A 71,506-nucleotide genomic window follows, 5' to 3' on the forward strand; every position below is an offset into this window, starting at 1 on the left:
TTTTCCTGAGGTCTCTGTTCTGTTCCACTGGTGTATGCCATATTGCCTCAATAAAGCAATATGACATACAGAAGTCATGTTCTAGATTTCTAAGTTTTATATCTGGTAGCATAGGTCTTTTCAAAAGTTTCCATGTTATTCTTTATAATTTGCATTTTTAAAATACATTTTTAATTCAGGGTCAAATTCTACAGATTCCTGAGTGAGATTTTGATTGCAAAGGCATCATGTACATAAGATTAATTTTAGCACAATTGACATTTTTATAACACTAAGTTGAGCAATCCAGGAACATAATATTTTTACCAATTTATTTAGGCCTCTACAATTTTTCCCCAAAATATTTTAACTTTTCACCTTTTAAGAGTGGGTTGTCTAGTTTTTATAAGACATTCTGTGATTATGGCTTATTCCTTTTATCCTTAATTTTTATTGCCTTTGTCTATTCTAATGACATTAATTCCTCATCTATTTAAATGCTCAATTTTTTTTCTAATTAATTCTGCCAATGTGATGAATTCTAGTTATAGATTTTCCAAAATAAAACCATCAAGCCAAACATGAGATCAATGCAGTTTGGACAACTTCCTGTAATTCTTATACATTTTTAAATAGAGAGAGAGAGAGAGAGAGACTATATATATATATAGAGAGAGAGACTATATATATATATATATATATATATATATATATATATAATGAATATATTGTGGGTTTTTCATTATTATATCTTTCTTTATAAATCATGATTTTGTCACCTAAGATGAGTTACAGTGAAGTTCTCATTTTTTTCACTCTGCAATAGTTAGAAAAATATGGATGATATTTTTTCCTTTGAAATTTTGGAACATTTGCCTTTAAAAACAATCTGAAGGAGAAAGAAGTTGGAAAAGCAGAGATAGATAAAGTACAAGTTTTTAATAAATTGTGTTAATATAAAACATTTCATGTTTATTTGATGGAAGGTGAAATAAAGGTATAAGAGTAGTATTCAAATTAAAATATAGTTAATGTCTTCCATTTCTCTTTATGCCATGTCCAGTTCACTTCATCTAGATCAGAGAATCATTAGTCCTGTCCATGTACATTTAAACAGAAGGTATATTTGATAGGTATATCAAATAAATCAAGCCATATCTATTTACCCTTGTTCTCTATTAAATTGTCTTTCATTCATGTAGTTCATGCAATGTTATTTGCCAGCCTCAAAGACATTCGAGATAGCATCCCCTACTTTGAAATTAAATAGCAGTTTATTGGATGATTTCAGGTGATACATTAACAAATACATTCTGATAATTTATCCTGGTCTTAAAATGTGCTATAAAATATAACTACCAAGTTAAACCCATCATTTCAGAGATACTAGTGCTAAGGTCAAAGCAAATGTGGGAATGTTAGCTATATTCTTTTTTATATATTATTAACTTGTAGATGCAGGCCTTACGTTCTGTGCAACATATCAAAAATCAGAAAATGAAAACACCGCAGGCAAGTGCTAAATATTAAGATACAATGTTATTGAGAAAATTTATTTATGTGCATTAGAGTGGGCATGTTGGGGACTTTTGCAGGGTATCTAAATCATTGTCTACCATCAGAAAAAGTCATTAAACAATATTCACAACTCATAAAAGCATAATGGAGTGATAACACAAGTTAATAAATCAAATGGATAATGGAATGGGAATACATGATATGCAGAGTTATAATGAGAAATGTAAATATAAGTCTATTAAATGAGTTAATCGTGGTTTACTTGGATGTTGGGACTGAAATTGCAAGGCGAGAAGTGGAAGGTTATAACTTTTATTATAATTTCTTATAAAGAATGATATGTTTAACCAATTACAGGCATTAAGTAAAAAATATGTCTAAAAGAATATCAGGATTCACACTTAAGGCCAAACTTTCTAATGATACCTTCTTGACAGACCGACCATACAGAGACTGTATTGACTTGGTAATGACAGCCAGCATGCAGAAAAAAAGAAACAGACTCCTCTATATCTTAGGTTGTAATGCCTTCTGTATTTGGCTCCAGGTTCAGTGACAAAAGTGAGTCTTATTTTAAATTAACCCATCTAAAAAATTGGACCTATCTTACCCATGATGGCTTTGCCTCCTAAAATGACCACAGATGTTGTCTCCTGAATCCCAATGACTCTTGTGATGGTTGTTCCCACAGCAATTTCGTTTAATGACCTGGATGAACAGACAAAATCTAACAGTGTTAACAGAATTCATCCTAATGGGAATCACCGACCGTCCTGAGCTGCAGGCTCCCTTCTTTGGGCTTTTCCTCATCATCTACACAGTTTCAGTGGTGGGCAACCTGGGCATGATCATCCTCACCAAGGTGGACTCCAGGCTCCAAACACCCATGTACTTCTTCCTCAGACACCTGGCTTTCATTGATCTTGGCTACTCATCAGCTGTGGCACCCAAAATGTTAGCAAATTTTGTAGCTGATCAAAATACAATCCCCTATAACTGGTGTGCTACCCAGCTGGCTTTCTTCATCTTGTTCATTATCAGTGAGCTTTTCATTCTGTCAGCAATGGCCTATGACCGCTATGTGGCCATCTGTAACCCTCTGCTCTACACCGTTGTTATGTCACAAAGGGTGTGCTGGGTGCTAGTAGCAATCCCTTATGGCTACAGTGCCTTTCTTTCTCTGATAACCACCATAAAGATTTTTATGTCATCCTTCTGTGGACATAATGTCATTAGACATTTTTACTGTGATAGTCTTCCCTTGTTAACTTTGCTGTGCTCAAGCACACGTGACATTGAGTTGATAATACTGATCTTTTCAGCATTTAATTTGATTTCCTCCCTTCTCATAGTGCTTGTGTCCTACATCCTCATCCTTATGGCCATCCTTAGGATGAACTCTGCAGAGGGCAGGCACAAGGCCTTCTCTACCTGTGGATCCCACCTGACGGTGGTTGTTGTATTATATGCTACTCTCTTCTTCATGTACGTGCAGCCCAAATCCAGTCATTCCTTTGATACTGATAAAATTGCCTCTGCATTTTACACTTTGATAATTCCTATGCTGAATCCCATGATCTATAGCTTAAGGAACAAAGAGGTAAAAGGTGCCCTGCATAGAATATGGAAAAACTTGCACATACTGCCTATGTAGAGTTCAATATAGACTATACATACAATAAATTAGGTTATGGACTACTGTTTATGTTGTAGGGTTTAGAAAGCAGTAATGTGTAAAAGTCATGGAACACTAGAAATGTTTTTCCTGTTTTCAACTATAGGTGTTCCAGTAGTGATCAACCTTCCTGTATCAATTTTTATTTGTCCTTAAGTGTTACTGCCAGAGACCTAAGTTCAGACATCTGGTCTTACATTGCCAAGTCCTTGTGTTACAATTTAAGGGAAGTCTGTTTTAAATTTTTTTTATTTATTTATGATAGTCAGAGAGAGAGAGAGAGAGAGGCAGAAACATAGGCAGAGGGAGAAGCAGTCTCCATGCACCGGGAGCCCGACGTGGGATTCGATCCCGGGTCTCCAGGATCGCGCCCTGGGCCAAAGGCAGGCGCCAAACTGCTGCGGCCACCCAGGGATCCCGGGAAGTCTGTTTTAATACATCTGCCATTAAGTAATCTTTTAAAGGCTTTCTTGTGTCTTTTCTTAAATATTTTTTTGTGGGCTAAACACCATTTAAATATGTGCCCTCCATACCTGCATACTGACATAAGATGGCACTTAATGTTTTTTGTGCTGAGCATACATACATCAATGAGTAATGAACAGTATCTGCCCTAATGACACTTCAACTCTATGCCCTTTGGTTGGTGGCATTTTAGATTTGTTACATTATGATATGTGAACATGTATATGCATGGAAAAGCATAAAATAAAGTTGATTATCTTTGAGGGCCCTAATTATGTACATTAAAAATTCAAAAGATTTGGCACTGAAACATTAGAAATAATAAGTGAATTTTGCAGGATTAGTGGATATAGTGTCAGCGTGTTAAAGATCAATTATTTTGTATCTACCAACAAAAACAGATAAAATTAAAATTTTAAGCTACACTAGATAAAATCTATATAAGACTCAGGAAAAATTTTAATGAGTAATTTGCATGATTTCATTGCTACACACTACAACAAATATTACTGAGTTATTGAAGGAGAGATAAATGTTAATATACCATGTCAGTTGGTTGAAAGATATAAATTTGGTAAGGCCAGTTCTCCCTAAATTTTCCTATAGATCCAATGCAGTAACAATCAAGATTCCAGTAATATTTTTTTAAGATTTTATTTATTTATTCATGAGAGACACAGAGAGAGAGGCAGAGACACAGACAGAGGGAGAAGCAGGCTCTCTGCAGGAAGCCTGTTGCAGGACTCTATCCCTGGTCCCGGGATAATGCCCTGAGCTGAAGGCAGACACTCAACCGCTGAGCCTCCCAGGCATCCCTCTAGTAGTATTTTTTAGTGCTTAAGTTGATATCAAAAATTATTTGGAAACGCAAAAGATCTAGAATAGCCAGGGCAATATCTTAGAAGAAAGATTTCAGAGGACTTCCAATGACAGATATCAATTCATTTAATGAAATAAGATTATTTTTTAAATGTATCATTAGCGCACATATTTACAGAGAGATCAATAAAATGAAAATAAAGTCCAAAATAGACTCACATGTTTAATTCCACTTATTTTAAAACAAGAGCCTTGCTGCAATATAGTGAGTAAAATAGGTTTTCTCAGTAAATTGGTCAGTTCAATTAGGTTTCTATATAAAATATGGAACTTGGTCATTTATACACTACATGTAAAAATTAATTGAAACATGTTACAAATGGGAATGTGAAATTTGAAACCAAAACGTTTCTTAAAGTAAAGTAAAATAATATTTTCATGACTTGGGATCAACAAGGTTTCCTTAAATGGGGTACAAAAAATAGTGATACTAATAGAAAAATAGTACTCTATCTAGAATGAAAACTTGTATTAATGAAAATACACCATAATAAAGTTTAAAAATCCAAAGAAACCATATGTGAAATACACTCTTCCAAACTAATTTGTAAAACAAAACAAAACAACAAATCCCCTAACTCTTTGAATGAGGATGATCAAGAGGGTTAACGTTTGGGAGGGAAAAAAATAGTTGAGGGGAAGAGCTGAGAGAAGACACCTGAAGAAACTCTTCACAGAAGAGGATATCAAAACAGCCAAAAATATACAAATGTGTTCAAAAAATTATTCATCAGATAAATCTAAGTGAAGAATGTATACTGTGATATCCCCAACATTACCAGGATAGCTGAAATGCAAAAGTTTGTTTAAACGATAATTGAAAATGTTGATAAGAATGTGGAAAATTATAATTATTTTACTTGTTTAAGGGTGAGTACATTGCTATAAAAACTTTGGGAAAATAAGGGAATAATTACTAAATTTTAGTGTGAGTATACTCTATGATGTGCCAATTCCATTCCTGTGTACTTATGTCCCCTAGAGAATAGGTAATAGAATGTTTGTGGCAGATGTAGTCATCATAGGTGTTAAATGTTTTTTTTATAATAAATTTATTTTTTATTGGTATTCAATTTGCCAACATACAGAGTAACACCCAGTGCTCATCCCCTCAAGTGCCCCCCTCAGTGCCCGTCACCCATTCACCCCCACCCTCTGCCCTCCTCCCCTTCCACCACCCCTAGTTCATTTCCCAGGGTGTTAAATGTTTATCAAGGGTGGAATGGATGGATATGTAATGGCACATTCAAAAAATATATTCTGCAGAGCAGAGCATGAAGAAGTGGGAGAAAGAAGAGGAGGAGCGGAGGAGGAGAGGAGCGGCAAAGAAGATGAATGGATACAATATTAAGTGAAAGGCACCATACTCTCCAAAAGTTACACCAACTCATACAAATAGCAATTAAGCTAAGTTGTACTATTATGGGCACTTTTCATAAGTTACACATTTTGTTTTTGAGTACATGATACCATTAAGGAGCACTGCTTGTAAGCAAGAATGAAAGGCTGATTTCACAGTTGAAACTTATGACATAAATTAACATCATTGTAAGTTAAAAGAAAAAAATAGGTTTATGATAAAATTCAATACCTATTTTTAACACCTATTTGCCTAGCTGAGCAGAATAGACAAAAACAGTGTTATAAATAATATTTATAAGAATCCTATATTGGGGGATAAATAAGCGGAGAACAAAAGATTTTAGGGCAGTGATAATATTCCCTATGATATTATACTGATGGACATATATCATTACATTTGCAAATTACATATCAGATAAAGGGCTAGTTTCCAAGATCTATAAAGAACTTATTAAACTCAACACCAAAGAAACAAACAATCCAATCATGAAATGGGCAAAAGACATGAAGAGAAATCTCACAGAGGAAGACATAGACATGGCCAATACCCACATGAGAAAATGCTCTGCATCACTTGCCATCAGGGAAATACAAATCAAAACCACAATGAGATACCACCTCACCCCACACCAGTGAGAATGGGGAAAATTAACAAGGCAGGAAACCACAAATGTTGGAGAGGATGCGGAGAAAGGGGAACCCTCTTACACTGTTGGTGGGAATGTGAACTGGTGCAGCCACTCTGGAAAACTGTGTGGAGGTTCCTCAAAGAGTTAAAAATAGACCTGCCCTACGACCCAGCAATTGCACTGTTGGGGATTTACCCCAAAGATTCAGATGCAATGAAACGCCGGGACACCTGCACCCCGATGTTTCTAGCAGCAATGTTCACAATAGCCAAACTGTGGAGGGAGCCTCGGTGTCCATGGAAAGATGAATGGATAAAGAAGATGTGGTTTATGTATACAATGGAATATTCCTCAGCCATTAGAAACGACAAATAACCCACCATTTGCTTCAACGTGGATGGAACTGGAGGGTATTATGCTGAGTGAAGTAAGTCAGTCGGAGAAGGACAAACAGTGTATGTTCTCATTCATTTGGGGAATATAAATAATAGTGAAAGGGAATATAAGGGAAGGGAAAAGAAATGTGTGGGAAATATCAGAAAGGGAGACAGAACATAAAGACTCCTAACTCTGGGAAACGAACTAGGGGTGGGGAAGGGGAGGAGGGCGGGGGGTGGGGGTGAATGGGTGACAGGCACTGAGGGGGGCACTTGACGGGATGAGCACTGTGTGTTATTCTGTATGTTGGCAAATTGAACACCAATAAAAAATAAATTTATTATAAAAAAATAAAAAATAAAAATCTGTAGAAAACTATTAGTGTAAACTGAATCATTGAAAACTTTACCCCTGATGAAATTGCCCCCAAGATTAGGAGACCCAGTTTCCCCATTTATATTCAGTATGTATTGAATATTATAGCAGGTTCAACCATGATAAAAAATGAGGTAAAGGCAGCGAAGTCATAAACTGCCATTTTTAGTTTTTGATTAATGTTATAATTAACCACATAGGGAAAATATATAATTTATTAGAAATAATAAGTGAATTTAGCAAATATGCCGAATATAAATTTACAAAAATCAACTTTATTTTTACACCTATCAACAACAATTAGAAAATAAAATTGAAGGAAAGATAACATTTATGGAACCATTAAAAAAAGAGTATGGTTTTAGGACCCCAATAGTATCTGGTACCTCCCTCAGTGATTTAGCCATCTCTTTAATAATCTGCTTTGATATCTTAAGTTTCCAGGTGATTATAGGTTGTAAGTTTTTAAATGTTTTTATTATAATTTTGGGTGAAATGTAGACATTTGCTATGATACAGGAAATTTGTACTCTTTGAATAGTAAAAAAAAAAAAAAAAGCAATCTCTGAAAAGGGAGTTTTGTTAAGAAAATCTATTCATGTGCTTATTGGCCATGTTATATCTTCAGTGGGAAGTGTCTGTTCGAGTCTTTAGCCTGTTTTCTAAATTGGATTTTTTTTCCTGTTGAGTTGAAGAATCCTTATAAATCAGAGCCTTGCCAGATATATGATTTGCAATCTCCTCCATCGTGTGAGTCATGTGTTCATTCTCTGATAGTGTCCTTTAATGGACAAAAGTTTGTTTTTTAAATTATTTTTATGTCCATTTATGTATTTTTACTTTTGTCATTTGTACTTTTGGTGTCATATCTAAGAAAGCTGTAAAGAGCTCAGCTGAGCCAGGAGAGATAATTGAGCTGCCAGGTGTTGGAACAGCCAGTTAAAGCAACGGGCCATAAATGCAAGATTTAAGTCCTTAATCACTTACTACAATGGTCATTTTAGTCATATGTCATGAAATTAATGATTATTTTTATATTTATTCCCATTATAGGTTTCTCAAATGCCTGCAAGTAGAAACACAATCTAACACAGTGGAAAGAACTCATCCAAATGGGAATCACAGAACTCCCTGAGCTGCAGGCTCCATTGTCTGGACTCTTCCTCACTGTTTACCTGGTGTCACTGGTGGATAACCTGAGCTTGATCATCCTCACCAAGGTGGACTCTAGGCCACAAACACCCATGTACATCTTCCTCAGACACCTGGCTTTCACTAATCTTGGTTGTTCAATAGCTGTGGGACCCCGAATGCTAGTAAGCCTTGTTGTAGATCAATCTATCATCTCTTATAACTGATGTGCTACCCAACTCACTTTTTTCATTATGTTTATTACTAGTGAAATTCTCATTTTGTCAGCAATGGCCTATGACTGCTATGTGGCCATCTATAACCCTCTGCTCTGCATAGTCATTATGTCACATAGATTATGTCAGTTGCTGGTGGCATAATCTATCATTTTGTCTTTGCTGATCATTATAAAAATTTCCCTTTCATCGTTCGGTGACTATAATGTCATTTAGGCATTTCTACTGTGATAGTCTACCATTGGTAGCTTTGCTCGGCTCAGGCACACATGAAATTAAGTTGATAATTCTGATCTTTTCAGCTTTTAATTTAGTGTCATCTCTTATGATAGCCCTGTGTTTTACATGTTAATCCTTGTTGCCATCCTCAGGATGAACTTTGCAGAAGGCAGGCACAAGGCTTTCTCCACCTGTGAATCCCATATGACACTGATAGTCATATTTCACGGTTCTCCATTTTTTTATGTATGTGCAGCCCAAACCAATTCATTCATTTGATACTGATAAAATAGCCTCCTTATTTTACACTTTGGTTATATTCATGCTGAATCCCATGATCTACAGTTTGAGGAAAAAAGAGGTGAAAAATGCCTTATATAAAACCTGCAGAATGTTTGCAAATGTTCTGTTTAAAATTCACTGTAGGATACACTAACAATAAATTATATATTAGCCAATATATCCTGTAATTAACTTTACTGTAGTCTTGTTCTGTTGTTTCCAGGGGATAGGCAAGAATCAATGTATGATAACCATAGAAATAAAATATATATATATGTATATATATATTCATTATTTTAAATTTCAAATAAGAATAATCACCAATAGATTATTTGTTCCTTTATCCTACTTCAGATACTAGCTTAACTTAGTTTCAATTCCAAGTCAATGCCATTCCTACATGTTCTTTCATGTGCCCTATTTGTCTTTTCCATTAAATACTTATTTTTATAAAACTAGGGATCTTGTACATTCTCTTCACAGTCTTATCTATCACTGTCTAGCATAGTAAAAGTCACACACAAAGAAGATGCCTGATAGATATTATATAAATGAATTAATCAAGGAAATAAACATATACTGTGAAGTTTAAGCCAGAAATGGGGCTTACAGAAAATAGGCAGCTTGAGAAGTGGCCTATAAGTGGGATGGAGTGTATCAAGCAATATGAAAATGGGCTAGAGCAAGTAGCCAGGATGGGGTCACCTTTTAATTAAGGTTGTCAGGGAGCGCTCTGTGAAGATGGTATTGAAACAAACACTAGAGTTGCTGAGTGAGACTCTGTGGCTACCTAGCAGAAGCCTGTTCCATGGGGACAGAAATGACACTGCAGCAGTTCCTAATGACTCATGTGCTGAGAAACACCAGAGTCAAAGGTGGTGGGAGCCTAAATGTGATTAGGAAACAAAAGAGAAATGATGAATTTGTAACAGAATTTAACCTTGTAGTACTCTATTAAGGCCATTGTAAAACTTGTCTTTTTTCCTGAATAATCAAAAAGTCTTCAGAGGATTTTGAGCTAAGGAATGACTTGATATATCTTTGATTAAAGGACAGCTATGACTGCTGTGTAAATAATGGATGGCAGATTCTAAGTTTGGAAATTGAAAATGCTGAGGGGATTAATCATGATACATTTGACGAGATTGGATGCGTTCAGGGTGGTATGACCAGACTCATGATACATTTGAGAGACAATAGAGGTTTAATCTAAGACAGGAACAATCAGAGAATAGAAGTGATTAGATTCTTAACATATTTTTGAGGAAAATCTTAATAGTTATTCACGTTTATGTGGGGTAAAGAGGCATAGAAAAGGAAATCAATGATTTAAAAAGAATAGAAAGACTAGTTCCAAGGCTCATCTTAAGATATACTGAACACTGTTTTCTGCTTTCAATTAATATGACCTTAACTTCCCATTAAAACTAGAAAAAAATCACCAAACCAAACAAAAACAGAGACAAGATATATGAAACAAGCTGTCACAACACTGATAGCAGGTCAAAAAGGCCAATTTTCCTGATGGATCAGGAACAAATGAGGTGAGTCCTATGATTGTTCCACCTTCCTGATGAGTTGAAAAAACTAAGTCAAGAATCTAGTAAGATTATGGTAGCTCAATTTTGCAAGACAGAGTGCCAACACTAGGAGAGCTGTACAGAGAAAGAACACTGGATCTCTACAGAGAATCCTCCTCAATTATTCACCAGATTAGCACATGCAAGAGGAAATCATCCTGAAAAAAGAAAGAATCATCTAAGATGAAAGGCAACAGTATTCTGAACTCAAGCAGAGGTAGAAATTGTGCCAGTGTATTGCACAGGGAGTAGAAAATCTCATAGTTTATAAGGCTTTAGGTAGAATACTCAAGAAGATCTTCTTTCAGTATGTGGAATAATTAGCTCTAAATTGCACACTACTCTGGTCCAACCTAAGAAATTATAAAGGCAACATCCAAAAGGATTAAACTATTTCCAACTAATTATATCCTAGAACAAATTTCAGGGACATTTTTTAAAATACAAATTTATCCAATATGCATGAAGAAAAATTCACAATGAATGAAATACATTCTATAATTATCATCCATACAAAGAAGCAGGAATACATGTTCCGTAGTAAATAAAATAACCAATCAGTGGAAACTTATCAAGAACTGGCACACATTTGAAATATTAAAGGACAGGGATACCTGGGTGGCTCAGCAGTTAAGCGTCTGCCTTCAGCTCAGGGCATGATCCTGGAATTCCAGGATCGAGTCCCACATCAGGCTCCCTGCATGGAGCCTGCTTCTCCCTCTGCCTGTGTCTCTGCCCCTCTCCCTGTGTCTCTCATGAATAAATAAATAAAATATTAAAAAAAGAAATATCAAAGGACAAAAATGATTATTAGAATTGTATATCATATTCTCTAAAATGTAACTAGGGACTTGGAAGATATTATAAAAAAAGAATCTCAACTTCTAGAGATAAAAAGTACCATGTTCAAGGTTAAAGATAAATGAGATTGTATTTGCAGGAGATTAAACATTATAGAAGATTAGTGAGTCTATAGATACAGCAATAAAAAGTATCAAAATGAAACACAGGGAGTGAAAAGAAGCAAAAACATAAAAGAATTACAATAATCTGGGAGTCAGTTTCAAGCAGCCAAGTATGCTCACAACTGGCTTTTCCAAAGAAGAATGTCATTAGACATTAATGACAATAATGTCAAATGTCATTAGAATTATTTGAAGAAAATACAGGTGAAAAATAATCAAACATGATAAAAATTTAAAGACCTCAGATTCAAGATTAACAAACCCCAGATACAAGAAACATAAAGACCATGACCTAAAGGTACCTCATCATCAAATTTCTCAAAGCCAAAACATTAAGCAGTCAAAAAGCAAAGGTGTTTTATGTACAAAGGAACAAAGAATATCAATTCATGATCAGAAGCACTGCAGGTGAGAAGACAATGGAGCAATATCAGTAAAATACTGAAACAAAAGAACTGCCAACTGAGAATTCTGTACCTGGAAAATTTGGTGATAAAAAACAGGTTAGTGATTGACAGAGGTTAAAGACAAGGGAATGAGGGAAAGGAAGAGGATTTGGCTATGAAGGAACGGCATAAGTGACCCATTTATTTGGTGGTGAAATAAGCCTGTGTGTTGATTGTTATGCTGATTACACATATGTACATCTGATTAAAATTGTTTGTGTGTATGTGTGTATATAAACACAAAAATGAGCACATGAAAACCTGGTGACCTGAACAGGAAAAGTATTGTAATATTAGTTTAATGACTAATTAATTAATTTTGCTCCATCTTCTCATAATTCTATAACTATTTCAAAATAATGAGAAGTTGGGACTCCTGGGTGGCTCAGTGGTTGAGCATCTGCCTTTAGCTCAGGGCATGATCCCAGGGTACCAGGAATGAGTCTCACATCGAGCAAGGAGCCTGCTTTTCCCTCTGCCTGTGCCTCTGCCTCTCTGTGTGTGTCTCTCATGAATAAATAAATAAAATCTTTTAAAATAATAATAATAATAATAAAGTTTAATTAAATTCAAATTTGTCTGAGACATTATGGGGTAGGATGAAGTAAAATGGAAATATTACATAGAAATATATATATATATATATACACATACATATGTCAAAACCTATCAAATTGTATACTTTATATGTGTGCAGTTTATTATTTACATATCTGCATTTATTTTATAATGATACCTACTTAAGTTGTTTTACTTCTTTACTAAATATGCCAAGAGATCAAACTAAAACCAAGGGAAAAGTCAGTAACAGAAAACATGTTAAGTATTATCCACTAAAGAGAGGTGTCAGGTTGGCTCCATTGGTTAAGTGACCAGCTCTTGATTTTAGCTCAGGTCATGTCTCAGGGTCATGAGATTGAGCCCCATGTAAGACTCTACACGCTGTGTGGGGTCTGCATGAGATTATCTCTCTCCTTCTCCTCTTCTTCTTTCCTGATCATTCACTCCCTCTAAATAAATAAATAAAATATTTTTAAAAAGTATTATCTAGTTAACAAGAGAGAACATAATGCAGGCTCTTATCATAGAAGTGAAGATCCAAGAACCTCATATTTTTGCTACAGAAAGAGGATATTACCAGATTGGTAGAACCAATCTGGAAAACTTAAAAGATTTAAAGAATTGTTTTCTCCTTCAAAGCAATCTTTCTGCTTGTGGGTGCTTATGTGTGGTCATACGCGTACACGTAGGTGCATCTATATGTACATTAACAAACACATGCACACATGCACATGCATCCAGAGACAGATATGTGACATGTATACCATGGATAATTTTGTTTCCAACATATTAACATAGCAAGTCAGGGCTTTTCAAGGAACTCCATGCTGCTGATAACCAAGGTTGGAGACAAGAAAATACCAACAAAGAATAGATCCATAAAATTCATTATATATTATTGACTATAATGAGGAAAGAAGCAAAAAGAAACACAACATGAAAACATCACGTGTAATGTGGCTTAAAATGCAACAACATAATTTATAGCAAAATAACAGCAAAACATATGCATATAAAATACTATATTTTCACAGAATATATTAATATTGTAAGATATTTGTCAAGCACAGTAGAGCAGGTGACAAGGGAGAAAAAAAGAATTGGAGTGGGTATTAGGCATTATGGAAAAACAAGAAATATTGAACTCTAATACACACAAATAAAATTCAAGGGAAAACCTAAAATAGATGATGAGAATTTACTGTGAAAAAAAATGAGAAGAGTAACTAATTTCTCACTATATGGTCAAAATAAAGGAGAAGACATAGCATCTGATATTCACAAAATCTTATTACTTTTAGTTTATTTAATCATTTATTTTTTTAAGATTTTATTTATTTATTTGAGATTGGGGTGGGAGGAGCAGAGGGAGAGGGACAAGCAGTTATATATATATTACATATATATAATTTTACATCTGTAAAATATTTTAATATAAATTATCAGTACATATATAGTTATATATAACATGAAAAAATAGATTTGAGAGACGGAGAGATTTTGAGAAATTAATATGTATGATTGTTGGGAATGACAAAGATCTTAGCATTGCAAAAGCTGATACTCCAGTCTTGAGTACAAAAGGGGGAAACTAAGGTAAATTTTCTATATTTCAGTCTGGAGCCTAATTTCTTTTTCTTTTTTTTTTCAGCTTTTTTTTTTTTTTTTTTTTTAGATTTTATTTATTTATTCATGAGAGACACAGAGAGAGAGAGAAAGAGAGAGGCAGAGACACAGGCAGAGGGAGAAGCAAGCTCCATGCAGGGAGCCCAACATGGGACTCGATCCCAGGTCTCCAGGATCATGCCCTGGGCCGAAGGCAGGTGCTAAACCGCTGAGCCACCCAGGTTGCCCTGGAGCCTAATTTCTTTGTCTTTAGGATACCTCATCTTTTGTAAGGCTTTCAACTGATTAGATGAGGCCCACCTATATTCCAGAAGTTACATGGCTATGCTGAAAGATCATTAATTTGAATCTTAATCATATGTAAAAAATATCTTTATGACAACATCTGAACTAGTTTTTGACTAAACAGCTGGGCACCGTAGCCTAGTCAAGTGGACACATAAAATTAACCATCAAAGCAAGGAGAAAAAGAATTAATCAAGAGTAAGATGTATGAAGGTAGTACACAAACTAATAAAAAAAAAGCTAACTCATTGGTGAATACAAATTGTCCTAGAGAATTAATAAACACCACTCTTTGCATTCTGTTAAGCTTTCAGATGCCTCAGGGATGATCAAGCGATTGCTTGGCATATCCTCAGGGAGAGTCTCAGAGGGTGAGCAAGAGTCCATAAATTAATCTCATATCACCATATCATGAAGCATGCAGGGAAGCCAAGACAGAAGTTTCATCACAGGTAAACAGATATTTCATGTGGTGCTGTATTATACCCATATCCATGTACTTTCGCTGACAGTTGCAAGGTAACACTTTCATTCCATGTCAAAGCATAGAAACCTATTAGGATTTCTGATTCATTTCTGCATTCTCCTGGTGATAATGCATGACACAGTAAGAGTGCTCTCCTTTCTCTTCACATTACTTGTTCAAGTAATGCTTATTAGCATGTTTGAAATGTCAGGGCCATATTACTTATGTAAATATATGTTTCATGTAAAACTTGATCATATAAATAATACAGACCAAACAAAGCGACCATAAAGCCTAACTAAAGAGTAAGGAATAAAAAAACAAAAAGTATGAAAGAATTTTGTAACTGTTGCTACTCAGTTTAGATATCAGTTTAGATATCAGTGTGTCTGATATCTAAAAACCGCATTTAGTGACTAGATTCTTCTCATTCCCTTCTCAAAAACATTGTGATGGTTATTTAAATCAACTTCTAGAGGTAAATTTTAAAAAACGATTTTATTTATTTGACAGAGAGAGGGAGAGCACAAGCAAAGAGAGTAGTAGGCAGAGGGAGAGGGAGAAGCAGGTTCCCCACAGAGCAGGGAGCCCAATGTGGGGCTTGATCCCAGGACACTGGGATCATGACCTGAGTGGAAAGCAGCTGCTTAACCATCTGAGCCACCCAGGCGCCCCAAAGTAATTTTTTTCTAATTAATAATGAGCAAAAGGAGAAATTTCACCTCGTGCTGAGTTGTGAAAAACAATATTTGGAGGTTAGGAGACGTTTAAGTGCCCTGTTTTGTAGTAATGGTACAATGTACCATTTACAATGTTCAATTTCCAGTGGAATCTGACAGCACAGATAATTTTCTCAAAAAGTAGAACTTTAAATAACAATGATCTGATCATCAAAACAGATAGAAACTACAAAAAAGCAATTTGAAGCTTTTCCCAGTTGATGTCTCAAACTGGTGAGAGAACGCCCTTCTTTCTTTCCTTAGCTTACACAAAAACAGAAGACAAAGTCTTTTTTTTTTCTTTTGCCTTTCATCATTGCACCTCAACAGCGTTCACATTGTTTCTTCTGTTCGCTTAAAACAGTTTTTCTTAACATCAGGATTTCTGACAAAAGAATGTGTGTACTTGGGTATCCGGTCATTTATCAAAAGCTCACAATCTTATCAGCAATGCCCTATATGAGGTGAGTGTATTTTCTAGAAAAAATGTTTATAATTTAATGTTAACAATGCTGTATTTTTCTGTTATGTTCATATAGCTCACTCCTAGACTCCTGACGCTTCTTTTTTACTTGTATTCAGGATAAAACAAGACCAGATAATATAACATGAAAGCTATCTACTATGCTGATTATCAATTCAGAATAGGTTTTCCAACAAATCTGGATGGCAAAACACAATCTAACGGTGCTCAATGAGTTCATTCTCATGGGAATCACAGACAAACCTGAGCTGCAGGCTCCACTATTTGGGCTCTTCCTCATCATCTATTTGATCTCGGTGGTGGGCAACCTGGGCATGATCATCCTCACCAAGGTGGACACCAGACTACAAACACCCATGTACTTCTTCCTCAGACACCTGGCCTTCACTGATCTGGGTTATTCAACAACTATAGGACCAAAAATGTTAGTAAGTTTTTTTTTGGAAGAAAACACGATTTCTTATTATTTATGTGCCACACAGGGAGCTTTCTACATAATCTTCATCATTAGTGAACTTTTTATTCTAACAGCTATGTCCTACGACCGCTACATGGCCATCTGTAACCCTCTGCTCTACCCCGTCATCATGTCACAGAGGGTGTGTCAGGTGCTGGTGGCAATCCCTTATCTCTACAGCACATTTGTGTCTCTTCTAGTCACCATAAAGATTTTTAGTTCATTCTTCTGTGGCTACAATGTTGTCAATCATTTTTACTGTGACTGTCTCCCCTTGTTATCTTTGCTCTGCTCAAATACACATGAAATTGAATTGATGATTTTGATTTTCTCAGTTTTTGATGTGATTTCATCCCTTCTGATAGTTCTTGTGTCTTACCTGCTGATCCTGGTAGCCATTGTCAGGATGAACTCAGCTGAGGGTAGGCTCAAGGCTTTTTCCACCTGTGGGTCCCACCTGACAGTGGCCACAGTGTTCTATGGGACTTTGATATTTATGTATGTGCAACCTGAGTCCAGTCATTCCTTTGATACTGATAAAGTGGCGTCCATATTTTACACCCTTATTATCCCCATGCTGAATCCCTTGATCTATAGCTTGAGGAACAAAGATGTAAAGTATGCTCTACATAGGATATGGAAAAAAATATGCAATACCTTTTCTTAAGTTTATTATATACTGTGCGGTTCCTATGAATTAAACGATCAACATTAAACATTTCTCTATGTTTTTTTAGAGGGAAAAGCAAGGATAAATAAGTTCGATGTATATCTAGAGATTTGCTTCTATGTACTATTCATATTTCAAAGTACTCTGAATACATTGTGCATAAGCAATAAATATATTTTTCCTTCCTGAGGGAAAGAGATAAGTTATAGGCATAATAACTGGGGCTTGTGTTAGTACAGTAGAATGGGTTAGGAGACTATAAGCTATAACACCAAGGAAGTAGTGTGGATATGCTGTATGGAAGTAAAGAATACTTGGTACAGAAAGAGAGTAAAAATGACTCATGTTTTTATCAACTATCAGAATAAACATCCCAATGTCTATGTATTATGTGTATAGGTGTGCTTTTTTGTAAGAACATTCTTTCTGTTTAGCCTATGTAGGTTTCTATGGGTTGTCTAAGTCACACTTGATGGGATGCCTGATGGTTCAGCAGTTGAGTGTCTGTCTGCCTTTGGCTCAGGTCATGATCCTGGGGTCCTGGGATCGAGTCCAACATCAGGCTCCTTGCAAGGAGCCTGCATCTCCCTCTGTCTCTGCCTGTGTGTGTGTGTCTCTCATGAATAAATAAATAAAATCTTAAAATGAAATAAAAACACACTTGATCATAGTTTTAAGGAGGTTCAGTGTATTGTACTAGCTTGAAGTCATCAGTCATCTGAATTTGCTCAAATATCTCCATTCCACAGGGAGGTTTTTGTGTCCCAGTCTTTCCTCATGAGTGCTATTACATAGGAGCTCTAGAGACTCTATCAACTACACACACTTGGCATTTCAACAATCCAGAAATCACCACAGCATCTAATTTTGTCTTAATACATCCATTGTGTCTAACAGCAGATAGAACTAGTGAATTAAGTTTCATATAATCTGTCATAGATGTTTCCATGTTTTCTTTTTTATTTTTCCTACCAGCTTGATCTTGATTCTTAAATGCTTGTTTTTGTCTAATGACAAAACAAAGATAAGTTTTGAGTAAAAGTCACAGTCTAGTAGTTTTTGTATGCTTACATACAAGGCCTGCTCTATCATAAATGAAGGTGTTGTTTTTCATTTGGTCAACTTTCCACAAATTTGGTTCAAATTAGTATATACTCCATTTCTATTAGGATACATTGATAACATTGGATACAACTAATACATTGATTTGTTGATCCTGTCTGGAGAAAACAAAAGATGATTCTGTGATTTAAACAGTGAACATGTGATATGATATGTAGTAATTTATATACTTGGTGTGGTTTTTGGACATACTTCCTACATAACCCTCCCTAAATCCCATTATATTTTTATTTTTATTATTTTTTAACATTCGATAAACTTTTTCACATTATGGAGAAGACTATTTTCTGAGTCCACTGTCATAGAATAAAATTATCTGTGAAGTCAATAAAATTCTATTAAAAATAATTCATAAGAATATATATACAAATTTATGTATAGGCATATGAGGACAAATATTAATAGTGCCTTTCTGGTTTATTTTCTTAAGTACTGAGAAAAATTATATACCTTAGCATGAGCTATGCATATATAAATATAAGAAAACCCTGTTTCTTAGATTATATATATTGGACAGAGTTACAGTAAAGTGTGGATAATATATGGATTTGAAAAAACAAACTGTGAGTAAACAGAACACAATTTTGTACTCCTATAATAAATATTGGAGTGTCTTTGATTAACCCACAGACTATAAGCCAAAAAGAGAAAAACTATATATTAAGATTTATAAATTTTGATAATGTATTTCATTCACTTAAAAAATTATTTGTATTTCCTTGTTAAGTAGATACATAAAGGTATTATATTTTTCATAGAATATAATAATTTAAAATCAAAAACTGCTACTAACATAAAAACTTGTTCAGCATTATTATCATTAATGAATTACATTTTAAATGTCAGTGAGAACAATATAAATTGAGAATAATATCTAGCTCTTGGTGAGTAAGTGGAGAAGTTAAAACTTTCACACATTGCTGGTGGAAAATTAAAAGGGTTAGATATTTATTTTTAAAAATATTTTATTTATTTATGAGAGAGAGAGAGAGAGAGACAGGCAGAGGGAGAAGCAGGATCCATGCAGGGAGCCCGACATGGGACTCGATCCCAGGTCTCCAGGATCACGCCCTGGTCAAAGGTGGCACTAAACTGCTGAGCCACCTGGGCTGCCCTGTTTGTCTGTTTTTAAATAGACTACAAGCACAGGTGCATCTCGCAACCCTCAGATCAAGACTTCAGCTGAGAGACACCTGAGTGGCTCAGTGGTTGAGTGCCTGCCTTTGGCTCATGGAGTAATCCTGTTGTCTTGGGATTGAGTCCCATTATCAGGTTCCCAACAGGGAGACTACTTCTCCCTCTGCCTATGTCTCTGCCACTCTCCCTGTGTCTCTCATAAATAAATGAATAAAATCTTAAAAAAAAATACTTCAGCTGAGATCAAAAGTTGAATGCTTAGCTGACTGAGCCTTCCAGGCATCCTTCTTGCATTTATTCATAGAAGAGTATGTTGGGATAATACATATGAAACATTTGGGAAAATTAATGAGTATAGTTTATCCCTTATTAAGAATACATCTATATAATTTTTAATTTTTATTTTTTATATTAATTTTTAAGGGGCGAAACTCAGGGGTGTTCATTGAGGCACTACCCTATACTGTTGGTAATAGGTGAGAGTTGGAGATAAAATGTTTATGAAAAAACATTAAGTGAAATTTGTTAAATATATATCATGGTTTATAACACAGAAAGAAGCAACATATGTCATATCATCTTTACACAAGTAAAGTGACTTAAATGCAACAATGAAACTTATAGAAAAATAACACAAATACATAGTTATATATATGTAAAATATACTTTTGCAAGGACAAATTGATCATCTAAGCATATATCAAGTACAATGGAGCATGTTTCAAGGTGGGAGAGAAAAACTGGACTGGGGTTGGACAGAAGGAATAAATAAAATTCTCCAATGTGAAAGTAAGGAGAAAAAGCAAAATGAAAAAAGCAACAGTGGAAACCATGTCAGTGATGGCAAGTCACTATGCGATGAGAATAATGCCTAGCTAATTTCTACCTTAGAAGGAGGAATAACAATGAAAACAAAAATGAAAATAAAGGAAATAACACATATTTACATGATACATAATTTTTAAATAATATAGAACAGAATTAATCATTTCTCTATCATGTCACCCATCCCAGGAGACCACTTGATAAGCCTGACTAAAATACATGACATTTTAATTAAAAGTCCTGTGAAGGGGATCCCTGGGTGGCGCAGCGGTTTAGCGCCTGCCTTTGGCCCGGGGCGTGATCCTGGAGACCCGGGATCGAATCCCACGTCGGGCTCCCGGTGCATGGAGCCTGCTTCTCCCTCTGCCTGTGTCTCTGCCTCTCTCTCTCTCTCTCTCTCTCTCACTGTGTGCCTATCATAAATAAATAAAAATTAAAAAAAAAGTCCTGTGAAGAAGAGATGAAAAGTTATGTAAGAGTGAAAAATAGCTCTTGTTTCTTTGTTGATCTTCTGCTTAGATTAACTGTCCATTACCGTGAGTAGGGGTTGAAGTCCCCTACTATTAATGTATTATTATCTATGTTACTTTACTTTGGTTATTAATCATTTGATATAATTGGTTACTCCCAAATTAGAAGCATAAGCATTTATAATTATTAGGTTTTCTTGTTGGATAGACCCTTTAAGTATGATATAGTGTCCCTCTTCATCTCTTACTAAAGTCTTTGGTTTAAAATCTGTCTGATATGAGGATTGCTACCCCAGCTTTGTTTTAAGATCCATTTGAAGTTCTCCACCCCCTCATTTTCAGCCTGGAAGTGTCTTTAGTTCTAAAAGGAGTCCCTTATAGACAGCATAAGGTTGGGTCTTGCTTTTTTTTTTTTTTTAATCCAATCTGGTACCTTGTGTCTTTTGATTGAAGCATTCAGTTCATTTACATTCAGAGTAACTATTGAAAGATATGATTTAGTGGCATTGTATTACCTGTAAAGTCCTTTTTTCTGTAGATTGCCTGTTTCTTTCTGGCCTATGTTACTCTTGGGCTCCCTCTTTGCTTACAGGATCCCCCTTAATATTTCCTGCAGGAATGGCTTGGTGATCGCATATTCTTTCAGTTTCTGTCTGGCCTGAAAGCTCTTTATCTCTCTTTCCATTCTGAATAACAGTGCCTTACTGGATAAAATATTCTTTTTTTAAAGATTTTATTTATTTATTCATGAGACATACACACACAGAGAGAGACAGAGAGAAAGAGAGAGAGCGAGGCAGAGGCAGAGACCCAGGCAAAAGGAGAAGCAGGCTCCATGCAAGGACCCCGATGTGAGACTCGATCTCGGGTCTCCAGGACCACACCCTGGGCTGCAGGCGGCACTAAACCGCTGTGCCACCGGGAATGCAGTGGATAAAATATTCTTGGTTGCATGTTTTTCTCATTTAGTACCCTGAGTATATCATGCCAGCTCTTTCTAACCTGCCAGGTCTCTATGGATAGGTCTACAGTTAGTCTAATATTTTTTGCTGTATATGTTAGGAATCTCTCGTCTCAAGCTGCTTTCAGGATTTTCTCTTTATTTATGAAATTTGCAAGCTTCACTACTATATGTTGAGGTATTGATCTATTCTTATTGATTTTGGGTGAGGTCCTTTGTACCTCTTAGACTTAAATGTCTCTTTCCATCCCCAGGGATGTTCGCAGCTATGATTTCCTCAAATATGCCTTCTGGCCATCCCTCTTTCTCTTCACCCTAAGCACTCCAATAATTCTGATGTTGCTTCTTTCCTGGTATCATTGATTTCTCAAAGCCTCTCCTTATGGGCTTTTAGTTATTTTTCTCTCTTTTCCTCAATTTCCTTCCTTTCCACCAACTAGTCTTCTATGTCACTTACTCTCCCTTCTACCTCATTTACCTGAGGTGTTAGAACATCCAGTTAGGCTGCATCTAAGTTAGAATATATTTTTTTAATTTTGGCCTGTTTAGATCTCATTTCTGCAGTAAGAGATTCTCTAGCATCCTTTGAGCTTTTTTCAAGCCCAAACTAATGACTTTATCACAGTTATCCTGAACTCCAACTCTGACATTTTACTTAAATTCATATCAATAGATCTATGGCAGAGAGTATTGCCTCTGGTTCTTTCTTTTGTTGTGAATCCCTTCTACTCATTTTGTCCAGAGAAGAATGGATGTACGAGTGAGCAGAATCAAAATATCAACCACGACTAAAGCAAAATACACACTAGACAAATCTGATGAGGTCAGAAAGCAAAACAGAAAAGCAAAAGAAAAAAAAAAGGGAGGTGTAGAAGAGAGAATATAAACTCACACGGTGGACAAAAGAGAGTAATGCCCTTGTTCCTGAGTGGAATTTGGTCTCTGTGTTAGAAGACACTAAATTCCAAATTTTAAGAAAGCAAAACATATATATACAAAAATAAAATTGAATGGAGTGAAAGGAATCCAAAAATGAAGTATATATCTATAAAATGTAAATGTAAAAAAAAAGGAAGTTAAAAGAAGACTTAAAAACAAAGACTGTTGGTAGGAATACAAGCTAGTGCAGCCACTCTCGAAAACAGTATGGAAGTTCCTCAGGAAGTTAAAAGTAGAGGTACCCCACAACTCAGCAATTGCACTACAGGGTATTTATCCCAAAGACACAGATGGAGTGAAACAAAGGGACACCTGCACCCCAATATCCATAACTGCAATATCCACAATAGCCCAACTGTGGAAGGAGCCAAGATGTTCATTGACAGATGAATGGATGAGAAAGATGTGGTCTATATAAACAATGGAATATTACTCACCTATCAGAAAGGATGAATACCCACCATTTGCTTCGATGTAGATGGAACCGGAGGGTATTATGCTGAGTGAATTAAATCATCCTAGAAAGACAATTACCATATAGTTCATTCATATGAGGAATATAAGAAATAGTGCAGAGGACCATAAGGAAGGAGGGAAAAGTGAATGGGAAAAAATCAGAGAGGGAGACAAACCAAGAGAGACTCTCTCTTCTTTTAAGATTTTGTTTGTTTATTCATGAGAGACAGAGAGAGAGAGAGAGAGAAAGAGATAGGCAGAGGGAGAAGCAGGCTACACGCAGGGAGCCGGATGTGGGACTCGATCCTGGGTCTTCAGGATCACGCCCAGGGCTGAAGGCAGGCGCTAAACCGCTGAGTCATCCAGGCTGCCCCAAGTGAGACTCTTAACTCTGGGAAACAAAGTGATGGTTGATGAAGGGGAGGTTGGTGGGGCATGGGGTAACTGGGTGATGGGAATTAAGGAGGGCACATGATATGATGAGCACTCAGTGTTATACACAGCTGATAAATTATTGAAAATTACATCTGAAACTAATGGTGCTGTATATTTGCTAATTCAATTTAAATTTAAAAATGTGAAAAAGAGGAGTGAAATAAATAAATAAATAAATAAATAGGTGAAATAGATGATAGATTGATGATAGATTATACATATGTAATTTATTCACTGGTGAGTACTAATTTGCCCTGTTTATTAATAGACAACCTCCAGACTTTTTTTTTTTTTCATCCTCTCATATGCTTTCGTGAGACTAAATAAATTGCTTGGCATCCCCTGAGGGAGAATCTCAAAAGGTGAAGAAAAACCATATATTATTCTCAATATGCCATGTTAAGAAACACATATAGGAGTCAAGACAAGGTTTCATTACAGGTAAAAATAACAGAATATTTGTGTAGTACCTTATGCTACCAAATATCCACAATGTTTTAGTGATGCTTGTAGCATTCCATTTTATGTCCATGGCCACCCTAGCAAAATGTGACATATCTGATTTAGTTTGCTTTGCTTTATAGTAAACATAATGCCTGAGAAAGAACAGAACTTAACTCCTGTGTCCTTGATTTTAAATTTTTTGAATGTTTTCACATGGGATGAGAGGCCAAATACTCCTGTGCATACTTGAAACTTCATTTTCATATTGTTATAAAATTCTTAAGTTTAATATAAACGATTATATCTCAAATGGAAGCCAAAACTGATAGCAAGTTACACACAGTGGAAGAACACGCAATTTTTTTTTAATTGGCAACATTAAGAAACTACAGGTATATTCTCTTATTTTGATGCCATTCTGAATACTTACTTAGTGAATCTAGTCACTTTTCATGATTCTCTAAAAAATAATTTCGGACTTAATGATTATTTAAATAAATGTATAAATATAATTATCACTTGATATCTTTTTAAGGAAAGAAGGGGTTGCCAACTCACACTGAGTTGTGTGTGCAAAGCATTACTTAGATATTAGGAGACCTTTAAGTACCAAGTTTTACGGTAATGGAAGGATGTTCATGATATTCTTTCCAGCGGGAACTGACACAAAGCAGGTATAATTATGTCAAAGAATGTAGCCTTAAAAAAAATAAATATCAAATATTCAATAGCTATAGTAAACTATGAAACAGCAATTTGATTCTTTTCGTAGAACTCCAAAGCTGGTGAGAGGAAATGCTTTTATCTTTCTTCACCTCATAGAAAAATTGGTACTTAAGAACATGCTCTTTAAAAGTCAGAGAAAGACAAATATGATTTCACTCATATGTGGAATTTAAGAAACAAAACAGATGAACATAGGAGAAGGGAAGGAAATAAAAAATAAAAGGAAAATGGAGAGGGTGACAAACCATGAGACTCTTATGTCTAGGAAACAAACTGATGGTTGCTGGAGGGGAGGTGGGCAGGGGCGGGGTAACTGGGTGATGGACATTAAGGAGGGCACCTGATGGAAAGCACTGGGTGTTACATGCAACTGACAAATCATTAAACTCTACCTCTGAAACTAATAATACACTATATATTAATTAGACTTAATTTAAGTAAAAAAAAATGTTTTAAATGCAATTTAGAGACCCCTGGGTGGCTCATTTGGTTAAGCATCTGACTTTTGATTTAGGCTCAGGTCATGATTTTAGGGTCCTGAGATCAAGCCCCACATCTCTCTCTCTTTCACTCTACCCCTATCTCAACTGTCTCTCTCTTCCTTAAAAAAAGGTAAAAAATTAAAAATTAAATAAATAAAAAATTACTAGTAATCTTTATTTCAAAAAATGCACTATTTATCTTTTAGCCTTCCATGATTATAAAGGAAAACAAAAAAATGAAAAAAGAATGAAACAAGCAAAACCCAACATTTATACTGCTTTTTTATTGTATTTACTAAGTATTTCTCTAACATTATTATCTACTGACGCACATTAGCATATTTCTAATATAAGAAAGGCGTATGCCTCACAGGCATATAAAATATCCAGAGGTCACAAACATAAGCAAATTTATAAGTAAGTTAAGTGGAAATTACACATAATTACTTTTTATTTAATGTTGTGGAATTGTGTGTTTTTGTCTGCTTATATATATATCTCATTCAGAGACTTCTGACTTATAATTTCATTGCAGGCAGTACATTTCCCTTTTTTTTGGAAACAAAAGCATTGGTATTCATAATTTTTTAAACCAAAAATAGTGTGCGGCCTGGGTGGATCAGCGGTTTAAGCATCGCCTTTGGCCCAGGACGTGATCCTAGAGATTCAGGATCTAGTCCCGCATCCGCCTCCCTGAATGGAGCCTGCTTCTCCCTCTGCCTGTGTCTCTGCCTCTCTCTCTCTCTCTCTCTCTCTCTCTCTCTCTGTGTGTGTGTGTGTGTGTGTGTGTGTGTGTCTTGTGAATAAATAAATAAAACCTTTAGAAAAAAATAGTTCTCTTACCTTAAAATGCCATCCACCTCCTACTCTGGCATAATTTTTTTATCTATGGGTTTTTAGAGTATTAGATACATTTTCTGTTGTTACATATGTTTTTATCCCCATTATGGGCTATATTATAGTTTGAACGGATTCCTGTGGGCTTCATATATGGAATTTCAAAGTGCATCCAGGGATTTACATATACCTCATCTTTAGTGTATTTTATTTTGTCTCTATGGTATGGTGTATCACAGTGACTGTCAACTTTCTCTTTTTTCTTTAAAGTATTATGTCTTTTAATTCAAAGGGAATTTTTATGAAACTTCATTGCATGAAACCTCTGCCAGTAGTCTTTTCCCCCCAATTTCACCACGTTCCTGTAGTTTCTTGCTTGATAAAGTGCGTATGTTTTGTTACATAACAAGTAATATATCTCTATTTTAATGAAAATGCGACAAGGGGAAGAATAGTATTTTAAGCAAATCTATATTAAAATAACTTATATTAAAACATTGTTAAAATAAATAAATAATTGGAAGATAAGTAATCCAAAGAGTAGCAATATTCTTGTTCAAATTTAGTCATGGAATAGCGAGTGGGGTAGGAACTGGGATGAGTTGCAAGTGTTACATCCTGTTTAACAGTTCCTCACTTATTTATGCTAGAGCCCCTACAAAGAACTTAAGTCACTGTCCAGAGAATGCACAAGTATGTAAGTAAAGAAAGCAGAAGCATTTCTGATAAGTTATTATCACTGTTAAAAAATAAACAAGCAAGCAAGCAAACAAACAAAAGCCCACAATGTACTTGATTTTTGAGAACTATTTCCAGGTAACATAAACACATTGAGTTATTGAATCCTCATTTTTCCTACCCAAAAACTCTTCAGAGAAATGTCAGTTTTACAAATGAGAATAAAGAGTTTTAGATAGCTTTCACTTTTTGCCCAAATTAACCCTTTGCATATACTATAAATTAGGATATAGTAGAAACTATATCTCCTGGTATGGTTCACCATATAAATGACTCCCACTATGATCTATTATACTTTTCTTAGTCATACACCTGTCAAATACCAGTCAAATATGCTAACTTTCCAGGCTTTAATTATTATTAATTATTATATAATTAACATATGCATTAGGTCATATGACTAATGTATTTTACAAATGTTATTTTGTGATTGTGCCACATAAATGATAGAATGTGGTTAGATGGGAGATGTATAGATATATTCATTGTTATTAGGTATATTATTGTATTGTTTAACATTTTTTGTTTTTTTTAATTTTATTTAATTGCAATATGGCAACATATAGTATGACACCCAGTATTCAGCTCATCATGTATGTTTAACTTGTTTTGATGTAGTATATATCTGTTCTACAAATTTAAAGAAAATAAAATAATCAAAAAATAAATTAAAATACAATTTGAAGTAGATAAAATTTCAAATATATAAAATGTTTTAGATTATAAAGTTCTTTAAAATCGGAGATTCTATAATTTTAATAGATACTCAATAAAGTTTTTTTAATTGAAACAAATAAAGACTAGTAAAATATCACTCTTATATATAAGTCCTAAATTTTTTACTTGTTTTTTAATTTTTTCTTTAACATCCCTATCTATCATCTATCATCTATCTATCTATCATCTATCTATCTATCATCAACATCTATCTAACTATATCATCAGAGGTTCTTAACTTTGTTACTATTGCTGGTCTTGGATGAATATTGTACTGGAAATAGTAAATATATTTTATAATTACTAGTACATATATAGAGAGAGTATATATATAGTAATATATCCAATACAAATAATTACAGTACAATTATTTGTACTGGATATAGTAAAATATTTGTACTGTAAAATTATTGTACTGTAATTATTTGTACTGGATACAGTAACATATTTAGCAGCTTAACAAGTGTCTAACCATTAGAAGTCAGTAGCATCCCAACTCCCAGGTGTGATAACCAGAATGTCTCCAGACATTGAAGAATATTCTTTCTGGGCTAAAATGGCTCCAGTTGAGAACTATTCATCTATTTCCATTTCTCTTTCTTTCCCTATGTATGTATAGTAGTCTTTGATGGTAATGAGTTTGTCTTCAAATATCCTTAAAAGGAAAACTTGGATGTATCTAATTTATACTGGTTTGCCATACTAAACACTTCCCAGGATTTAATGCATGAAATCTATTGATTATGATGATGTATCTATCCAGAATAGATTTCTAAATAAACCTGGATGGAAAAACACAATCTGACCATGCTCAATGAATTCATTCTCATGGGAATCACACATCATCCTGAGCTGCAGGCTCCATTATTTGGGCTCTTCTTTATCATCTATTTGATCTCTGTGGTGGGCAACCTGGGCATGATCATCCTCACCAAAGTGGATGCCAGACTACAAACACCCATGTACTTCTTCCTCAAACACCTGGCGTTTACTGACCTTGGTTATTCAACAACCGTGGGACCCAAAATGTTAGTAAATTTTATTGTAGATCAAAATACAATCTCCTATTATTTTTGTGCTATGCAACTAGCTTTCTTTCTTGTGTTTATCATCAGTGAACTTTTCATTCTGTCAGCTATGTCCTACGACCGCTACGTGGCCATCTGTAACCCTCTGCTCTACCCTGTCATGATGTCACAGAGGGTGTGTCAGGTGCTGGTGGCAATCCCTTATCTCTACAGCACATTTGTGTCTCTTCTAGTCACCATAAAGATTTTTAGTTCATTCTTCTGTGGCTACAATGTTATCAATCATTTCTACTGTGACTGTCTCCCCTTGTTATCTTTGCTCTGCTCAAATACACAGGAAATTGAGTTGATGATTTTGATTTTCTCAGTTTTTGATGTGAGTTCTTCCCTTCTGATAATTCTTCTGTCTTATCTGCTGATCCTGGTAGCCATTGTCAGGATGAACTCAGCGAAGGGTAGGCTCAAGGCTTTTTCCACCTGTGGATCCCACCTGACAGTGGCCACAGTGTTCTATGGGACTTTGATATTTATGTATGTGCAACCTGAGTCCAGTCATTCCTTTGACACTGATAAAGTGGCGTCCATATTTTACACCCTCGTTATCCCCATGCTGAATCCCTTGATCTATAGCTTGAGGAACAAAGATGTAAAATATGCAGTGCAAACAATGTGGAAAAAACTATGCAATAATTTTTCTTAAAACAGACATACAATATGATCCCCCAAAATTAGGTTATGGGCTTCAAAATGAGTTCTGTATGTCTCTAGAAGGAATAATAGCAAACACAAGTGAGTTCAATGTACACTTAGAGGTTATCTAAGTGCCAGTCACACTTCTATGTGCTGTAAATGCATTAGTATACAAAACAGGAAAAATATTTTCTTTTTTTTGAGGGGAGGAGATATATTATAAAAATAATAATAATTAGGAACAATTTATAGGACAGTAGAATTGGTTAAGACACCATAAACCATAAAAGTAAGTAGGAGAGTCTTACTACTAAGACTCTTACTAAGGGGCATGAGGAAGAATAGAAGGCACAAAAGGGGAGTACAAATGATTGTTACATTATTCTCAATTAATAGATTAAATCTCCCAGTGTCTGTGTTTTTGTGCATGTGTGTAAGTATTTCTGTAAGCTCATTTTTCACTTTTAGCCTTTGTACTCTTCTTATTGGAATATGTTAAAATCAAACTTACTGTGATTTCAAGGAGGCTCAGTGTAGCACTATGGTTGGAAATCATCTGTCATGTGAATTTGCTCAAATACTCCAGTACCCTGTGGGTGATCTCAGGGTCCGGCTCTTCTCATCAGTGAGTTGCTTCCATATAGGAGCCCTAGAAAGCCTATTAACTCAACATATTTAGCAATTCAGTAACTTACAAGATTGGTGTAACATCTCTTTTGTCTTAATCAGTCCATTTCCCTATACCAGGGGAAATACAAATTAAGAGAGATTTTCTTGATTATAGTTAACAGTACTCCATTATATACTTTAAAGTTGCTAAGAGAGTAAATCTTATATGTTCTCATCACAAAAAAAATGGTACTTATGAAACATGATGGAGACATTAGCTAATGCTAAAGTGTAATCATATTGCAGTACATAAGTGTATCAAATCAACACATTGTACACTTTATACTTGTTATGTGTCATTAATACCTCAATAAAGCTGGGAGAAAAAAAGATATATTTCTTGAGGTCTCCAAAAGAAGCTTCCAATATTTTATTTTTGATTTTATGTTTTATTGGGGTCTTTATTTCTAACTGCTTGTTTTAGTCTAATTCGATGGGTACAATTTCCTATTTCTGAAAAATAAGAATACTCATTAAAATTAGTTTTCTAATTGGTTTTTTATCTTTGAAAAAGAGGTCTATCCTATGTTGAATTTGGTTTGTTGCCTTTTTTGGGGGGTGACTTTCCTCAATATTGGTTCATAAAAATATGTAAAAGATTTCTATTTTGGTCCATTATTTCACTGCATGGATTTGATAATCTTTGTTAAGAAGCAAAAGGAGATAATCCCGTAATTTGAGCTATACTATATTTCTAGTAAAAGTTTAGTAAGATATGCAACACTTTATAGAATACTATGTTAAAGCTTCTGGCCTTCCAACTCTTCTAAATTTTGAACTTTTTGTTTATTTTTAGCATATTTTGTCATTATTTACATCACAGAGACACTGGGCTGTTTCTCTGCCTCCATTATGGAATAAAATTTTCTGTATAGTCAAAAAAAATTGAATAAAACTTATTCACTGGAATAAAAAAAACCATCATATGTGTATTTCTATGTAAGGATAATTCTTACTAAAGAGTTTTTATCATTGATTTTTTTAATTATTGAGAAAAAATATGTACTATGAACTTTGCAACTATAAATATAAGAAAATACTTAGCTTTCTAGGAGCAAACACTAGTTCTTGGTGGCTGCTAACGTTATGAAAATGTCTAAAATAATAGTTTTGGTTACATACTTCCCCAAATTATCTTCAGTGAATAATTATGACTTTTGTAATAGGAGAAAATAAAAGTCTCCAATATCTGGATTTGAAAAATATAAAATAACTCAACATAACTGACTATCCCACTTCTAAAATAAATCTTGTTAGGGATCCCTGGGTGGCTCAGTGGTTCAGCACCTGCCTTTGGCCCAGGGCATGATCCTGGAGTCCTGGGATCGAGTCCTGCCATCAGGCTCCCGGCATGAAGCCTGTTTCTCCCTGTGTCTCTGCCCCTTTCTCTCTCTGTGTATCATGAATAAATAAATAAAATCTTCAAAATAAATAAATAAAATAAATAAATCTTGTTAAAAAAATCTTGTTGTACCTTTCATAGTCCCTCAAATGATAAACCAGAAAGAGCATAAAATATATTGAGATTTGCAAATTGTGATAATGTATTGTTTATTTTAAAAGTCAGTCTCTATTACAATATTAAGTACAGCAATAACTTATTTCAGAAAGTTCAATATATTTCCGTAAAATGGAAAAGTTGTTAAAAATTAAAAATTGGTGCATAACTGAAAATTTTATGTGATATTATAAAGAATTTCCAAATTTCATATACTATGCAATGATAATTTGAGAAGATTAACAAGATTGAGAACACAAAAAGTACAAAAAATTTAGAGATATTCATGCTATCTATAAACAATACATGTTTTAGGCTAGGATATTAGGAATGAATGCATTAAATATTTTTATGTATACGGATGCTAAGAAATACTGTATTAAAAAATCCCAGATGAAAAGGATCTCACTATGGCAATATATATGTAAATAACTCTCACTAATCCAAAACTCCAGCCTAGGGGTCTTGACTGAGGAATTCCACTAAGTTTCTGGGAAAATGAGTTATATACATTTTCTTCCAGAATATTGAATTAAATACTCAATTCAATTTAATTGAAGTCAATACTCAACACTGTTTGAGGGGCACTTCCCCCAATATCAAATGCAAAAGCATCATAAGACATAAATGTAGCACCTAAAAAATTCAGTAAAAACAAAAACTTAAAAACAAAAAATTTCAGGCGAAAACATAGTAGATAATATTGGGCATCTTGGGTTCTGTAAAGATTTCTTTTTTCTTTTTTAATTATTTATGAGAGACACAAAGAGACAGAGACATAGGCAGAGGGAGAAGCAAGCTCCCTTTGGGAGCCTGATGCAGAACCCAATCCCAGGACCCCAGGATCATGACTTGAGATGAAAACAGATGCTCAACCACTGAGCCACCAGGTGGTCCTATAAAGATTTCTTAAATACTATACTCAAAGTAAGACGAATTAAGCAATTTTGATACATTGTAAGACATCAAAATCATATATTATACTCTTCAAAAGATACTCTTAAAAAGGTATAAAACCAATTTATGTTCTGGAAGGCAATAGTTTCAGGTAATGTATTTCATAAAGGGCTTGTTCCACAATCTATACAAATGTCTCAAACCTCAATGCTAATATCAACAGACCTCCAGAATGGGCAAAACATTTGGAAAGTATTTCACCAAATAACACACAAAAAGTTCAAATATGTACATAAAACGTTGCTCAGTATCATTGTTCACTAATGAAATTCAATTTATTTTTTTAAAAGATTTTATTTATTTATTCATGAGAGACACAGAGACAGAGGCAGAGACAGAGAGAGAGGGAGAAGCAGGCTCCATGCAGGGAGCCCGATGTCAGACTGGATCCTGGGACTCCAGGATCACACCCTGAGCTGAAGGCAGATGCTCAACTGCTGGGTGCCCCGGCGCCAGTGAGATTCAATTTAAAACCTCAATGAAGAGACTGTCTTTCTTCCAATGGATAGTCTTTCCTCCTTTATCGAATATTAGTTGACCATACATTTCAGGGTCCACTTCTGGGTTCTCTATTCTGTTCCATTGATCTATGTGTCTGTATTTGTGCAAGTACCACACTGTCTTGATGACCACAGCTTTGAATGGTGCTGGGAAAATTGGACATCCACATGCAGAAGAATGAAACTGGACCACTCTCTTTCACCATACACAAAGATAAACTCAAAATGGATGAGAGATCTAAATGTGAGACAAGATTCCATCAAAATCATAGAAGAGAACACAGGCAACACCTTTTTGAGCTTGGCCACAGTAACTTCTTGCAAGATACATCCACAAAGGCAAAAGAAACAAAAGCAAAAATGAACTATTGGGACTTCATCAAGATAAGAAGCAGGCCCCTGAGCACAGGGCGCCAGGACACAGCCCAGGATCTGGCCTCCCCCAGGGACAGGCAGAGGCCGGGAGGGCCCAGGACAGCAAGGACGCTCCTGCCCCGAGCTGAGCAGATCAGCGGCCCCGCCCCGGAGCCCCCAGACCCTGCAGACGGAGAGCCCCGGAGTTACGCGGGGGCTGACTCCAGGGCTCCAGAGCTGCCACCACCACTGTGGCTGTTCCTCCTGGGGCCTCACGGGGTAAACAACCCCCACTGAGCCCTGCACCAGTCAAGGGGCAGAGCAGCTCCCCCAAGTGCTAATACCTGAAATCAGCACAACAGGCCCCTCTCCCAGAGGACCAGCTAGACGGACAAGTTCCAGGGGAAGTCAAGGGACTTAAAGTATACAGAATCAGAAGATACTCCCCCCCATGTTTCTTTTTTGTTTGTTTGTTTGTTTGTTTCTTTTGTTTTTTGTTTTTTGCTTTTTGATTTGTTTGCTTCCCCCACCCCCGTTTTTCCCTTTCTTTCTTTTTCTTTCTCTTTTTCTTCTTTTTTATTTTTTTCTTCCTTTTTTCTTTTTTCTTTTTCTCTTTTCTTTCCTTCTTTCTCTCCTCTCTTTTTCTCCTTTTCCCAATACAACTTGTTTTTGGCCACTCTGCACTGAGCAAAATGACAAGAAGGAAAACCTCAGCTCAAAAGAAAGAATCAGAAACAGTCCTCTCTCCCACAGAGTTACAAAATCTGGATTACAATTCAAAGTCAGAAAGCCAATTCAGAAGCACTATTTTACAGCTACTGGTGGCTCTAGAAAAAAGCATAATGGACTCAAGAGACTCCATAACTGCAGAATTTATTTATTTATTATTTTTTTAAATTTATGATAGGCACACAGTGAGAGAGAGAGAGAGAGGCAGAGACACAGGCAGAGGGAGAAGCAGGCTCCATGCACTGGGAGCCCGACGTGGGATTCGATCCCCGGTCTCCAGGATCGCGCCCTGGGCCAAAGGCAGGCGCTAAACCACTGCGCCACCCAGGGATCCCATAACTGCAGAATTTAGATCCAATCAGGCAGAATTTAAAAATCAATCGAATGAGATGCAATCCAAATTAGAAGTCATAATGACGAAGGTTAAAGAGGTGGAAGAACAAGTGAGTGACATAGAAGACAAGTTGATGGCAAAGAGGGAAATTGAGGAAAAATGAGACAAACAATTAAAAGACCATGAAGATAGATTAAGGGAAATAAATGACAGCCTGAGGAAGAAAAACCTGTTTAATTGGGGTTCATGAGGACGCTTAAACGGACAGAGGGCCAGAATATGTATTTGAACAAATCATAGCTGAAAACTTTCTGAATCTGGGAAGGGAAACAGGCATTCAGATCCAGGAAATAGAGAGATCCCCCCCTAAAATTAAAAAAAAAAAAAACGTTCAACACCTTGACATTTAATAGTTAAGCTAGCAAATTCCAACGATAAAGAGAAGATCCTTAAAACAGCAAGAGACAAGAAATCCCTGACTTTTATGGGCAGGAGTATTAGGGTAACAGCAGACCTCTCCACAGAGACCTGGCAGGCCAGAAAGGGCTGGCAGGATATTATCAGGGTCCTAAATGAGAAGAACATGCAACCAAGAATACCTTATCCAACAAGGCGCTCATTCAGAATGCAAGGAGAGATAAAGAGCTTTCAAGACAGGCAGAAACTGAAAGAATAAGTGACCTCCAAACCAGCTCTGCAAGAAATTTTAAGGGGGACTCTTAAAATTCCCCTTTAAGAAGAAGTTCAGTGGAACAATCCACAAAAACAAGGACTGAATAGATATCATGGTGCACTAAACTCATATCTTTCAATAGTAACTCTGAACGTGAACGGGCTTAATGACCCCATCAAAAGGCGCAGGGTTTCACACTGGATAAAAAAGCAGGACCCATCTATTTGCTGTCTACAAAAGACTCATTTTAAACAGAAGGACACCTACAGCCTGAAGGTAAAAGGTTGGAGAAACATTTACCATTCAAATGGTCCTCAAAAGAAAGCAGGTGTAGCCATCCTTATATCAAATAAACTAAAATTTACCCCAAAGACTGTAGTGAGAGATGAAGAGGGACACTATCTCATACTTAAAGGATCTATCCAACAAGAGGACTTAACAATCCTCAATATATATGCCCCAAATGTGGGAGCTGCGAAATACATCAATCAATTAATAACCAAAAGGAAGAAATACTTAGATAATAATACACTTATACTTGGTGACTTCAATCTAGCTCTTTCTATACTCAATAGGTCTTCTAAGCACAACATCTCCAAAGAAAAGAGAGCTTTAAATGATACACTGGACCAGATGGATTTCACAGATATCTATAGAACTTTACATCCAAACTCAACTGAATACACATTCTTCTCAAGTGCACATGGAACTTTCTCCAGAATAGACCACATACTGGGTCACAAATCGGGTCTGAACCAATACCAAAAGATTGGGATCATCCCCTGCATATTCTCAGACCATAATGCCTTGAAATTTGAACTAAATCACAACAAGAAGTTTGGAAGAACCGCAAACACGTTGAGGTTAAGGACCATCCTGCTAAAAGATGAAAGGGTCAACCAGGAAATTAAGGAAGAATTAAAAAGATTCATGGAAACTAATGAGAATGAAGATACAACCATTCAAAATCTTTGGGATGCGGCAAAAGCAGTCCTGAGGGGGAAATACATCGCAATACAAGTATCCATTCAATAACTGGAAAGAACTCAAATTCAAAAGCTCACCTTACACATAAAGGAGCTAGAGAAAAAACAGCAGATGGACCCTATACCCAGCAGAAGAAGAGAGTTAATTAACATTTGAGCAGAACTCAATGAAATCGAGACCAGAAGAACTGTGGAACAGATCAATAAAACCAGGAGTTGGTTCCTTGAAAGAATTAATAAGATAGATAAACCATAAGCCAACCTTATTAAAAAGAAGAGAGATAAGACTCAAATTAATAAAATCATGAATGAGAAAGGAGAGATCACTACCAACACCAAGGAAATACAAACGATTCTAAAAACATATTATGAACAGCTGTACGTCAATAAATTAGGCAATCTAGAAGAAATGGACGCATTCCTGGAAAGCCACAAACTACCAAAACTGGAACAGGAAGAAATAGAAAACCTGACCAGGCCAATAACCAGGGAGGAAATTGAAGCTGTCATCAAAAACCTCCCAAGACACAAGAGTCCAGGGCAAGATGGCTTCCCAGGGGAATTCTATCAAACATTTAAAGAAGAAACCATACCTATTCTACTAAAGCTGTTTGGAAAGATAGAAAGAGATGGAGTACTTCCACATTCGTTCTATGAGGCCAGCATCACCTTAATTCCAAAACCAGACAAAGACCCCACCAAAAAGGAGAATTACAGACCAATATCCCTGATGAACATGGATGCAAAAATTCTCAACAAGATACTAGCCAATAGGATCCAACAGTACATTAAGAAAATTATTCATCATGACCAAGTAGGATTTATCCCCAGGACACAAGGCTGGTTCAACACTTGTAAAACCACCAATGTGATTCATCATATCAGCAAGAGAAAAACCAAGAACCATATGATCCTCGCATTAGATGCAGAGAAAGCATTTGAGCAAATACAGCATCCATTCCTGATCAAAACTCTTCAGAATGTAGGAATAGAGGGAAATTTCCTCGACATCTTAAAATCCATCTAAGAAAAGCCCACAGCAAATATCATTCTAGATGGGGAAGCACTGGGAGCCGTTCCCCGAAGATGAGGAACAAGACAGAGATGTCCACTCTCCCCACTGCTATTCAACATAGTACTGGAAGTCCTCGCCTCAGCAATCAGACAACAAAAAGACATTAAAGGCATTCGAATTGGCAAAGAAGAAGTCAAACTCTCCTTCTTTGCAAATGACATGATCCTCCACAAAGAAAACCCAAAAGCCTCCACCCCAAGATTGCTAGAACTCATACAGCAATTTTGTAGCGTGGCAGGATACAAAAGCAATGCCCAGAAATCAATGGCATTTCTATACACTAACAATGAGGCTGAAGAAAGAGAAATTAAGGAGTCAATCCCATTTACGATTGGACCCAAAAGCATAAGATACCTAGGAATAAACCTAACCAAAGAGGTAAAGGATCTATACCCTAAAAACTATAGAACACTTCTGAAAGAAATTGAGGAAGACACAAAGAGATGGAAAATTGGACATCCACATGCAGAAGAATGAAACTAAACCACTCTCTTTCACCATACACAAAGATAAACTCAAAATGGATGAAAGATCTAAATTTGAGACAAGATTCCATTAAAATCCTAGAGGAGAACACAGGCAACAACCTTTTTGAACTTGGCCACATAAATTCTTGCGAGGTGCATCCACGAAGGCAAAAGAAACAAAGGCAAAAATGAACTATTGGGACTTCATCAAGATAAGAAGCTTTTGCACAGCAAAGGATACCATCAACAAAACTAAAAGACAACCTACAGAATGGGAGAAGACATTTGCAAATGACATATCAGATAAAGGGCTAGTTTCCAAGATCTATAAAGAACTTCTTAAACTCAACACCAAAGAAAGAAATAATCCAATCATGAAATGGGCAAAAGACATGAAGAGAAATCTCACAGAAGAAGACATGGACATGGCCAACATGCACATGAGAAAATTCTCTGCATCACTTGCATCAGGGAAATACAAATCAAAACCACAATGAGATACCACCTCACACCAGTGAGAATGGGGAAAATTAACAAGGCAGGAAACAACAAATGTTGAAGAGGATGTGGAGAAAAGGGAACCCTCTTACACTGTTGGTGGGAATGTGAACTGGTACAGCCACTCTGGAAAACTGTGTGGAGGTTCCTCAAAGAGTTAAAAATAGACCTGCCCTACGACCCAGCAATTGCACTGTTGGGGATTTACCCCAAAGATTCAGATGCAATGAAACGCCGGGACACCTGCATCCCGATGTTTCTAGCAGCAATGTCCACAGTAGCCAAACTGTGGAAGGAGCCTCGGTGTCCATGGAAAGATGAATGGATAAAGAAGATGTGGTTTATGTATACAATGGAATATTACTCAGCCATTAGAAATGACAAATACCCAGCATTTGCTTCAACATGGATGGAACTGGAGGGTATTATGCTGAGTGAAGTAAGTCAATCGGAGAAGGACAAACATTATATGTTCTCATTCATTTGGGGAATATAAATAATAGTGAAAGGGAATATAAGGGAAGGGCGAAGAAATGTGTGGGAAATATCAGGAAGTGAGACAGAACATAACTACTCCTAACTCTGGGAAACGAACTAGGGGTGGTGGAAGGGGAGGAGGGCTGGGGGTGGGGGTGAATGTGTGACAGGCACTGAGGGGGACACTTGACAGGATGAGCACTGGGTGTTATTCTGTATGTTGTTAAATTGAAGACCAATAAAAAATTAATTCATTAAAAAAATAATAATAACATAATCCTAAGGTTTATAAAGAATCGGTGCTCAAGAAGAGGCAAAACAAAAACGAAAACAAAACCCAAAACTATATTAATTGAGATTGTCTTCAGTCATATTTAATGAGAAACAGATTAGGAACTTAAGCACATCTATTCTGATGTAACAATAAGTCCATAAAAATAGAGTTATGTATACAATTATAGTATTTAAACCATGATACAGTTGATTGAATGATGTCATTGCTGATATTGCTAGGTTCAGTCTTTCCAGGTTTTTGCTCTACCATGTTTTTCACAAACACTTGCCATTATTATTGCAAAGTGGCTGCTCTACCTCTAGCCTTTTTCATTTTCTTTTTAAGTAGGCTCAAAACACACTGTGGAGCCTAAGGTGGGGTTTGAACTTAGGTGCTTGAGATCAAGACTTGAGCTGAGATCAAAAGTCAGACACTTAACCAACTGAACCACCCAAGTGCCCCAGTCATTTTTTTAATGTAGATGATGCCATCTTTATTTACAGACTAATAAAAATATTAAATTCAACGAGATATATTACATTTGTCATAAATCCTATAGTTGTGAGGCCAGCCCTACATGGAAGACTGAATGGGTGAAGAGTGGGTTACATAATAAGGATGTCAAATAACATGCAACTTATACATGAATCTCTGTATTTTGTTTCTGAACATGAAAACAAAATAAGGCACTGTGTAGGGAATAAAACCAGGACCAAGGACAAGCTGTGTTAACTTTTGACAACCGTTCAGTTATAATTACCAAGACTCACAACATTTTCATCTCTCTTAAACTTTTTTTACCAGCCTCATAACCAAATGGTATGAACACTCTCTGCTCATCACATCACATACCCTCCTTAATGTCCGTTTCCCAGTTACCCCACCCCTCCATCCACCACCCCTCCAGTAACAGTCAGTTTGTTTCCCAGAGTTAAGAGACTCTTATGGTTTGTCTCTCTCTCTGATTATTTCCCATTCAATTTTCCCTCCCTTCCTCTATGATCTTTTGCAGTTTCTTATATTCCACTTGAGTGAAACCATGAAAATCGTCCTACTCTGATTGACTTATTTCACCCAGCATAATACTTCCAGTTTCTGTGAAGTATTCATCCTTTCTGATGGCTAATATTCCATTGTACATATAGACCACATCTTTTTATCCATTCATCTATTGTGTACTTCTAAACACCTGCCAGGAAGCTCACAGTAGCATCTGAGCAAGAGTGCTCTTGTGTAGACTTTGCAGACCAAGGTTAAGCAGGAATGAGGAGCAAAGTGATTTGTACAATTTTAAACTACCCAGAAAATTTTTTCTATCCACCTTCATTGGCCAGAACACGCAGGAGATGTCATTAGAGAAGTAAGGGGTCCAAATTATGTGGAGTGCCTAGAACTTAGTTTTTTGACTTTGAATAATGTTGCCCAGTTGACAATAAAAAGTGAGGGCAAGTACAGAAGAAAGCAGACCAGATCGGGGTTTATTACAATAATTCAATGAGCATGGATGGGTACATGGAGAGAAAGAGGGGTTCAAGGGAGAGGTCAGTGTTGCAAGATTGAAATTTTAGGCTCATCCACACATAAAGACTATTTAAAACCACTAGATTGTGTGAAATGATGAAAATAGAAAAAGAGTTTTAAGCCCCAAGCCCTGTGACAGTCCAACATAGAGTTTAGTGAGACAACCAAGTGTAATGAAAAGATTTTTGGTAAGAGGAAAACCAGCAGAGTATGGTGACCCCAAAGCCAAATCAAAATGTCTCAAGGTAAAAAGAGGGTTCAACTCTGTGAAATTCCAGATACATCAATGCAGAAACCATTGACAATCCTGAAAAGAGCAGCTTCAGTGAAGTGGGAGAGGAGATAATCTGATTTGAGAAATTAAGTAAATCTGGGAGAAGGAAAATTACATACAGTGTAAGATGAAAAAAATCAGAACGGGGAAATTGGATTGGAAAACAAGGAACAAAAGGGAATTTTTTGGTTTAATTTATTTATTTTTATTTTTATTCTAATAGGCTCCATGCCCAGCATGGAGCTTGAACTCAGGACTCTGAGATTTTACCCACTCAGCTAGCCAGGTGCCCCTGTTTGTTTTATTTTGGATGAAAGAAAGTTTATTTTGTTAAAGGATAAATTTTAAAAGAGGATATAATCATGATTTTTATGTAAATAATGAACCAAGGCATCAAAGGTTTTATTTAACTCAGTTTGAATGTAGAAACCAATAAGATGTTACCATTGGTTCAGACCACCACAATATGTTCCACACATTTAAAGTCTGGTAAGGAATGCTGAAATGAATTTGTAAGTAGATGCAAAACTAGCGAAATATCCACAAGGCGCCAATCAATTGCATTTCATTGGACCTGTTTTGCATTTCTGTGGACAGGCATTCTTGGCATTGCTATTATTTTCTATGAGTTAACTTCTTTATCTATAGCATTGTAAAATATCCTAATCAAAGACAATGAAAGGAGAATAATCTGAATGGAAGTAAGGACATTCACTAAATTGCAAAGAATCTCATCATTTTTCCCTACAGTTTTATGTAGATATCAATGATTCCGTTGGAGAGAGGATAATTGCTCTTGCTGAGAAAGAAAGGAGAATCAATAAAGTGATGACAAAGATGTTCTTGAGAAGGTGAGAAGTTTTAGTTTTCAATAATACAAATCTGACTGGACTGGAGGACAAAGCTTCTGAAGCAGTGTCAAAGTTCATGGTTTTGCTGGTCTTTCCCAGAACCTCTGCTCATTGTACAGCAGAAAGTGATCTTTCACATTTCTGCTCTGCGGCTGTTCTCTGACTTGTACCTGTTTAAGCCTTTCTTGAGGCCTCTGATATAGCTGTTGAAAGACCAAGAACAATTTAAAGTATATCAGTGTATTTTTCAAGAATTTTTGCAGTTGATATTTTCACTTCCACTTGTTGGCTATTTTAAACTGAGTCACAAAAACAAAACAAAACAAAACAAAACAAAAAACTGAGTCACAACACTGCTATTTTTCTCTTCACGCTCTCCACCCATTTTAGGAAAGCCTCAGCAACAGTAACCCATCTTTATTTAGTATGTCTCCTGTATCAACTTGAAACAAATTCTTCTGCAAGCATTTCATGTTCAAAGAGTTTACAAGGAATTTTCAAGTTTCTCTTCTGTTCTAATCAATTATTCAATGGCCTGATTTTAATCCTAGGTGTTTCTGATTTGGGGCAAATTTTAAATTTCTCCAAGGTGACTTTAAATTACCACTAAAAACAAAAACAAGGGACGCCTGCATGGCTCAGTGGTTGAGCATCAGCCTTTGGCTCAGGGCATGATCCCAGGCCCTGGGATCGAGTCCCACATCAGGCTCCTCTGGAGGAGCCTGCTTCTCCCTCTGCCTATAGTTCTGCCTCTCTCTCTCTCTTTGTGTCTCTTATGAATAAATAAATAAATATAAATTTTTATTAAAAAATAAACATAAAAACAAAACAAAACAAACCCCGAACAAAACAAACCCTTCCTTTCAATCCTACAGTGCTAAAAAATGCACCATTGAGTTTAAGTGATATTTTCCACTTGCTCATTCTAAGAAAAATGTAAGCTCACCAATAACAGGAATGTGAAATTACTGTGAGTGTCCCTTAATTTTTTCCATCCTTATATCTCACTTTTCCAGGGAAAAGTGCTAGAATTAGCTGGAGAGGTACAATTTGTTTATATTATGAACAGAGTTGGAAGAATAAGTGCCTTGGAGCAAAAGTAAAGGTTTTGTTGTGGGGCTTGGGATGATATGCTAGTGTTGGGCATGTGAGATGTGTGCCCAGAATGTCACTGGCTATAAAAATTACCAGAGTAGAAGCTGAATTTTTTGAGAAATATCATGGCATATAAATTAGAACTGTTAGGATATTCTTTAATAGATGCAGGCAAAAGCTCAGAATTTTTTTAGCATTGTTTGTGTTGTGCCCAAGATTGCAAATCCGAGAAACCAGCAAGGAGCCGAAACCGATGCAAACACTTGAGGGTTTATTTACAAGCTCGAGCTTGGGTCCAAGTATACCCGACACAGCGGAGCAGGGACTTGGACCCTGAGGTGGGTTTCAGCTTAGTTTTTATAGGCTGGTCTAGGCGATCTTCAGAAGGGGTGGAGGAATTTCTCAAATTCTGTTTACATTTTGATATGGGGCTTTCAAGGGCATTGAGCTCTGTTCTTCTTCTAATAGGGGCTTCCTGCCCTTGGCTTGGCCTCTGTTCTCATTCTAATAGGGGCTTTCTAGGACATTAAGCTGTAAACTGTTTTCTTCCTGTAACTGAAGTAAGGTAAATTTCAGCTCTTATTCACAGGGGCCTGGGATGGCTGTACTTGTGATAACCTGAACTTAAAGTGGAATGGCCTTAATTTTCTCAGCCTCCACAGTTTGGTGGCTAGAATTGGCTTTATTGAATGTAGCCAATACCCCAAAATGAGCTACATGGGCTTGCATTGTTAATCTGTGTGGCACGGTGCCTTGGGTTGTCTGCTGATAAATATTCTAAGTTAGTTGCACAGACAAGGGATCAATGGGGTAGAAGAGATATAAATAAGAAAACTAGAAAAAGTATAGCAGAGAGGAGTCTGGGTAAATATGGGGAATCTTAATCTTTTGCTCATATTTAGGGCTACCCATGTTACATACAAGACACAGAGGCAAGCATTATGCATCTTAAAGGTTTCAGAGTAGAGAAGTCATATATTCAACAAGCTCTGTGGGGAAAAGAGGGATGCCTTTCAGTTTATGTCCTTACTTCCCATGACGTGGCACCAAAATTTCCTTATGGCATTCTTCATCTCCATGTTTCTTAGTGTGTATATGAGAGGGTTGAGCATAGGGGCAAAGACAGTATAAAAAAGAGCAAACACTTTGTCTTCTGGTAATGTAGTTGCTGGTCGAATATAAATAAAGAGTAAAGGAGCGAAAAAGAGAACCACCACAGTGATGTGGGAACTGCATGTGGAAAAAGCTTTGTGACGATTCTCTGCAGAGTAGGACCTGATAGTATATAGGATCACAGCATATGATACCAGCAAGACGACAAAAGTCACCAGACCCAGCAGTCCCGAATTGGCAACGACCAGAAGACCGATTCTGCTTGTATCCTTGCAGGCCAGCTTCAGCAAAGGGTACACATCGCAGAAGAAGTGATCTATTTCATTGGGGCCACAGTAGGGTAAAACGATGGCAAGGAGAAACTGACCGAAGGAATGTAGGAATCCACCAATACAGGAAGCTGCAAGAATGGCATCACATTTCCACCGGCTCATGATGAGGGTGTAGTGCAGGGGTTTGCAGATGGCCACATAACGGTCATAGGCCATCCCGGTGAGGATGAACACCTCAATTCCTCCAAAGAAGTGCATGGTAAAGAGCTGTGTCATGCAGCCATTGTAGGAAATGACCTTCTTTTCAGACAGCAAGTCAATGATTAACTTGGGGGTCACAGTGGAGGTGTAACAAAGGTCTGCCAGGGATAGGAAACTCAAGAAGAAATACATTGGGTGGTTAATAAGTTGACTGCAGATGATAGAAATCATGACAAGCAGGTTTCCAATCAAAATTGCAATGTAACAGAGTAAGAACAGTAAAAAGCAGAGGACTTCTAATTCCTTTTTCTGAGAAAGTCCTAAAAGAATAAATTCTGTGATGTTATTCCTATTTTCCATGATCCAGAGCAGTTTGTGGCTACCTGAAATTAGATAGATTATGAATTCTTATGATATATATTTAAATATGGAGATACATATCATTTGTTGGTAAGGGGCAAATTATAATGAAAAGTGTCCAAAGGTCGAATAAAACAGAAATTTGTATTTAATTGATGAAGGCTTTTCTGCAGATCTTTTTATTCCTTTCCTGAAAATATTAATTAGTGATAAACATCTTGGGTGCCTGAAATGAAGACTAACACTGTAAAATACAGTATATTTATGTAATCATTCTATTAACATATACTATAAAACATGACCGAATATTATGCCCCAAAAGCATTACAAAAATGGTGTTTTTAGATAAGGAAAAATGTGTCTTTGCTGTTCTTATTCTTTAGTATTGAGAAAATACATTGAGAGAAAACACAAAAAACTGAAAATTTATGTAGTACAATAAGTGGATAAAGTTATATGTGAGAAATTTCCTGCCATATGTCCCACATGGAAAGGAAACAAATAGAAAAATCAACCAATGTATTTAGAACCATGAAATATTTATTTATTTATTTATTTATGTGTTTATTTATGTGTTTATTTATTTATTTTTAAAGATTTTATTTATTTATTCATGAGAGACACACACACACACAGAGAGAGAGAGAGAGACAGGCAGAGGGAGAAGCAGGATCCATGCAGGTAGCCTGAAATGGGACTCCATCCCGGTTCTCCAGGATCACAACCTGGGCTGAAGGTGGTGCTAAACCGCTGAGCCACCTGTGCTGCCTCAGAACCATGAAATATTTATAAATAAGTATAATCAGTTATATTTGCCTTATGCTTAATTTGTAAATATGCTTAATTTACAAATGAAGAATTGATTATATTTCATAGTCAAAAAATGGATAGCAAGAGAAGTACGATTATCTCTATTTTTCAAAACATTATGATCTCAAATGTCTTTGACACTCATCAAGGCATTGAGGATAATGGTGGTAAGTATAGCTTGGATTTTAGAGTCTCCCATAATGTCTTACTAACTCACATAAATTGGCTTCTTTTTGAATTGTTCACCTTTTCCTAACTATATCCTGGAAGTGTGTGCTCCCTTCACTTAGCACATTGCCTATCTTAACATCTCTTTCCTTCTTTTCTCCTTCATTCCCATTGAATTTAACTCCTGTCACTATAATAATGTACAACCAGCTCTATTAATATGTCTTTAGTAATAACTGTTAAACCTCAGCACAGAGAAATATCTTTGTGCTGGTAGACTTTCAAGTGTCATCGATAGACTAGGGAAGAATTTTTGAGAAAGAAGCTTTCAACTTTCCACTCTATTATACTGCCAATTCCCTGCTTCAGCTACATAGAACACTGAGCCTTAGTATTTAAAATATCTTATGTTAACTATTCATAATCCAATATATTTACAATGGATTTTCAAAACTATAACACTTTCCTTCCCCTTTTGTCTTTCAGTGGAGCTACCATTCATATTTATGTGCATAAGTCTTTTAAAGTAGGGTTTTGAAAAGACAATCATATAAATCTACCCAGGGTATAAGAGTTAACATCAAATGACATGAACTGATATTTTGTATCTTTTATGCCAAAAAATGAAGAAGAGATATTGACAGTGTGCAAATAATCCATCTCACTCAATTAATAATTGCCTTTTAGGCTTTTAAAATTATTCCCAATAACTTAAAAAAATTGAGTGCTCTAGTATAACTTCTCCCAAAAATTCTATTCTGTGATTTAAGGAAAGGAACTGCAAGTTAAAGTTTTAATTAAAATTCTGTCTTTACTTCGTGATTGACTTGCTGCATGAGCTGATCAATTAGTTTAAGTTTTCCTTGTTTTTTTCCCTTAATGGCAGTAAAATTCTGCTAGATCTAATCTGCAGGGGACTTTTTGTCTGGGAACAGATTAAATTGCATTTGAAAAATACAGTGCAAGTGTAATTTGTGGAGTCTGTTTTCAGACCTAAAGTGGAAACTACATGGAATGATTTGGGTCGATCAGGAAAATAAGCAAGATTTAAAAAAAAAATACAGATTAGTTTGTTTTAGCAAATACTCAGATATTTCAGACAAAATATATTATTCTTTTAAAAACTATGATCATGTGAATGCACCCACTCTACTTTGTTAGAAAGATGGGGGGAAAGGATGTGAAAAAGACCTATTATTTAAGTTACTTCTAGAAATACAAAATCTATTTGTACATGACTCAAAAGCTATAATCTCTGTTCTTGAATCACTATTAAGTATTATTTCCCATATTTTCAAGTATTTCTATAGAAAGCTAAGAAAGAATGACTCTTATATAAGACAAGATTCATTTCATATTTTTAAAGCATAAATAATAGTATCACTGTATCAGTAGCAATCCCTTAAAACACTGGGCTGAAAAAAACATTATCTCCTTCATCCAACTTTATTACTTCTTAACTGGATGATTTTCATATGCTGCATTCCTTCTATGTATTCAGTTTAACTCTAAGTGAACTGTGTGTGTGTGTGTTTTTTAAGACTTTATTTATTCATGAGAGACACACAGAGAGAGGCAGAGACAAAGGCAGAAACAGGTTCCCTGCTGGGAGCCTGATTCTGGATTTGATCCCAGGATCCCAGGATCATAACCTGAGCCAAAGGTAGATGCTCAACCACTGAGCCACCCAGGTGCCCCTGGACTGTGGGTATTAAACTAGATCTTTAAGGCAACTTCTGGGCCTGTCTTATCCGGGATTCTGACCAAAATTTGAGTCAGTCTCTGGCTGTTGATGGCTGGTTGCCTTTCTTCCAAACACACCAGATTAATTTCACAACTACAGCCTCATGGTAATTATTTATCTTATCTCTTTTAAGGTCACCTGAGTTAATTGCACAATCTCAAAAAAATGGTCTTTCTCCCCAAAAAAGCAGGATCCCTTTCCATGGATCCTTCATAGCCTGCTACTTTACACTCCCTAAACACTTTTACCTTTATGTACTGGGTAGGCAGAAATCTCTAGCAGTGCCTATAGGCTTAACCTTAAGTATCATTCCCTAGAACTCCTGAGGGCTCTCTGCAGCACCAGGATGGGACCTTTACAATTCCCAATCAGGCTGTTCAATCCTGTCAGGGTCAGTTCAGCTCCTCTTATTTCCACAGAGATTTCATAGACTCCTATAGCTGGTAATGCAATGCAAAGCACATTCCAATATTTTAAATCCTTTCTACTTAGAACTACATTGTTTCATATTGTATTTTTTTGTCTGACTGTTAAATGCTTCGGCTTTTCTTTCTAAAGGAATCTTGGTAGGTGTTAGTACCAGTACATAAATGGACCCAGAGTAAAAACAACACAAAGAAAAAAAAATTTATACCTTTCTGGACAAATTATGTGAACTCTCTGAACCTTATTTTTTGATCTATCAGGTAAGGAAAATAAATTTCATCTCCTGTCAACTTGGAAAAAGCCACATGAGTGAATGAATCATGCTTACTACGTGCTAGGCATTGTGCTTTATGGGCAAAAACCTAAAGTCACCTGTTCATTGAAGTTCTTATATAGTAAGATAACTATCTGGTTCTTCCATAGTAAGACTGTGATTTGATAATTAAATCATGAATTGTGAAGGATTTGATGAAAATGACAATACATTCATAATTTAATCAACTAGATGACAGCTGGCCCCAGCATGTATTAAAATATTAATTCCTGGGGATCCCTGGGTGCCTCAGCATTTTCGCGCCTGCCTTCAGCCCAGGGAGTGATCCTGGAGACCGGGGATCAAGTCCTGCATCAGGCTCCCTGCATGGAGCCTGCTTCTCCCTCTGCCTGTGTCTCTGCCTCTCTCTCTCTCTGTGCCTCTCATGAATAAATAAATAAAATCTTTAAAATTTTTTTGATTCCATTTCTTTCCTTATTATAGCCACACATTATATTTTGATCATTTTAAGTAATTAGTATGTATTTACCAATTAATGAAAAAGTTTACTTTCAATGTTTAAAAAAATGGAATGGAAGTTCATTTTAATTATGTATCAATTATCATTATCATGTTTTGTCTTATATATTGGAGAGATACAAAATACAGAATGTTAGTAATCAAATTTACTTCTGAATGATAAGAGATACAGAAGTAGCCATTTAGAAAGGTCTTTTTGATTTCTACCAGTATCATGTTAGTAAGAATTATTTGGTAGGCACACAAATCTCATCCCTGTAACGGTCTCTCATTCCTTACTCAGTCCATTGGCTTACTATGGAGATGACACTCTCCAGTGTAGTCTTACAGGTTAACATTCATGGCACTTTCCCCCAAACCCATGGTCCCCTGCGCTAATGGTTCCCCCCAGCCTTGCTTTATTCTTCCCTCTTTCACCCACACTGGAGGCATATTAAGATCAACTTTATTCATTTCCTATTTTAACATATAGCCTGGATTTAGCAGAATCAGAATACGTGGTGTTTAGATGCAAACTATGAATATGACACAGTCAGATGACTAACAAATAGGAATAGTCACTTGATATACTCTGTATTTCTTGAATTTTCCTTTTCAGATTTTCTCTGTATCATTCAACAAAATACAAATCATTAATGAAAGTTAATTCCCCTGAACTTGTCATTAAAAAAAAAATTGAACACTATCATGTTTTGAATTCTTTTATGCAATTGACACAGAAAGGATAAATTATCATATATGGTTGTATAAAAATATGTAAACACAAGATATGTTCTGTATTACCAAATAGATGAAGCAATAGTTTCAAAAGACTCTTGTATGTAAATTATGGCTGAAGTTTTCCAATAAACATTAGCCAAGGCATAAATAATCATTAAATTAATATTTTAACAATAAATTCTAAAATAATATTTCTTATTGATCTAAGGACAGTGACTAATTGTGAGTTGGTTAAATAAAACTTAATGTGTGTCCAAGTCACCAAATATTTGTCTTATAAGTAGGGTATATGCCATGATTCAAAACTACCACACTTAGAATTAAGGAATAAAGTCAGTGAATATGTCTTATTAAATTTCACTTTGCGGATGGTTGGGAAGACTCCTAAAGCTAGAACTTACCTGTTCTCTGAGGTAAGGCGTCCAGTTTTCTGCTAAAGCAAATTTAAGAGTCTTCCCAGTTGTGTTTTAATATTCAATAGAGGAGTAAGCTGATATCTTCAGCATTTATGTTGGCAGCTATTTCTTATTGCTCCCCAAATAGCACATTTATGACATTCTCTAGGGAAAATGAAAACAAAGACAACCCATGGTTCTTTTCTGATTCCCAAACAACTTTACCTGGGAGATATTTAACTTGCAGAAATTTATTGCAGAATATCTGTGAGTTTAGAAATTCCCATTAGGATAATTTGACCTATGTTATGCTGAAATATTTTTTAATTTCAAAAAAAATTTTTAACTTCATCCCAAGTCCTAAAAGTGATTCTATCAAGTCAGATTTTTTTCCTATACATATATGGAAACTAAGATCAGATCAGATTCCATTTAATATGGGAATAGTTATAGGGGAACTATGATGATCTCAAAGAAAGGTCATAAAACGGGCACTTCAGAAAAAAATTAGAAAGAGGAGAAAACTGAGTTATAGATAAAAATAAAGCATTATTGTTGCCTCAATTTGCAGTTTGTGGTGATGCTGAATATTCCAACAGGTATCCCTTATTGTCTAGTAAAAACTTTTTACTAGTTATTTACCAAAGATACAAATGTAGTGATCCAAAGGGGCACTTGTACCCCAATGTTTATAGCAGCAATGTCCACAATAGCCAAACTGTGGAAAAAGCCCAGATGCCCATCAACAGATGAATGGATAAAGAAGATATATTATATATACACAATGGAATATTACTCAGCCATGAGAAAGGATGAACACTTACCATTTAACATCAACATGGTTGGAGGAACTGGAGAGTGGTAGGCTGAGTGAAATAAGTCAATCAGAGAAAGACAATTCAGTGCAATGGATTATAGGGAAGGAAGCGAAAACTGAATGAGAAGAAATCAGACAGAGAGAGACAAATCATGAGACTCAACTCTAGGGAACAAACTGAGTGTTGCTGGAGGGGAGGTGGGCAGGGAATGGGGTAATGGTGATGGGCATTCAGGAGGTCATGTGATGTAATGAGCACTGAATGTTATATGCAATTGATGAATTACTGAACTCTATATCTCACACTAATGATGTACTATATCTTGGCTAATTGAAAATTAATTTAAGAACTTCCATTTATTTTTATTATTTTTTAAAGATTTTATTTATTCACTTGAGAGAGAGAGAGAGCAAGCAAGCACAAGTGGTATGATAGGCAAATGGAGAGGGAGAAGCAGAGACCCTGCTGAGTAGGAAGCCTAATTCAGGACTTGATCTTAGGACCTTAATATTGTAGCCTGAGCTGAAGTCAGAAACAGCCCACTGAGCCACCCAGGCACCCCTAATAAAAAGTTTTTAATAAACTACCACAATCTGCTGTCCTTTCCTTCTCAAGGTCCGTGGCTATTGATTTTTCTGTCAAAAATTCATCCAAGCAATTCCTTTATACACCTCATCCCCGGAATGGAAGGTATTTCAAGTCTTTTTTGTGGTTTATTTTTTTAAGATTGTATGTTATTTATGTATGTATTTATTTATTTATGTATTTGTTTATTTATTTATTTATTTATTTGAGAGAGAGAGAGAGAGAACACAAGCAGGGGGATCGGCAGGCAGAGGAAGAAGCAAACTCCTCCCTGAGCAGGGAGCCTCACTCAGGGCTCAACCCCAGGACCCTGAGATCATTACCTGAGCTGAAGGCAGGCACTTAATATACTGAGCGACCTGGTGCCCCTTTGTGATTTATTTTGTCTTATAACTGATTTCTCAGTAACTGTATCTTCTCTGATGTAATTTTCCTCAGGAGCCATGGGCCATATTCCTCAAATTTATTTGCATATGAAATTTGGCAGTTCAACACATTTCAGTGCGTAATTCAATGGCATTAATTTCATTTACAGTGTTGTGCAATGATCCCTGCAGGTTATTTGCAAAACTTTTTCATCTCAAACAGAAATTATGTGCTCATCACCCTTCCTTCTGCCCCTAGTATCCTCTGATCTATTTGTCTCAATGAAATTGCCTCATCTAGGTATTTCATGTAACTGGAATCATGGAGTATTTGTCTTCTTGCAAATGGCTTATTTCACTTAGCATAGTTTCAATGTTTATCCATGTTGCAGCATGTGCCAGAACTTCATGCCTTTTAATGGAAGAATAGTAGTCCATTGTATGATTGTATGCATATAGCACATTTCATTATCCATTGTCCGTGGATGGACACTTGGATTGTCATCACCTTTTGGCTATTGTGAATAATGCTACCATGAACATTGATATAGAAACATCTCTTTGAGCCCCTGATTTTAATCATTTTAGGTATGTAACTATTAGTGCTATATGGCAATTTCACTTATAGCATTTTGAGAAACGACCAACCCTAGTATGGTGGCTGCACCAGTTACATTCCCACCAGCACTGTACAAGGGTTCCAGCCAAATTCTAGACATCTTGGACCACACCTGTTCTTTTTCTTGCTCCTCCTCTTTCTGCTTTTTCTTGCCTTTTTAGTGAGTATGAAATGGTTTATTATTGTGGTTTTAATCTGTACCCCTCTAGTGAATAATGATGGTGAACACCATTTCATGTACTTATTTTCCATTTACAGATCTTCTCTGGAGAAATGTCTATTCAAGACCTTTACCTATTTTTTTTTTATTGGATTGTTTGTCTTTTGTTGTGTTATAGGAGTTCTTTTCATCTTCCGAATATTGATCATCAATCATAAATAATTCATAAATGTTTTCACCAATTCTTTAGACTGTCTTTTTATTTTCTTGACACTATCTTTTAACACACAACAGTTTTTAATTTTGATGGAGCCCAATTTATCTATTTTTTTCTTTTCTGCTGCTGTGCCTTTATTTTTTTTTCTAAAATCCATTGTCAAATCCAAGATCATGAAAATTTACCCTCCTCACGTTTTCCTCTAAGATTTTCAGTTTTAGTATTTGTATTTGGGTCATTAATTCATTTTGTGTTCATTACTGTATATGGTGTGATGCAAGGATCCAAAGTCATTCTTTTACCTAATGGAAATGCAATTTTCCCAACATCGTCTATTGTTGAAGGGATAAGTCTTTTCTCATTGAATAGAAATGCTATCCTTGTTAAAAATTAATAGGTCATAGATTTATGGCATTATTTCTGGTCTCAAATTTCTACTCCGTTGGTCCATGTGTCTAACATGATGCCATATCATATAGTTTTGATTACTATAGCTTTGTAGTGTGTTTTGAATTTGAGGAGTGTGAGTCATCAAACTTTGTTTCTCTTTCAAGATCACTTTAGTTACTTGAGGCTCCTTGTAATTTTACATGTAATTAAGAATCAGGTTGTGAATTTCTGTTTAAAAAAGAAACTATTGGATTTTTTATAGTGATTGCACTATGTCAGTAGATCATCTTGGATAGTTTTACCATCTTAGTAGCATCAAATCTTCCAGTTCTTCAAAAGTGGCTATATTTTTCATTTATTAAAATATTCCTTAATTTCTTCTAGCAATGTTTTACAGTTTTCAACATATAAGTCACCTTCTTTTTTTTAAAGATTTTATTTATTTATTAGAGACAGAGAGAGAGAGAGAGAGAGAGGCAGAGACACAGGCAGAGGGAGAAGCAGGCTCCATTCAGGGACCACGACGTGGGAATCCATCCGGGGTCTCCAGGATCAGGGCCTGGGCCAAAAGGTGGTGCTAAACCGCTGAGCAACCGGGGCTGCCCTCACCTTGCTGTTTAAATTTATCCCAATACTTTTTTTTTCTTTTGATGCTATTGTAAATGTAAATACTCTCATCTTTTTTTTTTCTTTCAATTATTCTCTGCTGGTGTAGGAAAACACAACTGATTTTTGTGTTTTGGCCCAACCTCCCTACTTTCTTTCTTTCTTTCTTTCTTTCTTTCTTTCTTTCTTTCTTTCTTTCTTTCTTTTTCTTTCTTTCTTTTCCTTTTCTTAAATGAGAGAGAAAATGTGTATGAAAGTGAGGAGGATGGGCAGAGGGAGCAGGATTTAATGCATGAAATCTATTGATTATGATGATGTATCTATCCAGAATAGATTTCTAAATAAACCTGGATGGAAAAACACAATCTGACCATGCTCAATGAATTCATTCTCATGGGAATCACACATCGTCCTGAGCTGCAGGCTCCATTATTTGGGCTCTTCTTTATCATCTATTTCATCTTGTGGTGGGCAACCTGGGCATGATCATCCTCACCAAAGTGGATGCCAGACTACAAACACCCATGTACTTCTTCCTCAAACACCTGGCTTTTACTGACCTTGGTTATTCAACAACCGTGGGACCCAAAATGTTAGTAAATTTTATTGTGGATCAAAATACAATCTCCTATTATTTTTGTGCTATGCAATTAGCTTTCTTTCTTGTGTTTATCATCAGTGAACTTTTCATTCTGTCAGCTATGTCCTACAACCACTACGTGGCCATCTGCAACCCTCTGCTCTACCCCGTCATCATGTCACAGAGGGTGTGTCAGGTGCTGGTGGCAATCCCTTATCTCTACAGCACATTTGTGTCTCTTCTAGTCACCATAAAGATTTTTAGTTCATTCTTCTGTGGCTACAATGTTGTCAATCATTTCTACTGTGACTGTCTCCCCTTGTTATCTTTGCTCTGCTCAAATTCACATGAAACTGAAATGATTATTCTTATCTTAGCTGGTTTTGATTTGATTTCATCCCTTCTGGTAGTTCTTGTGTCTTACCTACTGATCCTAGTAGCCATCATCAGGATGAACTCAGCTGAGGGTAGGCTCAAGGCTTTTTCCACCTGTGGGTCCCACCTGACAGTGGCCACAGTGTTCTATGGGACTTTGATATTTATGTATGTGCAACCTGAGTCCAGTCATTCCTTTGACACTGATAAAGTGGCGTCCATATTTTACACCCTCGTTATCCCCATGCTGAATCCCCTGATCTATAGCTTGAGGAACAAAGATGTAAAATATTCAGTGCAAACAATGTGGAAAAAACTATGCAATAATTTTTCTTAAAGTTGACATGCAATATGATCCCCCAAAATTAGGTTATGGGCTTCAAAATGTGTTCTGTATGTCTCTAGAAGGAATAATAGCAAACACAAGTGAGTTCAATGTACACTTAGAGGTTATCTAAGTGCCAGTCACACTTCTATGTGCTGTAAATACATTAGTATACAAAACAGGAAAAATATTTTCTTTTTTTTTTGAGGGGAGGAGATATATTTTAAAAATAATAATAATTAGGTGCAATTTATAGGACAGTAGAATTGGTTAAGACACCATAAACCATAAGAGTAAGTAGGAGAGTCTTACTACTAAGACTCTTACTAAGGGGCATGAAGAAGAATAGAAGGCACTAAAGGGGAGTTCAAATGATTCTTATGTTATTCTCAATTAATAGATTAAATCTCCCAGTGTCTGTTTGTGTATTTGTGCATGTGTGTAAGTATTTCTGTAAGCTCATTTTTCACTTTTAGCCTTTGTACTCTTCTTATTGGAATATGTTGAAATCAAACTGACTGTGATTTCAAGGATGCTCAGTGTAGCACTATGGTTGGAAATCATCTGTCATGTGAATTTGCTCAAATACTCTAGTAACCTGTGGGGGATCTCAGGGTCCGGCTCTTCTCATCAGTGAGTTGCTTCCATTTAGGAGCCCTAGAAAGCCTATTAACTCAACATATTTAGCAATTCAGTAACTTACAAGATTGGTGTAACATCTCTTTTGTCTTAATCAGTCCATTTCCCTATACCAGGGGAAATACAAATTAAGAGAGATTTTCTTGATTATAGTTAACAGTACTCCATTATATACTTTAAAGTTGCTAAGAGAGTAAATCTTGTATGTTCTCATCACAAAAAAAATGGTACTTATGAAACATGATGGAGACATTAGCTAATGCTAAAGTGTAATCATATTGCAGTACATAAGTGTATCAAATCAACACATTGTACACTTTATACTTGTTATGTGTCATTAATACCTCAATAAAGCTGGGAGGAAAAAAAGATAAATTTCTTGAGGTCTCCAAATGAAGCGTCCAATATTTTATTTTTGATTTTATGTTTTATTGGGGTCTTTATTTCTAACTGCTTGTTTTAGTCTAATTCGATGGGTACAATTTCTTATTTCTGAAAAATAAGAATACTCATTAAAATTAGTTTTCTAATTGGTTTTTTATCTTTGAAAAAGAGGTCTATCCTATGTTAAATTTGGTTGGTTGCCTTTTTTTGGGGGGGGGGCTTTCCTCAATATTGGTTCATATAAAGATGTAAAAGATTTCTATTAGGGTACATTATTTCACTGCATGGATTTGATAATCTTTGCTAAAAAGCAAAAGGAGGTAATCCCGTAATTTGAGCTATACTATATTTCTAGTAAAAGTTTAGTAAAATATGCTACAACTTATAGAATATTATGTTAAAGCTTCTGGAAAACTTCCTTCTAACTCTTCTAAATTTTGAATGTTTTGCTTATTTTTAGCATATTTTGTTATTATTTACATCACAGAGATACTGGGCTGTTTCTCTGCCACTATCATGGAATAAAATTTTCTGTATAGTCAGTAAAATTTGAATAAAACTTATTCATTGGAATAAAAAACCCATCATATGTGTATTTCTATGTAAGGATAATTCTTATTAAAGAGTTTATATCATTAATTTTTTAATTATTGAGAAGAAATATGTACTATGAACTTTGCAACTATAAATATAAGAAAATATTTGCTTTCTAGGAGCAAACACTAGTTCTTGGTGGCTGCTAAAGTTATGAAAATGTCTAAAATAATAATTTTGGTTATATACTTCCCCAAAATATCTTCAGTGAATAATTATGACTTTTGTAATAGGAGAAAATAAAACTCTCCAATATCTGGACTTGAAAAATATAAAATAACTCAACATAACTGACTATCCCATTTCTAAAATAAATCTTGTTAGGGTTCCCTGGTTGGCCCAGCGGTTCAGTGCCTGTCTTTGGCCCAGAGCATGATCCTGGAGTCCCAGGATCGAGTCCTGAATCAGGCTCCTGGCACGGAGTCTTGTTCTCTCTGTGTCTCTGCCTCTCTCTCTCTCTCTTTCTCTCTGTCTCTCTCTATCATTAGTAAATATTATGAATAAATAAATAGAATCTTTAAAATAAATAAATAAAATGAAATAAATCTTGTTAAAAAAATCTTGTTGTACCTTTCATAGTCCCTCAAATGATAAACCAGAAAGAGAATAAAATATATTGAGATTTGCAAATTGTGATAACGTATTTTATTTATTTTAAAAGTCAGTCTCTATTTCAATATTAAGTACAACAATAACTTATTTCAGAAAGTTCAATATATTTCCATAAAATGGAAAAGTTTTTAAAAATTAAAAATAGGTGCATAACTGAAATTTTTATGTGATATTATAAAGAATTTCCAAATTTCATATACTATGCAGTGATAGTTTAAAAAGATTAACAAAATTGAGAAACAAAAAGTACAAAATATTAGAGACATTAAAGGTATCTATAAACAATACATGTTTTAGGCTAGGATATTAGGAATGAATGCATTAAATATTTTTATGTATATGGATGCTAAGAAATACTGTATTAAAAAATCCCAGATGAAAAGGATCTCACTATGGCAATATATATATAAATAACTCTCACTAATCCAAAACTCCAGCCTAGGGGGTCTTGACTGAGGAATTCCACTAAGTTCCTGGGAAAATGAGTTATATACATTTTCTTCCAGAATATTGAATTAAATACTCAATTCAATTTAATTGAAGTCAATACTCAACACTTTTTGAGGGGCACTTCCCCCAATATCAAATGCAAAAGCATCATAAGTAAACAACAGAGCAATATCAGTCATGAGCCCTTACTCAAAAACTGTAATAAGAATTTAAAAAATGGAATCTAGCAGTATGTAAAAGCAATGATGCACCATATTAGGCTTGCCCCAGAAACATACAGATGATTTAACATTTAAAAATAAAATCACCATATTAAAAACTAAAATAAGGTGCACTTGGGTGGCTCAGTGGCAGAAAATGAAATTACGGTGTGCCTGGGTGGCTCTATTGGTTAAGTGCCTGCCTTCAGCTCAGATTTTCATCCCAGGGTCCTGGGATCAAGCCCCCTGCTCAATGCGGAGTCTGCTTCTCCCCCTCCCTCTATCCCTCCCCCTGCTATGTGTACTCTCTCTCTCTCAAATAAATAAATAAAATATTTTTTTTAAAAAAAGAAAGAAAGCTAAATTGCCATCTTAAAAAAGCCCTCCTTATCAGAAGGAAAAAAAAAAAAAAAACATTCTCAGCACCATAGATTTGAGACTCTAAGCCAAAAGAAACCTATACAAACAGAGCTTATTAAAATAACTCTTATCTGTGTTTAGTCTCACCAAATATTTTAGTTACTTTTCTACAATTGTCACTCTTTCTTCAACCTAGTATATAAACACTTAGGCCTAGCCAATTCTTTGGGTCCATGTTCTTGGGAGGCCTCCCACATATGTGTAAAAAATGACAAAATAAAATCTATATGCTTTTGTCCTGTTAATCTCTTGTGCCAGTTTAAATCGCAGGCCTAAGTGGAAACATTAAGACAGTAAACATGGATTTTTTTTTCTTCCCCTTCAATTTTATTGAAGTTTTATTTGTGATGGCCCCAAACTGGAAACAAATGAAATATTCATCCAATTGAGAATGGACTGTAGGGTATCCAAGGAAGTGAATGCCACTGGCAATGAAAAGTAATGAATTATTGGTACATCCCAAAATGGGGATAATCTCAAAATAATTCTGCTGAGTAAAGGATTCCAGAACAACAACAACAACAACAACAAAGACTAAATAATTTATAATTACATTACAAAAAATCTAAAAATGCAACATCACCAATAGTTAAACAAAGCCAACCAAATAGGATTTCCCAGAAAGTACAAGAAAAGGACATAAGATATGTACAACTTGGGAAGAAAATAATGCCACCATTCTTATACACAAGTGATATGTCATCTAATAAAAAATTTCCACAAATCTGAAAAACGAAAGTGTAAAACAAAAATGTGAGTTTGGCAAGGTGACATGATACATGATTACCAAGCAAATATCATTCTATATATACATATAGAAATGAAATTTTAAAAATTCATAATCCCCTACATATACTGAAATATGTAGGTAGAAGCAAGCAAATAATGTACAGGATCTGTAGGCAGAAAAGTACAAAATAGTGATTGAAGAAATCAGAAAGGATCTGAACAAATTAATAAACATATTGAGTTCATTGAAAGACTCAATACACTCAGCATATCAATTCTTTACCAAATGATCTATAGATTTAGTACAAACCCAGCAAATTTTTGTAAAGGCAACTTTATACTGAAATTTACATGAAAGTTTAAGAAACTAGTAGAGATAAAACACATTTTAAAGTGTAGCATAATGGGGAACGAAATGAAAAGTGATAGTAACTAACTTCTGTCCCTGAAGGAAAAGTAAAAACAATTTGAGCAACAAATCAAGGAAGTAGCACCTTGAATTTGCATAATGTAGTGTTATAATTCCCTAAAAAGTTTAAAATACTGTAATAGGACAGTGTTTAAACACTTCTACACTACACCATTCCTTTGAGAAGACCACTTTGGAAATGCAGATTCTTGTTGAGTGTCCTATAGATAGGATATTTTAATCAAGAGCCCCTTGTGCTACAAGAGGAAAGTTAACCAAGAAAAAAAAAAATAAGAAAAAAGGAAGGAAGGAAGGAAGGAAGAGAGGGGGGTAAGGAAGAGAGGGAGAAAGAACAGAGGGAGGGAGAGGGGCAAGGAAGAAGGGAAGGAGGAAGAGAGGAGGGGAGTAAGGATGGAAGTCAGGAAGGAATTCAGGAAGTCAAAAAGAAAAATGAAAGAAAAGACAGAAATGCAATTTTCTTGGACAATTATAGGACAACCTCCAGACATTTTGTTATGCTCCAGAATACTTTAGGGATAATCAGCAAATTGCTTGGAATCTCCTCAGGGAGAGTCTCAAAAGGTGAAAAGAAATCCATAAATTGTTCTCACTATGCCATGTAAGAAACACATGAGGGAGTCAAGACAGGCTTCATTACAGGTAAAATGATAGAATATTTCATGGGTGATCTTATGTTACAACACCAACAATGATCAAGTGACATAAGCAAAGTTCTGCTTTAATTCAATTGCAAACCTCTAGCAAAAAGTTGCCATTTATGATTTAGTTTTGGGGTATTTTTTGTGTTTAGTGTTTGGTTTTGTTCCTTTTTATTACTCCATAATGTCTCAGCAGGAATAGGACACCTAACCTTTCCTATTCACAGTATCCTTTTTTTTCTATTATTTTCATCTGGATCGACAGACTAAATATTCAAAAACATCTTTGAAGTATCATCATGTTATTGTTTGCAAGCTATTCATTTCATATAAATAATTTTATCTCCAATGCAGGCCAAAACTGAGAGCAAATGAAGCATAACTAAACAGATATTCATTTTTTAAAAATTGGCAAAATTAAGAAGCGGCCAGTATTCAGTCTTGCATTTTGATGTCCTTCCAAATTCTTAGTTATTTAGTGGTTCCATGATGCTCTTTTTGTGTGACCTTCTCAATATAATTTAAGATTTAATGATTATTTAAATAAAAATATACGTATGATTCTTTCCAGATCACTTGTTGAGACAAAAGGGGAATTCTACTTCACACTAGGATGTGAAAAGCATTATTTGGATATTAGCAGAATTTTAAGTACCCAGTTTTATGGTAATGGTACAATGTTCAGTATGTTCTTCAATTTTAGTTAGGATCCGATAAGAAGCAGATATAATTATCTAAAAGAATGTAGCTTTAAAAAATTACAATTGATTTTCAACAAAGATGTTAAACAGTGAAAAAGCAATTTGGTTCTTCCCTAGAACTCTAAAGCTCAGAGAAAAGAAGAAATAGATGTTTGCTTTTCCTTATCTAACAGGAAAATTGGAACTTATCAGTATGATTTTTCGCAGGTTTTCATATTTGCAAAAAAAAAAAAACACCCAAAAAACAGAAAACAAGGTTTATACCACTTCTTGTTGCATTTGCTAAAGACAAGTTTTAAAAATATTTTATTTATTTATTCATGAGAGACAAAGAGAGAGGCAGAGACATAGGCAGAGGGAGAAGCAGGCTCCTCACAGGAAGCCTGGTGTGGGACTTGATCCCCTAACTGGGGTCACACCCTGAGCTAAAGGCAGACATTCAACTGCTGAGCCACCCAGGCATCCCTGATGATACTTTTCTAAAATTACTATCTACCGATACACTTTTCCATCTTTCTAATATAAGAAAGTTGTACGCATCAAGGCAGGGTAGGTAATCAGGAGGTCACAACATTAGAAGCAGTATTTTAAGTGAGTTAAATGAAAATTTTATGTAGTCACTCTTATATTTAATATATTAAATTGTATATTTCTATTTTTTGTGGCACAGAGACTGCTGTGACTATGTAATGTAAGTATATTATAATGTCCCTATTATCTCCTAATGTAACCATGAGTTTTCATTGTAACCAGTATCACTTCTATTTCTTTTTTTCTTAAGGAAGTGTTCATGCTTGGATATTTTAAACTTAATAATTCTCTTGCCTTAATCTGCCATCCACTTCTTAGTGGTATAATCTGTATATTATTAGGGATAGTCAGATATATTTTTATTTGATCATAATCTATATCTGAATTCTGTATTATATTATAGTTTGGAGAAGTTCCTGTGGCCCTTAAGTACAGAAGAATTTAAAGTAATATCAAGAATCCATGAGTATCTCATCTTTAGTATATTTTATTTCACCTCTATGGTATTGTCTAATATAGTGACTTTAAATGGTTTTTAAAGTACAGTATCTCTTTATCCAAAGGAAGTTTTTAAATGAATATTATTCATATTCATATACATATGAAAGCAATGCCAGTGACTGCTCATTCTCCCAATTTCTTAAAAGATTTTATTTATTTATTTGAGAGAGAGAGAGTGAGAGAGCAGGAGCTAGGGGAGGGGCAGGGGGAAAAGGACAACCAGATGCCACATTAAGCCAGGAGCTGGATGGGGGGCTCGATCTCAGAACCCTCTGATCCAAACACTTAACCAATGGAGCCACCCAGGTGTCCCTCATTCTCCCAATTTGCCCAGACTTCCTCATTCTCTCCTAGGTTTTTGCATGATGAAGTGTATTAGATTTGTCACATACACTGTTAGTACATGTCAATTATAATGAAAATGCCCCTAGGGGAAGATTAATGTTCTAAGAAAAGTTATATCCAAATAAACTTATAGTATTTTTAAAAAATAGTTAAGAATATTAAAAGATAAATAATTAAAAGAATAGCACGTTGATGGTTCAAGTTAGTTATGGAAAAGGGGTCAGGGGTAGCACCTGTATTAAGTTGCATTCCATCTTGCTTGACCTATTCCTTACCTGTTCATCATCATAACCTGAATAAAGAAGTTATATCACAGTCCGTAAGAATTTACATACAAATATGTAAATAAATCTGCATTGAGCTAAGTTACTATCACCATTAAACCGAAAAACAAAAACAAAAAACCCATTATTTACATGATTTCCAGGCATGCTGAATCATTTGACCTTCATTCATCTCTCTTAATCGCCCTATCTAAGGAAGTATTGTTTTGTATGTGAGAATAAAGAGATTCAGATAAGTAAATTATTGGCCCAAAGTGATCCTCATATATGCCATAAATAAAGGTATAACAGAGACTATATCTATATCTAACAGAGACTATATATCTATATAGATAGACTCTATCTATATCTATATCTATATCTACATATACCTTATATATTTATGCAATAAAGATGAGTGATTCTCAACTGCAATCTGTGATAGTTTTCTTATTAATTCACTTGTGCAATATCTGTCAGGTGTGTCAACTGTTTCAGTCTATATCACCTGTGGGTGTAAAAGATTTTATAGGACTATGTGCTGAAGTAGTGTATATTTTGGACTCCGTGGCTTTAATTTTTTTGTAATCATTACATAATTGTATAATATAATTTATTATATATGAAATATGTATTAAGTCATATTATTAAATGCAATTTATAAGTGTCACTGTGTAATTGCAATTACACAAATGACTAATAGAAAACTTTAAGATATGACACAGTATAGTTTATGTATTATACCCAAATTTTTAAATGTTTTGATTTTTTAAAATTTTTCCTATATACATATTTATGTCTATATCTGTATCTTTATTTACATACATAGATGTGTCTACCTATGTATTCATTTCTCTCTCTCTCTCTCTTCGTCTAGATTATTTATCTATCAATACCATCTTGGTTTCTCAAACTTGGCACGATTGATATTTTGGACTGAATATTGGGTCTTGTAGGATGTTTAGAAACATAACTGACCTCCAACCATCATAAACCAGTAGAACCCCGCCTTCTGGTTTTAACAACTAAAATGTCTTCTAGACATTGATAAAGTGTTATCTGGTTAGTAAAATCACTTCCAGTTGAGAACCACTGACTTTTTTTGTTTATGTATATTAGTCTTTGTGGGAGAGGAGTTTATGTTCAAATATCTGAAATTGGAAAGTTTGGATGTATTTTATTTATACTAGGTTTGCATACTAAAAATCATTCAGGTGATAAAACATGAAATCTGTTGACCATGTGGATGTCTTTATCCAGAATAGGTGTCCCGATAAACTTGCATGGAAACTCAAAATCTAACAGTGCTCAATGAGTTCATTCTCATGGGAATCACAGACAAACCTGAGCTGCAGGCTCCACTATTTGGGCTCTTCCTCATCATCTATTTGATCTCAGTGGTGGGCAATCTGGGCATGATCATCCTCACCAAGGTGGACGCCAGACTACAACACCCATGTACTTCTTCCTCAGACACCTGGCCTTCACTGATCTGGGTTATTCAACAACTGTGGGACCCAAAATGTTAGTAAATTTTGTTGTGGATCAAAATACAATCTCCTATTATTTTTGTGCTGTACAACTAGCCTTCTTTCTTGTGTTCATTGTTAGTGAACTTTTTATTCTAACAGCTATGTCCTATGACCGCTACGTGGCCATCTGCAACCCTCTGCTCTACCCCATCATCATGTCACAAAGGGTGTGTCAGGTGCTGGTGGCAATCCCCTATCTCTACAGCACATTTGTGTCTCTTATAGTCACCATAAAGATTTTTAATTTATCCTTCTGTGGCTACAATGTCATCAGTCATTTCTACTGTGACAGTCTCCCCTTATTGTCTTTGCTCTGCTCAAATACACATGAAACTGAAATGATTATTCTTATCTTAGCTGGTTTTGATTTGATTTCATCCCTTCTGGTAGTTCTTGTGTCTTACCTACTGATCCTAGTAGCCATCATCAAGATGAACTCAGCTGAGGGTCGGCTCAAGGCTTTTTCCACCTGTGGGTCCCACCTGACAGTGGCCACAGTGTTCTATGGGACTTTGATATTTATGTATGTGCAACCTGAGTCCAGTCATTCCTTTGACACTGATAAAGTGGCATCCATATTTTACACCCTCGTTATCCCCATGCTGAACCCCTTGATCTATAGCTTGAGGAACAAAGATGTAAAATATGCAAGACAAAGGATGTGGAAAAAAATATGTAATATCTTTTCTTAAAATTCACTGTCTGAATATGATTCCTATAAACTAGGTTATGGACTTGAATTTTTGTTCCATGTGCCTTCAAGGAAAATAGCAAACACAAATGAGTTCAACACATATTATATATTTATAGATTGTCTTATGCATGCTAAGTACTTCTAACTGCTGTATATTGATTTGTCAACAAAATAGCAAAAAGATGCCTTTCTATAAGAATTGCCTTTCTTCAGAGAGAAAGGTGGGTGGAATACAGAAATCAAGTAAATATTGTAGTACAGTGGAATGTGTTAGATGGATGTACACACACACACACACACACACACACACACACACAGAAAGTTGTCAAGGATTCTGGTGTTTTTCCTCACCTATTGGAATAAAATTGCAGTCTCCTTTTATGTGTGCATGTGAATGTGTAAATCCTTTCCTTCTGTTTTAGCCTTCATACTCTTCCTGGTATGTTGTAGAAGTATAGCTAATACTGGTTGTTTCTGTGATACCTAATGATTAAAGTCATACTTGCTTGTTCAAACACCCTTATTATAAGCATTGAGATCATATTTTTTCCTCATCAATGTATGAATCTATTGGCTGAACATACTTTGTAATTCAGCAATCTGATTGGCATCTGGTTTGTCTCCAAAAAGTCCATTTTGTTGATATCAGAGGATATTCAAATTAGGGTAATATTCTAAGGACTCCCCAGTTTGTGCTTTTTCCTCAACTAGTTGCTCTTTCTTTTTTTTTTAAAAAAAATTATTTATTTATTTGAAGGGCAGAGGAACAGAGGGAGAGAATCTTCAAGCATACTCCCCACTAAGCATGGAAGCAGATGTGGGGCTTGATCTCATGACCCATGAGATCATGACCTGAGCCAAAACAAAAAGTCATATGCTTAACCCATTGAGCCATCCAGGTAATCTCGTTCTTTTTAAATAACTGGCTCTTTGGTTTGGGATATTATAATATTTCCTTAGCTTTTTAAAAATGAGTAATTATCTGTGTTTAAAAATTATGTCCCAGTTGTTTTTGTATCCTTGGGTAAGAGGACTATTTTACAATGCATTAATTGCATTGCCTCTCTTTCCTCAGATTGATGTTTCCAAATATTTATCAATATTGATTGTATACTACATTTTAATTGACTGTCATCTTTTAATTGCATTAATTGATTGTCCTTCTTATGGGAAGCCAAGGAAAATAATCCTGTTGTCTGCACTATGCCACATTTCTAAGGCAAATGAGGACTGATACGTGGTAAAGACATACTGATCTTACCTTTTGTGCATAGGTGCTCTATGTCACTCCACATTTTCCCATGTACTTATTTTTATTTTTTGTTTCCCCTTTGCTTATTTTTATTCTTGATAGTTCTGGGATTTTACCAACATTATTTATAATTCATAATATTTGCTTTGTTCACCATCATGCAATAAAATTCTCTGTTTAGCCAATGAACATTTAGTAAAAGGAATTCATTTGAATATAATTTTAAAAGTGCTTGATGCAAAGTAACCAAGATGCCCTTTAGTTGGCGTATGGGTCAGTAAACTAGGAGACATCCAGACAATGAAGTAGTATTCAGCAGTAAAAAGAAAGGAGCTACCAAGCCATGAAAAGATATGGTGCATACAGTATAATTCCAACTATGCTACACTCTGAAAAAGGAAAAACTACGGAGATAGTATAAAGACCAGTGGTTGGCAGCAGTTAGAGCAATGGAGGGGATGAATGGAGGAAAGAAGAAAATTTTTAGGGTATTAAAATACTTTGTGTGAAATGAAAATGGTGGACACAAGTCATTATATATTTGTCCGAAGCAATAGGAAGTACAACCCCAAGGAGGAACACTGATGTAAATGATGGAGTTTCAGTGAAAATGATGTAACAGTGTAGGTTCATCAATTGTAACAAATCTACCACTCTATGGGGAATGTGAATAATGAAATGTGGGGGCTATGCATTTGTTGGGGCAGAGAACACATGGAAAATCTCTGTACCTTCTTCTTAAATTTGCAGTGAACCTAAAACTTCCTAAAAAAATAAACTCTCAAAATAAGAAAAAAATGATATAGTGTTGTGTAAGTATAAATATTATCAAACTGTTGATGTATTAAAAAGAATCTTTGTGATGGTCATAAAGACTACTAGGTAATAATATCTCATTTTTGGGTACCATATGACAGGCACCCTTCATGTCTGGATTAATCTTCCTCACAACAGCTATCTGAGATTTTAACATTTTAAATTTAAATGTTAAAAAATTTAAAAATTTAATTTTTAATATAAAATGGTGATTCAGGGAGATTAACTTGTCAGAGCACACACCAATGCATTAGGTATTAGAACTAGGTTTCAAAACCAGGTGATCTAGTTCATACTCGGGACCTCATGCCCTTAAGAAATACCCTATATTGTCTCTTAATGTCACTTTTATGCTGCACTGATGTCATCCCGGAGATGACAGAGAGTCAAATTTCACTTTGGCAGACGTCAAATTAGAAGAGGAGGAACAACAGATTCATAAAATAGTGAAAGCCGTGTATGTCTGCACCAAAAAAGAATTTGAGGAAGATAAAATTAGTTAATTAAAAATAAATAAATTGACTCACAGTAATGAACTAATCAGGCACTTTATATGAGGGATTTCACTCAAACAGAACGCCATAACAAAGAGAATGCAGGACAAAGCCTGAATAAATCTGTAATAAATTGGAGGAGGGACAAGAAATATCATTAAGTTGTCAGAAACATCCAAAAAAATAAACAAACAAGGTGGTTTCTATTTTAAGAAATGATTTCTGTTCTAAGATGTTTGGCTACCTTTGAGAAATGAAGGGTAAGGAGAAGCAGAATTCCCAAAAATGCCAAAAATCTATTTCTAATGATATGTAGTAAGAATTCTGCTGGGAACACCATAAGAGATAGATATTCTTTCCTCCCAAAAAAAACATAGACCTGTAAGGGGAATATTTATTCCCATCACATTCTGCTCCTTAAGCTTTGCAGAAATTTCTTCTGAGCTTCAGCAATTTGGGAAATTAACTTAAGGACATAAGAATATATTTACTCTGATACTGTTGTGCTGTGGAGCTGGTGAAAGCCATGAAGCTCAACAGTCCATAACTTAAAAAAAAAATGAAGCCCTTTTTGTTGAGCCAATATTTATTGAGTGACCCATTACATGCATAACACAGTGGCGAAAGGCAGAGCATCACATGCCATTATGAAGGTTGGCCACCATGTTATTTTAGAGTGTACAATTTATTTAGGCTAAGATGTGAAAAGCACCTCCCCAAAGAAGTGCAATATATTGAATATTGCCCTGATTCATGTAAGCCTCCAAAGGCTGCCCACCAGAGTGATTACACAACTAAAAAGAACAAGTTATAATTCTATCAACCTCATAAAAAACTTTATTAATCAACCTATAGGTTGTCATTGAACGAAAGAGCTCCTGAAAATATGAGAGAGAATACAGATTGATAAAGTTAAGTATGAAAGTTAAGGTATTTATTTAGATAAATATTTATATATTTAGAGTAAGGAATGATCTGTGATTCATCAAATATTTAATAACCCACAATAATCGTAATATTCCCAGATGTCAAATTGCATCTGCTTATGATTTCTTAATTAGAGAAGGGCACCATTGGGAAAGAAGAAGGCTATGGGAAATGCCAACTGGTACCACATACATCTCAAAATTCCCTGGAGAAAAAGGAACTATTGGAGAGCTGAATAGAAATGCTGTGAGGTAGAGAAGTCCCAGAAGTCATGTTACAGGAGGAAGTCTATTCAAATTTCTAGGATGTGTGAGTGATACATCCTAGAACTATTAAAGCATGCCTTCCCATTCCTTACTGTGTCATATTTGAGCAGAAGTTATTGTTATATTTATAGTCTTTATTGTCTCCTTGATGATAAGGATTAAAATATTTTGTATGATCATCTCTAAATCCCAACAAACTTACATGGCATAATTCATGAAAGAATAGCAAGACATATGGTCAGAGGGATCTGCCTATTTATGTAATTCATAGCTCAATATATTGCTCTATAACTCAGAATAATAGAAATCAACTAACCATAGAGTAGAAAAAGGAAAAATTCAGTTTTTATTCTGCATAAAGAATATTGGCATTTTAAAAACTTCTTCATAGAATTTTCCCTTGGCCATCACAGTGCATGCACATTGATTCCATAGAAATTATAGACTTATTTCCAAAACAGTGATTTAGAAATAGAATAATACAAAGGCATCTTTCAGAGCTTTATTTTTTTCAAAGTCATTAAACTTCACATATTTTTGTCTAGCCATAAAGAACTTAATACCTATTAAACAAATGTGGTTTCTCTCTCTTGGAGGGTGAATTATATAGATTAACCTCCTGATTTCAGATCTACTAATAGTCACATAAGTTGACTTCTTTTCCCGTTGCTGTTTATTTTTATAGCAGTTTTATTGAGATATAGTTTAGAAGCGATATCATTCACCCATTATGAGTGTACAATTCAATGATTACAATATATTCATAGAATTGTACAACCAACACCACAATCAATTTTAGGAAATTTTCATTACCCCAGAAAGAGATCTTGTGTCTCCTAGTAGTTAGTCCTCACTTCCTGTCAACACCTCCAAACCCCAGCCTCATGCAACAACAATTTCTTTCCTACCTCTATGATTTCATCCTTCGGGATGTTTTATGGAAATGTACTTATACAATATTTGTACCTTCGTGTCTGGTGTCTTTAACAGATCTGAAACATGAACATTTTTATATTATAAGACATTGGATTTTATTTTATTTTTCAGAGAGACAGAGAGAGTGTGTGGAGGGAGAGAAGCAGAGGGAGAGAGAGAATCTTGAACATGGAGCCCAACGCAGGACCCTGAGATCAAGACCTGAGCCAAAACCAAGAGTCCAAGACAAATAAAAGGAACAAGGTATGACTCAGGAATGTCTATTAACCACATGAAAAGACACTTCATGAATCAACCATTGAAAGAACTACTGAAAACCAGAGGTGTCAACAGAAATCAAGTCAGGAATCTGGACTGCTTTCTCCATGTGGCTGTCATTGGGCGGTTCCCTCTTCCCCCTGCTGGCACATTGTCAGAGAAAGCCAGTTAAACAGACAATATAAAATATAATCCAAGGGCTCCTGGATGGTTTAGTCAGTTAAGCCTTGAGCAGATGCTATTGGAATATTGGTGCTAAAACACTTGCTTGATGCAGAGTTGCCACAAACTTTCCATTTGTAAAAAAAACAACAAAAAGCAAAAAACAACATCTTTGAAGTGCAATAAAGTAAAGTAAAATAAAATGAGTTATGCATGTATTCTGTATATATATTGACATGCATTAATAATATTATAATTATGATAACTTATTTTATTGTTGGAAGTCATTTTATGGCATTAGCCCTAAATATTTTAAATTGATTCCTATCCATATCATATATATTCCAAATCTACTAGAAAATACAGCCATTTTACAACTGTATTTTTATCACAGGAATGTCTAAAACTGCCTTTTCCTTTTCACATAGAGAAATTTTTGTTGATCAATTGAATATGCTTGGCCTGTGCATTATAAACCAGCTACAGTAAAGTCACTTGAATATTTCTTCAACTGACTCACAGGATTTGAGAATCCCAGATTGTGTCTACTGACCTTAACAGTGCAGAAATACAGAAAAAAAAATGTGTTTAATTCAATTTAGTTTAATGTTAATGCAAATATGTTTCCCTCAAATTTATTTCTGTTTGCTAATGGTAAAGGTTGGCATTATTAAAAGAAGGAAAACTAACGAGTCACTGAGAACTTACAGATTTAAGGCAATAAGTTTGTGTTAGCTTACATAGTCTGATTTTTAAATGTATTCAATGGAATTTTTGTAAATGATAAGTTTTCAGTGTATGTTCTTGGCATTTTTTGTTTTAGATCTTGAACAAGTGGGACACATGAGTGGCTCAGTGGTTGAGTGTCTGCCTTTGGTTCAGGTTATGATCCTGGTGTCCTAGGATCAAATTCTGCATCAAGCTCCCCATAAGGAGTCTGCTTTCCCTCTGCCTATGTCTCTGCCTCTCTTTCTGTGTTTCTCATGAAGAAATAAATAAATCCTTAAAATAATAATAATAATAATAATAAATCTTGAACAGGAGATTTAAAAGGAAAGAAGGTCTTGAATTTTACTGCAAAATTACTCTTTAAGAACTAGAACCGAAACACTTGAAGTAGAAATCTTGAAGCTCCTGTTATAATCTCAAAAGTACTCAGAGGGCAATCATGCTCCCTCTTCAGAGATTAAGACCTAGAAAAGCAGGAAATACCGATCAAATAACAAGTGTTTGAAAAAGCTGAGGTGGAATGATTCTATACCCAAACTCCAGTGTGTGTGTGTGTGTGTGTGTGTGTGTGTGTGGTTTTCCCACATTTTTATCCACAGTTAAATCTTTATGTAATTTTCAGCCAGAACATTACATCCTAGTGGTCAGAACTGAAGGCTTCTGACATTGACCAGGGAGCCTGAGAGATCTCCTTCTTCAGTCCAATTCTGTTGATGTTAGTGGTAAGAAATGTCCACTTACAATTCAACTCAACCCAAGACCAGGTTGTTACTTGTGCTTCTGACCAACTGAGTCCAAGCTAGAGGTTTCAGTGACCCCATTCCTTGCCTTGATACATTTGCTATAGCAACTCTCAGAACTCAGATAACCAGTTTACTCACTAGATTACTGGTATATTACAAAGAATGTCAAAGGATACAAATCAACAGCCAGATAAAGAGCTACAAAGACTAAGATCCAGAAGAATGGAGCTTCTGTCTTCATTGAATTTGAGGCCTGGCTGGGACAGTCACTTTGGAAGTGTTCTGGTTCACCAATCTTGAAGGTTTCTAAACCCATTCCTTTTGAGTATTTATGAAGGCTTCATTGCACAGCAAGATTACTTAAATCACTGGTCATTGATAATTGATTTGATCTCCAGCCCCTCTTCCATCCCCAGAAATCAGGTGGTAGAACTGAAATCTTCATCCATGTATTCAAGGTCAGTTCCTCGGGCAACAGCCCCCAACCTGAGGTACTTTCCAAAAGTTACCTCATTGACATCTTTTTTTCTCTTTACCACTTGCCAAATTCCAAGAATTTTTGAAGCTCTGTGCCAGATGTTGGATAAAGACC

General features: G+C 35.5%; 5 protein-coding genes and 2 pseudogenes across 5 annotated transcripts; 6 read left to right on the plus strand and 1 right to left on the minus strand.

The window, feature by feature from the left end:
* The first annotated feature begins 2,200 nt into the window (after positions 1-2,200).
* Positions 2,201-3,151, plus strand: LOC112930558 (olfactory receptor 8K3-like). Its single transcript, XM_026012902.2, has one exon. It carries the CDS (start codon positions 2,201-2,203, stop codon positions 3,149-3,151), a length of 951 nt encoding a protein of 316 aa, XP_025868687.2.
* A 5,221-nt stretch (positions 3,152-8,372) lies between these two features.
* On the plus strand, positions 8,373-9,282 carry LOC112930557 (olfactory receptor 8K3-like; annotated as a pseudogene).
* A 7,160-nt stretch (positions 9,283-16,442) lies between these two features.
* On the plus strand, positions 16,443-17,384 carry LOC112930619 (olfactory receptor 8K3-like). Its single transcript, XM_026012960.2, has one exon. It carries the CDS (start codon positions 16,443-16,445, stop codon positions 17,382-17,384), a length of 942 nt encoding a protein of 313 aa, XP_025868745.2.
* An 11,078-nt stretch (positions 17,385-28,462) lies between these two features.
* On the plus strand, positions 28,463-29,404 carry LOC112930613 (olfactory receptor 8K3-like). The gene has a single exon (XM_026012955.2). The coding sequence runs from the start codon at positions 28,463-28,465 to the stop codon at positions 29,402-29,404; it is 942 nt and encodes a 313-aa protein (XP_025868740.2).
* Positions 29,405-43,639: 14,235 nt separating this feature from the next.
* LOC112930556 (olfactory receptor 4P4-like) lies at positions 43,640-44,572 on the minus strand. Its single transcript, XM_026012901.1, has one exon. The coding sequence runs from the start codon at positions 44,570-44,572 to the stop codon at positions 43,640-43,642; it is 933 nt and encodes a 310-aa protein (XP_025868686.1).
* A 9,167-nt stretch (positions 44,573-53,739) lies between these two features.
* Positions 53,740-54,680, plus strand: LOC112930612 (olfactory receptor 8K3-like; annotated as a pseudogene).
* Positions 54,681-63,388: 8,708 nt separating this feature from the next.
* On the plus strand, positions 63,389-64,329 carry LOC112930610 (olfactory receptor 8K3-like). The gene is given in 2 exon segments (XM_026012952.2): positions 63,389-63,551; positions 63,554-64,329. Coding segments are annotated over 2 exon segments (939 nt in total).
* Positions 64,330-71,506: the final 7,177 nt, after the last annotated feature.

The sequence above is a fragment of the Vulpes vulpes genome, chromosome 5 (assembly GCF_048418805.1).
Source record: "Vulpes vulpes isolate BD-2025 chromosome 5, VulVul3, whole genome shotgun sequence".
NCBI classification, from domain to species: domain Eukaryota; kingdom Metazoa; phylum Chordata; class Mammalia; order Carnivora; family Canidae; genus Vulpes; species Vulpes vulpes.

Coding starts and splice junctions, on each gene's coding strand:
- LOC112930619 (XM_026012960.2), top strand. CDS start 16,443: ATGGCAAAACACAATCTAACGGTGCTCAATGAGTTCATTCTCATGGGA.
- LOC112930556 (XM_026012901.1), bottom strand. CDS start 44,572: ATGGAAAATAGGAATAACATCACAGAATTTATTCTTTTAGGACTTTCT.
- LOC112930613 (XM_026012955.2), top strand. CDS start 28,463: ATGGAAAAACACAATCTGACCATGCTCAATGAATTCATTCTCATGGGA.
- LOC112930558 (XM_026012902.2), top strand. CDS start 2,201: ATGACCTGGATGAACAGACAAAATCTAACAGTGTTAACAGAATTCATC.